The 72089-nt window shown below is 50.7% G+C and overlaps 1 long non-coding RNA gene across 1 annotated transcript; it reads left to right on the top strand.

The window, feature by feature from the left end:
• The first annotated feature begins 24305 nt into the window (after nt 1-24305).
• Nucleotides 24306-70427, top strand: LOC140391415 (uncharacterized). The gene is made up of 3 exons (XR_011935055.1): nt 24306-24658; nt 65431-65720; nt 70158-70427. It is a non-coding gene; the product is annotated as an uncharacterized lncRNA (long non-coding RNA).
• The last annotated feature ends 1662 nt before the right edge of the window (nt 70428-72089 follow it).

The raw sequence follows: 72089 nt of genomic DNA, 5'->3' as shown, positions 1-72089 counted from the left end.
TACTCCCTGTGCCACGTGCCAGTGAGGCTAGAAATAGGAAGATAGAGCAGATAAACACGTGGCTAAACAGCTGGTGGAGGAGGGAGGGTTTCCATTATCTGGACCACTGGGAGCTCTTCCGGGGCAGGTGTGACCTGTATAAGAAGGACGGGTTGCATCTAAACCGGAGAGGCATAAATATCCTGGCCGCGAGGTTTGCTAGTGTCACACGGGAGGGTTTAAACTAGTATGGCAGGGGGGTGGGCACGGGAGCAATAGGTCAGAAGGTGAGAGCATTGAGGGAGAACTAGGGAATAGGGACAGTGTGGCTCTGAGGCAGAGCAGATGGGGAGAAGTTGCTGAACACAGCGGGTCTGGTGGCCTGAAGTGCATATGTTTTAATGCAAGGAGCATTACGGGTAAGGCAGATGAACTTAGAGCTTGGATTACTACTTGGAACTATGATGTTGTTGCCATTACAGAGACCTGGTTGAGGGAAGGGCAGGATTGGCAGCTAAACGTTCCAGGATTTAGATGTTTCAGGCGGGATAGAGGGGGATGTAAAAGGGGAGGTGGAGTTGCGCTACTTGTTCGGGAGAATATCACAGCTATACTGCGAGAGGACACCTCAGAGGGCAGTGAGGCTATATGGGTAGAGATCAGGAATAAGAAGGGTGCAGTCACAATGTTGGGGGTATACTACAGGCCTCCCAACAGCCAGCGGGAGATAGAGGAGCAGATAGGTAGACAGATTTTGGAAAAGAGTAAAAACAACAGGGTTGTGGTGATGGGAGACTTCAACTTCCCCAATATTGACTGGGACTCACTTAGTGCCAGGGGCTTAGACGGGGCGGAGTTTGTAAGGAGCATCCAGGAGGGCTTCTTAAAACAATATGTAAACAGTCCAACTAGGGAAGGGGCGATACTGGACCTGGTATTGGGGAATGAGCCCGGCCAGGTGGTAGATGTTTCAGTAGGGGAGCATTTCGGTAACAGTGACCACAATTCAGTAAGTTTTAAAGTACTGGTGGACAAGGATAAGAGTGGTCCGAGGATGAATGTGCTAAATTGGGGGAAGGCTAATTATAACAATATTAGGCAGGAAATGAAGAACATAGATTGGGGGCGGATGTTTGAGGGCAAATCAACATCTGACATGTGGGAGACTTTCAAGTGTCAGTTGGAAGGAATACAGGACCGGCATGTTCCTGTGAGGAAGAAAGATAAATACGGCAATTTTCGGGAACCTTGGATGACGAGTGATATTGTAGGTCTCGTCAAAAAGAAAAAGGAGGCATTTGTCAGGGCTAAAAGGCTGGGAACAGACGAAGCCTGTGTAGCATATAAGGAAAGTAGGAAGGAACTTAAGCAAGGAGTCAGGAGGGCTAGAAGGGGTCACGAAAAGTCATTAGCAAATAGGGTTAAGGAAAATCCCAAGGCTTTTTACACGTACATAAAAAGCAAGAGGGTAGCCAGGGAAAGGGTTGGCCCACTGAAGGATAGGCAAGGGAATCTATGTGTGGAGCCAGAGGAAATGGGCGAGGTACTAAATGAATACTTTGCATCAGTATTCACCAAAGAGAAGGAATTGGTAGATGTTGAGTCTGGAGAAGGGGGTGTAGATAGCCTGGGTCACATTGTGATCCAAAAAGACGAGGTGTTGGGTGTCTTAAAAAATATTAAGGTAGATAAGTCCCCAGGGCCTGATGGGATCTACCCCAGAATACTGAAGGAGGCTGGAGAGGAAATTGCTGAGGCCTTGACAGAAATCTTTGGATCCTCGCTGTCTTCAGGGGATGTCCCGGAGGACTGGAGAATAGCCAATGTTGTTCCTCTGTTGAAGAAGGGTAGCAAGGATAATCCCGGGAACTACAGGCCGGTGAGCCTTACGTCAGTGGTAGGGAAATTACTGGAGAGAATTCTTCGAGACAGGATCTACTCCCATTTGGAAGCAAATGGACGTATTAGTGAGAGGCAGCACGGTTTTGTAAAGGGGAGGTCGTGTCTCACTAACTTGATAGAGTTTTTCGAGGAGGTCACTAGGATGATTGATGCAGGTAGAGCAGTAGATGTTGTCTATATGGACTTCAGTAAGGCCTTTGACAAGGTCCCTCATGGTAGACTAGTACAAAAGGTGAAGTCACACGGGATCAGGGGTGAATTGGCAAGGTGGATACAGAACTGGCTAGGCCATAGAAGGCAGAGGGTAGCAATGGAGGGATGCTTTTCTAATTGGAGGGCTGTGACCAGTGGTGTTCCACAGGGATCAGTGCTGGGACCTTTGCTCTTTGTAGTATATATAAATGATTTGGAGGAAAATGTAACTGGTCTGATTAGTAAGTTTGCAGACGACACAAAGGTTGGTGGAATTGCGGATAGCGATGAGGACTGTCTGAGGATACAGCAGGATTTAGATTGTCTGGAGACTTGGGCGGAGAGATGGCAGATGGAGTTTAATCCGGACAAATGTGAGGTAATGCATTTTGGAAGGTCTAATGCAGGTAGGGAATATACAGTGAATGGTAGAACCCTCAAGAGTATTGAAAGTCAAAGAGATCTAGGAGTACAGGTCCACAGGTCATTGAAAGGGGCAACACAGGTGGAGAAGGTAGTCAAGAAGGCATACGGCATGCTGGCCTTCATTGGCCGGGGCATTGAGTATAAGAATTGGCAAGTCATGTTGCAGCTGTATAGAACCTTAGTTAGGCCACACTTGGAGTATAGTGTTCAATTCTGGTCGCCACACTACCAGAAGGATGTGGAGGCTTTAGAAGAGATTTACCAGAATGTTGCCTGGTATGGAGGGCATAAGCTATGAGGAGCGGTTGAATAAACTCGGTTTGTTCTCACTGGAACGAAGGAGGTTGAGGGGCGACCTGATAGAGGTATACAAAATTATGAGGGGCATAGACAGAGTGGATAGTCAGAGGCTTTTCCCCAGGGTAGAGGGGTCAATTACTAGGGGGCATAGGTTTAAGGTGAGAGGGGCAAGGTTTAGAGTAGATGTACGAGGCAAGTTTTTTACGCAGAGGGTAGTGGGTACCTGGAACTCGCTACCGGAGGAGGTAGTGGAAGCAGGGACGATAGGGACATTTAAGGGGCATCTTGACAAATATATGAATAGGATGGGAATAGAAGGATACGGACCCAGGAAGTGTAGAAGTTTGTAGTTTAGTCGGGCAGTATGGTCGGCACGGGCTTGGAGGGCCGAAGGGCCTGTTCCTGTGCTGTACATTTCTTTGTTCTTTGTTCTTTGTTCTTTGTACTCTGGTTTCCTCCCATTGTCCAAAGATGTGCAAGTTACAGGGATAGGGTGGGGCTTGGGCCTAGGTAGGGTGCTCTTTCAGAGAGTCGGTGCATACTCGAATGGCTGACTGGCCTCCTTCTGCAACGTAGGGATTCAAAAAAAAAATGTATGGTCCAAGGAACTTTAGAGGGAGGGTCCAAAAAAAACTAGGGGCAGAGCACTGTAGGGGAAAGACAAAATAGAGAGACAAAGGCTTCAAAGCTGGATAGTGCATCCAAGGTATGCAACCAGAGGATGGAAATCATATACCCAATATTTCTGGACCCATGAACGATGGAAGGAAGATGGAGCAGAAGATGGATCCAGCTGAGAGAGGCTACATGATGGGGCAGCAAGAGCACCAAAAGAGGAGAGAGGCAGAAGATAGAACATCTCTCTTTCCAGAGTATTCAGAACTTGAACCAACTACTTGCAGTTATCTGAGCGGCATTGTGAAAGAAGATTGCTCTTCCCCAGACAACCAGTCACTGACCTGGTGGAGATGCTGGTGTGGTGATAATGTTACTGGACTAAGAACCTTGAGGTCCAGGTCAATGTTACTGGGGATATGGGTTGAAATCCAAACACGGCAACCCATAGCATACAAAGGTACAGAGCGAGTGCTGGAAAATAGATTAGAATAGATAGGTGCTTGATGGCTGGTGAAGAGATGATGGGGCAAAGGGTCTATTTCTGTGCTGTAATACTCTATGACTCTATGTTCTATAACTCCATGACCTATATAGGTATAGGTGCATCCAATGGGCTGGGTTGGCACCTGATGCCAGTGGCACTAAAGGTTACTGCTGTGTTAAATATTTGTCTCCAAATCTTTTAAAGAGTCTACTGAAAATATCTGCAGAGGTAACAGGCAGTCAATACATTAATGCATCAAGGAAATCACAAACATTTGTTTTAAATGAATGGGGAGTTTGTGTGTCTCTGAAATGATGCAGAAAGCCAGGTTGAGAGACATGTAGGCTTGAGGCCATTGCAGGCATTCCACCTATGCAAACAATCATAGATTACACATGGATGGTCATTAAAAGTTTGTCAGAGCAGTCTACAGCCTTCACCAACAGGAATGGGCTCTATTCAATAGCATGCAACCAGAGCGCATTCTCCAGGTATGTACCCATTCCATGGGGAGCACTCACGATTTATTTATCCTCTGACACTGACAAATGCCTCAGCTATTTGATCCTTGTGCACATCTCAGGCGGTGGATTCTCGACGGCAGGGATTAGCATCTCAAACCATTTTGTGTGATGCACAAGTCTACTCTCAACCTTCTCAGGACATTTTGTCAATGCGAGACAAAAGGCTGCAACCAGATAATGCTATTGCTCCAGAGGTCACTGCTCCTTGGGCATTCCCTTCTGTCTGATGCCTCCAACCTTTCATCCCCCCCTCACGTCTTGAATACATGGCCATCAAGTCCATCATCTGTTCAACCACATTCCTCACAGTCACATATCTCCTCTTAAAGGCTAGCCCCTGTCCCTGAATAGACAATCATGGAAATGAGGTGGAAAATTGAGGCAACATGACTTCCGCAGGATGAAGGCACCATGACCACTGCTTGGGAATCGAGCGCAAACCTGCAGGAATATTTTCCTATAGTCACACACCACCTGAATGTTGAAAGAACGGAAGATTTTCCAATATATCAACCTCTCAGGCCTGTCAATAGGAGCCCCGATGGCCACGTGTGTGCAATCAATTACCCCTTTAACCTGGGGGAAGTCAGTTATGGTGAAACTCATCGCCCTGTACATGTGGGAAAGATGATGAATTCCATGAACCGCATAAATAATGCATCCGTAACTGGCTATACAGCAATGAGTTGCTGCTTGTGAAATGATGCACAGGTTTGCATTAGAGCTCTGGGATGAGCCGAACCCCAAAACATTGAGGGCCACTGTAACCTCGACTATTACCAGCAGATCTGTTGGATGTTAGTTTGAGGCACCAGTTCTTCCCACATGATGGCACAGATGTCTGTGACCACCTGTCTGGGTATTCTCAGCTTTCTCCTACACTAGTACACTGACATGTTCAAATAGCTATGCTTAATGTGATACACCATATGCTCAGGGTAATTGTGTTTCGTCCTTCTTGTTTGCATCTCTTGAGTCCAGTAGACTCATGTTTTGCAGCAGGCACCTACTGCTGGCCTACCTCAATGGCCTGGATGTGTGAGAGATCTGCACCCATTTTATAATTGCAATCCTCCTTCAGAGTGATATCATTTCTGCAGTACTACCTGGTGCCAGGTATTGTTGCAACACCTGAGATGATGCAGCACTATTCCTTCCCCTTTTCTCCCATCCCAACTGTAAGGTGATTGTCATGATATTCAGGTAAACTTCATAGCACATACATACTGATGGACAGATCAACGGACCAATCAACACACACACAACACCACAGCCAATCACAGGCAAGAGCATACACAGTACAAAACAGGGAACACCACACTTTCCAGGCATTCCAGCAGGAGACAGCTCAGGGCACAGAGCTCATAGCAAGCCACTCAGACATCCACCATGTGCTGAGTGCCACTCCAAGATAGTGTTAGGAATAGGTCCACAGATTCTAGGGTTATGATCGAACCTCAGTAACCAGTTTACCACTGTAAATAAATGTTAGCAATAAAACTAAGTTGTACCATTCGCAACCGTGTTGGTTCGCCTGTGTAGCAGAGTACCAAACACATCATAGTACCAGGAGTAACTGTGGGACCTACCTACGGATCCTCCGGAATCTGCCATCCTGCGCCATGGACACTGTCAGCACACCGCAGACGCTACAAGTTGCTGGAAACCTCGGCGTTAATTGGAAGCTGTTCAAACAGCGCTTCCAGCTCTTCCTGGAAGCCAACGAAAAGGAAAGCGCTTCGGACACTAGAAAGATCGCCATCCTCCTCTCCACGGCAGGTCAACATGCCATCCATGTCTACAACGCCCTGGTGTTCGCGGAAGGTGAGGACAAGACCAAGTACAAGACGCTCCTTCTCAAACTCGACCAACACTTCAACGTCGAGGTCAACGAGAGTTTCGAGAGGTATCTCTTCCAGCAGCGCCTGCAGGGTAAGGATGAGCCCTTTCAATCCTTCCTTACGCATCTCCGTATCCTCGCGCAGTCCTGCGGTTACGACACCACCTCCGATTCCATGATTCGGGACCAGATTGTTTTGGGGTCACCTCGGGCACCCTACGCCAGCAGCTCTTAAAAATAAAATGCCTCACCCTAGCCTCCGCAATCGAAGCCTGTGTCCTGCATGAAAACGCGACTAGCCGCTACTCCCAATTTCAGGCGGCCGAATCGGCACGGCAGGGGTCCTACACGGCCGGATCGGCGAGGCAGGCGTCCTACGAGACCGAACGGGTCCAGGCGATCGAGTTCCTCCCGGCCCGCGGCCTGGACGAGGGCGGCCATTTCACGTGCTTTTCGAGGCCTCACACGTTTGTGCGTGCCAAAAATGAAGTTGACACAGAGGGACGTGATGCGCAGGCGCGCTCGACGCAAGACCGAACTGCGCATGTGCGGTGGCGCAACGAACGCCATGACGTCACGCATGCGACAAATGCGGAGCCACACCTTTAAAGCGGCAATGTCCCGCAAGAAACTGACAATGCCTCCGCTGTGGCAAGATGGGCCACTACGCTGCCTGCTGTCGAGCAGATCAACCTGCCAATGTTCCCCAATTCCGGTAACCTCGCAGGGACGTGCGGGCCATTCAGCCTCCTTACTACGAGTCGTGCCCAGATGATATCCAGACCAGTGATACAGACGACCGGGACGCCTTCCGTGTTGCGGTCATTGATGGGAACCGGATGTCTCCAGCCAGGACCCACCAGCCGTTGCAAGTGAACACTGTCAATCCGGGTGATGAATGGTGTGCCACCCTAACGGTCAACCGATCACCGATAACATTCCGCCTGGACACTGGCGCCTCCGCCAACCTCATAGCATGGTCAGCCTTCTACGCCATGAAGGTCAGACCACCAATTCGGCCATCCCGTTGCAAGATGGTCGACTACAATGGGAACGTTATCCCGGCTATGGGATCCTGCCAGCTCCAGGTGACACACAACACACACACGGCCACACTCTCATTCGAGATAGTCGGGTCATCAAAGGACTCCCTGCTAGGCGCACAGGCATGCAAGGTTCTCCACCTCGTGCAGCGGGTCCACGCTCTGTCTCCAGAAGGCACATCAGACTTCCCGGATGCAGAATTCAGGGCACAGCTCCAATCGCTCCTCGCCCACAACCAGGGGGCATTCGAGGGCATGGGAACACTGCCCTATACCTACAGAATTTGGCTCAAACCGGACGCCACCCCGGTCATTCACGCACCTCGCAGGGTCCCAGCGCCACTCAAAGACCGACTCAAGCAGCAGCTGCAAGATCTCCAGGACCAAGGGGTGCTATCCCGGGTCACGGAGCCCACGCCATGGGTCAGCTTTATGGTGTGTGTTAAGAAGCCCTCTGGCGAGCTCCGGATCTGCATTGATCCAAAAGACCTCAACAACATAATGAGGGAACACTACCCCATACCCAAACGGGAAGAGATCACGAGCGAAATGGCCCAGGCTAAAATCTTCACAAAACTGGATGCCTTGAAGGGTTTTTGGCAGATCCAACTGGATCAATCCAGCCGAAAGCTGTGCACCTTCAACACCCCTTTCGGCAGGTTCTGCTATAACAGAATGCCATTTGGCATCATCTTGGCATCCAAGGTCTTTCACAGGATCATGGAGCAGATGATGGAGGGCATCGAAGGGGTGCGCGTCTACGTGGACGACGTCATCATCTGGTCCACCATACCATAGGAGCACATCAATCGTCTCCAGCGCGTCTTTGCGCGCATAAGGGAAAACGGCCTGCGCCTCAACCGAGCCAAGTGTTCTTTCGGCCAAACCGAGCTGAAGTTCCTGGGGGACCACATTTCCCGGTCAGGGGTCTGTCCGGATGCAGACAAGGTGAGCGCCATTACAGCCATGCCGCAGCCGGCAGACAAGAAAGCAGTGCTACGCTTCCTTGGCATGGTCAACTTCCTGGGGAAGTTCATTCCCAACCTTGCCTCCCACACGACAGCTCTGCGCCACCTCGTCAAGAAGTCCACGGAGTTCCAATGGCTGCGCACACACCAGAAGGAATGGGAGGAGCTCAAAATTAAGCTCACCACAGCCCCGGTTTGGCTTTTTTCGACACATCTTGTGACACTAAAATTTGGACTGATGCCAGCCAGTCCGGCATTGGGGCGGTACTCCTACAGCGGGATGACACTGCGTCATGGGCCCCGGTCGCCTATGCCTCACGGGCCATGACCCCCACAGAACAGCGCTACGCGCAGATCAAAAAGGAGTGCCTGGGTTTGCTGACCGGAATAGACAAGTTCCATGACTACGTGTATGGTCTCCCCCAGTTTACCGTTGAGACTGACCATCGCCCCCTGGTCAGCATCATAAATAAGGACCTGAACGAGATGACCCCTCGCCTCCAGCGCATCCTACTTAAACTCAGGAGGTATGACTTCCAACTGGTCTACACCCCAGGGAAGGAAGGACCTTATCATTGCAGATGCCCTATCGAGAGCAGTGAGCACGCCGCCAGATGCGGAGGGGTTCATCTGTCAGGTCGAAGCGAGGTAGCCTTCACGTCGGCAAATCTGCCAGCTGACGACTCCAGCCTGGCCCGTATTCGCCGGGAAACTGCGGCTGACCCCCTTCTACAACGGGTGATGCGCCACATGATGGGTGGGTGGCTCAAAGGGCAGCGCCCGCAGTTCTACAATGTCCGAGACGACTTGGCCATCATTGGTGGTGTCCTCCTAAAGCTGGACCGGATTGTGATTCCGCACAGCATGCACAAGCTGGTCCTCGACCAACTACACAAAGACCATCTGGGGGTCGAGAAGTGCAGACGGAGGGCCCGAGAGGCGGTATACTGGCCGGGCATCAGTGATGACATTGCCAATATGGTGCTCAACTGCCCCACCTGCCAAAGGTTTCAACCGGCGCAGCCTCCTGAGACGCTTCTGCCCCATGAGCTGGTGACGTCCCCCTGGGCGAAGGTGCGTGTGGACCTTTTTCACGCGCTCGGCAGGGACTATGTAATCGCCATTGATTACTTTTCCAAATATCCAGAGGTCATATGCCTGCACGATTTGACATCGTCCGCTATCATAAGGGCCTGCAAAGACAGCTTCGCTCGCCACTGCATTCCGATTACTGTCATGTCGGACAATGGGCCCTGTTTTGCCAGCCAGGAATGGTCGTCCTTTGCTGCTTCGTATAGCTTCACACACGTGATGTCCAGCCCTCTGCATCCCCAGTCCAATGGAAAGGCGGAAAAGGGCGTTCACATCGTCAAGCGGCTCCTCTGCAAGGCTGCTGCTGCCGGATCGGATTTCTGCCTAGCCCTGCTGGCCTATCGCTCGGCCCCACTAGCCACTGGCCTCTCACCAGCCCAGCTGTTGATGGGTCGCGCCCTCAGGACCACTGTGCCATCCATTCTGGTCCCCACAACCAACCATGCTCCGGTACTACACAGAATGCAACAGCAGCGTGTTCGCCAGAAGATGGCATATGACACATGGGCAACTGATCTTCCCGCCCTGGCGCCTGGAGACGGCGTCCGCATCCACCTACCAAAAGGTGGCTGGTCAGCACCTGCCGAAGTTCTCCGACGTGTGGCTCCCCGCTGATTCCTGGTTCGCATGCCTGATGGCTCCATTCGTAGGCGCAATCGCCGGGCTCTTCGCCTACTTCCACACTCGCTACGGGAACTTACACCGACACCGTGCCCTCCTGTTGATCCTGATATTGACTTCATGGAGCTTCCTGCCACCATGCCCCTTCCGCCGTCGCCCGTGGCCAGGCCTATTCCTCAGCCGATGGATCCAGACCCACCCTTGAGGCGGTCAACCCGAATTCGTCGCCCACCTACTAGACTGGACTTATGAGCCTGTTTGTACATTGAACTCATAATACCCCTGTGTTAATATGTTTCTGTTCTTCCTTGTCGTTACAGGAGTTTGTTTTGTCGTTCTACATTTCCCCGTTATTTGTTTATGGTACAACCTCGTTGTTATGTCACACCCAACATCGCCCCTTGTATATAGTTTAGCCCCATGTACATGCTGTAGATATTGCACACTCACACATTTAGCTGCACTCAGTACACATCTCTATTTATAACCACATAGGCAGATGTTCTTGTACAAAAGGGGGATGCCATGATATTCAGGTAAACATCATAGCACATACATACTGATGGACAGATCAACGGACCAATCAACACACACACAACACCACAGCCAATCACAGGCAAGAGCATACACACTACAAAACAGGGAACACGACACTTCCTGAGCATTCCAGCAGGAGACAGCTCAGGGCACAGAGCTCATAGCAAGCCACTCAGACATCCACCATGTGCTGAGTGCCACTACAAGATAGTATTAGGAATAGGTCCACAGATTCTAGGGTTATGATCGAACCTCAGTAACCAGTTTACAACTGTAAATAAATGTTAGCAATAAAACTGAGTTGTACCATTCGCAACCATGTTGGTTCATCTGTGTCGCAGAATACCCAACACATCAGTGATGTCAAGAAACTATTAACAGTTTGAGATAGCCTTCAATCTTCACTCCAAGATTTCTTGCTAAGTACATGCTTCCAAAATCTTTCACTGCAGCGTTGGGAACAATGAAATGGGCTCTGAAACTTTTTAAAATACAAGTAATAGCTCCTCTAAATTGTCTCCAAAATTGTGGGAGAATCATCCCCCCTGCCCGCTCCTTTCCCCCGCCAATGAAAGTACGCAGAGCTGGAAATGGGGGTTGAATTTCAAATCTGGGTCCTGTCTGTCGTTTTTTTTAGGCCTCTATTCTGACACAAAGAGGCATGAAAGTCCTGGCTGAGGGATGAGAAATATAAATAGATGCTAATAAACCAATAGGGAATTCATGAGGAATGTCATTGTGCAGGGAGTGATTGGAATGTACAATGGATATGTAACTGTTTACTTAGAGTTCATTTACATGTCAGCTGTTGCATTGAGACTAACAATTGCAATTCAGGTGTCAGTCAGGCACAACAGTGTTTAAGTTGCTTGGCTCCTATCTGGATGTCACATTATCCCTTTTGAGAGAGAGAGATCTGCACATGCTTTGTTTACATTCATGGGAAAAACTATTGCCCATAATTAGGAATTTAAATATTTAGGGAACTGGGAGGAAAAATGTGGAGCCTGGTAAATTTAGAAAATATTCCAATGGATCACTCAGGATTTTGCAAACCACTGTTTAAAAGGTTACTGGATTTGTAACTTACACAGTGTACAAGTGACGTTTTGTGAGTTAATGCTCTGCAGTCCTGCCATATCCAGTCGTGACTGGTGGTGGAGAATTAAACAACTAACTGGAGGGTAGAGGCGAAGGGAGGCTCCATAAATATCTCCATCTTCAAGCACAGCTCGAGCTCAGCGCATCAGTGTAAAAAAACAGCCTGAAGCATTTGTAACCATCTTCAGCCAAAGGTGCTGATTGGATGATCCATCTCAACCTGCTCGGAGCTCACCAGCCTCACAGAGGCTGCCAATGCGATTCACTCCACATGATATCAAGAAATGGCCAAAGGCCAGTGATGTGTTAGGCAGGTAGGTTCGATGTGGACTGCACTCGATGCAGGGAAGCTAGAAACAGACGTCTAACACTGGAGAAAATCTAACACTGTTTTATTCAACGATAGAACTGATATACATATTCAACTGTGGGTCGACACTATACTGAACTGACTGGAGACCTTTTAGTAGCCTGACCAGACTTATTAGCTACCGCATGGTGTTTGCACTGTGCTAGCTCGTGGACTCTGACTGTCTCAGTGGCTGTATCCCGAGAGAGTGGGAAACCTAGTGCCCTCTGGCTTTATAGTGGTAGTGTCCTGTCTGGTGATTGGCTGTGCTGTGTTGTATGCTTACTGTTCATCCTATGTGTCAATCACTGCCTGTCTGCATCTCATTATATACATGAGTGGATATTATGACATCTCCCTCCTTTTTTTTTAGATAAATAAATACAAAGGTGTGCGTGTGTATATATATATATATATATATATATGCCTGACTATATACAAAATGAACGTATATACATAGGAAGGTGTCGATAGTGCAGATACATGGCAAACAAAACAATATTTACAGAGGTTAAATCGATGAAGTCACAAAATGTAAAAAAGTTCAGTCTACAGATTCAGTCTTTGTGGTGGGCGACAAATTCTTGTTGATCGCCGCAGAGGTGGATCAGGAGCCGCCTGCACGTGGATAGGCGGGATCGCTGCCATCGCGGTGGTCGCATGGGCCGGCAGGATTGCTGATAGATCGGTGGCCTCGTGGCAGGGCACGTCCGGAGGAAGCATCATAGGCGGCAGGGCACTTCGGTCAGGTAGTGGGCGTGGAACTCTTCGCAGTGCCCGTCTGTTGCGCCGTAGCAGGGAGCCATCAGCCATGTGGGCAAGGAACGATCTTGGGGCCACTTGTTTGATCACAATAGCTGTGGCTGACCAGCCGCCCTCAGGCAACTGGACACGAACATGATCAGTTGGGGCCAGCTCGGGTAGATCCGTGGCATGAGCATCGTATGTGGCCTTCTGTTGGGCCCGTGACTGCTGCATTTTCTGTAAGACCGTGAGGTGGTGAAGGTCTGGAACATGGTTGGCTGGAATTGTGGTCCACAGAGTGCGATTCATGAGCATCTGCGCTGGAGACAACCCAGTGGACAGTGGGGTTGCCCTGTATGCCAGCATCGCCAGGTTGAAGTTGGAGCCTGAGTCTGCAGCTTTGCACAGAAACAGCTTTACAATATGGACCCCTTTCTCGGCCTTCCCGTTTGACTGCGGGTAGTGGGGACTGGAGGTTACATGACGGAAGTTGTAGGACTGTGCAAAATTAGACCATTCCTGGTTGTAAAAGCAAGGACCGTTGTCGCTCATTACCGTGAGCGGAATCCCATGCCTGGCGAACATTTTTTTGCAGGCTTTGATTACCGCCTTCGACATGAGGTTGGACAGTTTCACCACTTCTGGGTAACTGGAGAAGTAGTCGACCAGGAGTACGTAGTCACGCCCATTGGCGTGGAAAGGGTCTACACCTACTTTGGACCACGAGGAGGTCACGATCTCGTGCTGTTGCAGCGTTTCCTTGGGTTGAGCTGGTTGAAACTTCTGACAGGTAGGGCAGTTCAGGACTGTGTCGGCAGTGGCCTGGCTGATGCCTGGCCAATAGGCCGCCTCCCGATCTCTGCGTCGGCATTTCTCGACCCCAAGGTGACCCTCATGGAGTTGGCCCAGCACCATAACCCGCATGCTCTGAGGAATTACGATCCTGTCGAGTTTCAGAAGCATTCCCTCCACCACCGTCAGGTCGTCTTTTACGTTATAGAACTGGGGACATTGTCCCTTCTGCCAGCCATTGGTAAGGTGCTGCATCACACGCTGCAGCAGAGGATCCGAGGCCGTCTCCTCATGAATTTGGACCACCCGTTCGTCAGAGGCCGGAAGGTTGGTTGCACACAACTGCACTTGCGCTTCTATGTGGCAGATGAAGTCACTTTGTTCACATGGTGTGGTAATGGACCTGGATAGGGCACCTGCAATGATCAGCTCTTTGCCTGGCGTGTAGACAATTTTGAGTCGTAGCGGTGTAGCTTAAGAAGAATTTGCTGTAACCGAGGTGTCATGTCATTTAAATCCTTCTGGATTATATGGACTAGAGGCCTGTGGTCCGTTTCTACAGTGAATTTTGGCAGGCCGTAAACTTAGTCGTGAAACTTGACTATCCCTGTCAGGATGCCCAGACACTCCTTCTCAATCTGAGCGTACCGTTGCTCAGTGGGCGTCATGGCCCTGGAGGCATACGCAACTGGAGCCCAGGACGAGGAGTCATCTCGTTGAAGGAGCACCGCCCCAATGCCGTCCTGGCTTGCATCAGTCGATATCTTGGTTTCCTTGGTTGGGTCGAAGAACGCTAGAACCGGGGCTGTGGTGAGCTTTGCTTTCAGCTCACGCTATTCCTCTTCATGCGTGGGCAGCCACTGGAATTCCGTCGACTTCTTGACGAGATGGCGGAGGACCGTGGTGTGGGATGCCATATTGGGAATGAATTTCCCGAGGAAGTTGACCATCCCGAGGAAGCGGAGGACCGCCTTCTTGTCCTCCGGGGTCTTCATAGAGTTGATCGGCGGGACCTTGTCAGCATCTGGCCGCACACCCTGCTGCAAGATGTGGTCAGGAACTTAATATCCGATTGACCAAATGAGCACTTGGCCCTGTTGAGCTGTAGACCATGTTCATGAATTCTCTGGAATACCTTCTTGAGGCGAGCGATGTGTTCCTGGGGCATTGTGGACCAGATAATTACGTCGTCAACGTATACTCGCACTCCCTCGATGCCCTCCATCATCTGCTCCATGATGCGGTGAAATACTTCGGAGGCAGATATGGTCCCAAAAGGCATCCGGTTGTAGCAGTAGCTACCGACCGGGGTGTTGCAAATACGCGTCCAGCTGTATTTGCCAAAAACCATTGGAGGCGTCCAGCTCAGTAAAGAATTTGGCATGAGCCATCTCACTGGTCAACTCTTCACGTTTTGGTATCGGGTAATGCTCCCGCATGATGTTGCGGTTTAGATCCTTCAGGTCAATGCAAATGCGAAGCTCCCCTGACGGCTTCTTTACGCAGAGCATGGAACTGACCCAGTCTGTTGGCTCTGTGACCCTCGATATGATGCCCTGGTCTTGGAGGTCCTATAATTGCTTCTTCAGACGATTCTTGAGGGGTGCTGGCCCCTGGTGTGGTGCATAAATTATAGGGGTGGAGTTCGGCTTGAGCAGGGTTTTATATTGGTATGGGAGCGTGCCCATTCCATCGAATATGCTGTGGTACTGCGTGATAATGTCATCTATGTCGGCTTGCAAGTTTCCATCAGGCAAGGCCGTCACCGGTGATGATGACATGGTGTGGACTCGCTGAACCAGGTTCAGGAGCTTGCAGGCTCGAGCACCGAGCAAGGACGCTCTGTCAGGCCCGACGATTTCATACCGCAATGTTGCCTTGATCGCCTTGTTGGATACCCCTAGTTGACAGGAGCCACTGGCAGCTATGGCATTGCCATTGTAGTCAAGGAGCTGGCAGGCCAGTGGAAGAATGCTTGGTTTGGCGCCGATGGTGTCGAGGTCGGATTTTGAGATGAGGCTCGCTGATGCGCATGTGCCCAGTTTAAATTGGATGAGAGCCTTGTTAACTGTGAGGACAGCACACCACTCGTTGTCGGGATCCACACTGAGGATCGAGAGGCATTTTGCCGTTGTGGTGGAAGGCAGCGCATGCGTAGTTATGATGCCCACCTGGTATGGGGACTTGAGGCACTCAGCATCAGGTCTGTTGGACTGTCGGGATCGGAATCTGGCATGCCTTGTTTTATTGAGCGGACACTTCTGCACCGCAGCTGGGATCGCTGGCTGCTGAACGGTGGAGCAGATCTGCAAAGGGCTGCGTAGTGGCCAAGCTTACCACACCATAGACACCGGCGTCCTTTTGCCGGACATTGGCGCTTTAAATGGGCGGAGCCACAATTCGGACACGTCATGAAGCCGATGTCTGCGCGTTCCTTGTGCCATCGCGCATGCGCAGTGTGGTCGGTCGACGTACGCACCTGCGCAGTTGGGTTGTCGGGCTCGTCGTCCACTCGGTCGTGGCGCGCATGCGCAGGGACCCGGGAAAAGCGCGCGAAACGGCCACTCTCCTCGATGCTCAGGCCCTGCATTTGTGCAATGGCCTGCACCCGTTCCACCTCGAGGGAGGCCAGCTTTGCAGTTTCTGCCGCCCTGATGTGGGAGTAACGATTCTTAGCATGCTCATGGACAACGCACGTCTTGATAGCGACAGAGAGGGTCAACTGTTTGACTTTCAGGAGCTGCTGCCGAAGGGAGTCAGGGTGGACCCCAAAAACGATCTGATCCCGGATCATGGACTCAGCCGTCGAGTCATAGTTACTGTGGTGTTGGGCGTTCTGACACACAGATGAGCCAACACGGTTGTATATGGTACAACGCTATTTTATTTAAACTTTCTATGTACAGTTTTGTCTTGATACTCTGCACGTGGGGATTCCCTGTTTGTGATCTTGTAACAGGTCTTGTCCGTGTCTTTGTCCCCAGACCTACTGTCCACTAGGTGTCGTGCTCGTGCTTTTATGTGGTTGGTGTCCTTGTGTGTGATTGGTTGTGGTGTTGTGTGCTCTGATTTGTCTGTTGGTGTGTCCATCATGATGTGTGTGTTTGAATATCATGACATCCCCCCTTTTTACAAAGATATGTGCCTACGTGGTAATAAATATGATCGCGTTGTGAGTGCATCTAAGAGTGTGTGTGTGTTGTGTACAGCATGTGCATATGACGTAACTATTTACATGGGGCGATGTCGGGTGCGTCACATGAACAAGGTTGTACCATAACAGAACATGAATGTGAACGAGAAAAAAACTTGAACAGTTGTCCAGTCAGACGATATCTGGAACGATAAACAACAACAGGTTATCATATAAAATTATGTAACTTGTTAGACATATGAACGGTGTTATAAGTCCAGTCTAATGGGTGTGCGACGAATTCGGGTTGACCGCCTCAAGGGTGGGTCAAGAACCACCGGCTGATGTGCAAGCATGGCCATGGGTGGCGATGGAGAGGGCGTGATCTGCGGCAGCTCCACAAAGTCATCCTCGGAAGCCTGTTGAGGATCTGGCGTGTGCGTACTGTGTGGCTGCGAGCGTGGAAGTCGGCGAAGGGCGCGCCGATTGCGGCGACGCCCTGAACCATCCGGCATGCGAACCAGGAACGAGCGGGGAGCCACATGTCGGAGGACTTCGGCCGGTGCTGACCAGCCACCATATGGTTGATGGACGCGTACTTTGTCCCCGGAGGACAGGGGGGGGGCAGGTCCGTCGCTCGTGTGTCGTACTGACTTTTCTGGCGATCACGCTGCATTTGCATGTTCCGAAGAACCGTCTCATGGTCTGTTGTTGGTGCCAGGATGGACGGTACCGTCGTCCTGAGGGAGCGACCCATTAATAGCTGCGGTGGTGAGAGACCCGTGGATAGCGGGGCCGATCGATAGGCCAGCAAGGCGAGGTTAAAGTCCGATCCGGCAGCAGCCGCCTTGCACAGGAGCCGCTTGGCAATGTGGACGCCCTTTTCAGCCTTCCCGTTCGACTGTGGATGTAGAGGGCTGGATGTCACATGAGTGAAACCATATGCTGCGGCAAAGGACGACCATTCACGGCTGGCGAAGCAGGGTCCATTGTCTGACATGACAGTCCTTGGAATGCCATGGCGAGCAAATGTTTCCTTGCAGGCCCCAATGACTGCGGACGATGTCACATCATGGAGAGGCATGACTTCCGGGTAGTTTGAGAAGTAGTCTATAATAACGATGTGATCTCTGCCGAGCGCGTGAAATAGGTCAACACCCACCTTCGCCCAGGGGAATGTCACCAACTCGTGTGGTAAAAGCGTCTCCGGAGGTTGCGCCGGCTGAAACCTCTGACAGGTTGTGCAATTGAGCACCATGTTGGCTATATCTTCATTAATACCCGGCCAATATACCGCCTCTCGGGCCCTTCGTCTGCATTTTGCGACGCCCAAGTGGCCTTCGTGTAGTTGATTAAGAATCATCTGGCGCATGCTGTGCGGAATAACGATCCTGTCTAATTTCATAAGGACCCCGTCTATGTTGGTAAGGTCATCTCGCACATTATAAAACTAGGGGCACTGCCCTTTGAGCCACCCTTCCGTCATGTGGCGCATCACTCGCTGCAGAAGGGGGTCAGTCGCCGTCTCTGCGCGTATGTAGGCCAGACTTGGATCATCAGCTGGCAGATTTGCTGCTGTCAGAGTCACGTGTGCCTCAATTTGACGCACGAACCCCTCCGCATCTGGTGGTGTGCTCACTGCTCGGGAGAGCGTGTCCGCCATGATGAGATCCTTCCCCGGAGTGTAGATCAGTTCGAAATCATACCTCCTGAGTTTAAGTAAGATGCGCTGAAGGCGAGGGGTCATGTCGTTCAGGTCTTTGTTAATGATGTTGACCAGGGGGCGGTGGTCCGTTTCAACCGTAAATGGTGGCAGGCCATACACATAGTCGTGGAACTTGTCCAGTCCAGTTAACAAGCCCAGGCATTCTTTTTCTATTTGCGCGTAGCGCTGTTCGGTAGGGGTCATGGCTCGTGAGGCATATGCAACCGGGGCCCATGACGACGTGCTGTCTTTTTGCAGGAGTACCGCTCCAATACCAGATTGGCTGGCGTCTGTTGAGATCTTTGTAGGGCGAGTCATGTCAAAGAACGCCAGCACTGGTGCCGTGACCAGTTTGTGCTTGAGCTCCTCCCATTCCAGCTGATGCGATTGCTGCCAGTGGAATTCTGTTGATTTTTTTACGAGATGGCGCATATTCGTTGTATGAGAAGCCAGGTTGGGAATGAACTTCCCAAGGAAGTTGACCATGCCCAGGAATCTTAGGACAGCCTTCTTGTCAGCCGGCCGTGGCATGGCTGTGATGGCGCTAACTTTGTCTGCATCGGGACGGACCCCAGATCGTGAGATGTGGTCCCCGAGGAATTTCAGCTCCATCTGGCCGAAGGCACACTTGGCGCGGTTGAGACGCAGGCCATTTTGTCGTATGCGGGTGAAGACACGTCGTAGACGATGCATGTGTTCCTGCGGAGTGGTGGACCAAATGATGATATCGTCCACATATACACGTACCCCTTCGATGCCTTCCATCATCTGCTCCATAATGCGGTGGAAAACTTCAGATGCTGAAATGATGCCGAATGGCATCCGGTTGTAGCAGAATCTGCCAAAAGGGGTGTTGAACGTGCATAGCCTTCGGCTGGCCGGGTCCAATTGGATCTGCCAAAATCCTTTGGACGCATCCAATTTGGTAAATATTTTGGCTTGCGCCATCTCGCTGGTGAGGTCCTCTCGTTTCGGGATGGGATAGTGTTCCCGCATGATGTTGTTATTCAGATCTTTAGGATCTATACATATGCGGAGCTCGCCAGAGGGCTTCTTTACACAGACCATGGAGCTGACCCATGGCGTGGGCTCCGTGACCCTGGATAGGACCCCTTGGTCCTGAAGATCCTGCAGCTGCAACTTGAGGCGGTCTTTGAGTGGCGCAGGAACCCTGCGAGGTGCGTGAACGACAGGGATGGCGTCCGGTTTGAGTCGAATCTTGTACGTGTATGGCAATGTCCCATGCCTTCAAAAACCTCCTGGTTGTGAGCAAGGAGGGAATGGAGATTTGCGTGGAACTCAGCATCCGGGAAGTCGGATATCTCATCTGGAGAGAGAGACATAATGCGCTGTACCAGGTGAAGGACCTTACACGCCTGTGCGCCCAGTAACGAGTCTTTTGATGAGCCGACAACTTCGAAGGGGAGTGTAGCCGTGTGCATCTTGTGAGTTATCTGTAGCTGGCAAGATCCTATGGACGGGGTGACGTTCCCGTTATAATCAACCATCTTGAGCCGGGATGGCGTGATGGGTGGTTTGACCTTCATGGCCTGGAATGCAGAATATGCAATCAGGTTGGCGGATGCGCCGGTGTCCAGACGGAAGGTGACGCGCGATCGGTTGACCGTCAGGGTGGCACACCACTCATCGGCTGGATTGATGGCATTGACCTTGTTGACATCGATGACGGAGACGCGGAAGGCATCCTGGTCATCTGCATCACTTAACTGGAAGTCTTGATGCGTGGGCTGGACGGTCCTGACTTGTCTGCGAGATTGTCGGGGATGTGCAGGATCCATGGGTTGAGCCGAACGACAGTGGGCAGCATAGTGGCCCACCTTGCCACATCTGAGGCACTGTCGGTTTTTAGCAGGACATTACCCTTTTAAGTGTACAGCTCCACAATTGCCGCACGTCATGACGTCACAGCGTTCGTTGCGCCACTGCGCATGCGCAGTGCGATCTTGCGGTGGGCGCGCCTGCGCAGTGCGTTCCTCGATGTGGCCGTTATTTTTGGCGCGCACCAGCGCGGGAGACCGCGAAAAGCGCGGGAAGCGGCCGCTGTCGTCCGGGCCGTGGGTCGGGAAGTAATCGACGGCCTGGATGCGTTCGGCGTCGTGGGCGGCCTGGCTTGCCGATTCGACGGCTGGGGACCCCCTCCGTGCCAACTCGGACGCCTGAAATCGGGCAAAACGGCTGATTGCATTCTCGTGGAGGACACAGGCTTCCACAGCAGACGCTAAGGTGAGGCTTTTTATTTTAAGAAGCTGCTGGCGTAGGCCACTGGAGGCAACGCCAAAAACAATCTGGTCCCTGATCATGGACTCTGTGGTGCTGCCGTAACCGCAGGACTGCGCTAGAATTCGGAGGTGCGTCAAAAAGGGTTGAAAAAGCTCCTCCTTACCTTGCAGGCGTTGCTGAAAGAGGTATCTTTCAAAACTTTCATTCACTTCAACCTTAAAGTGCTGGTCCAGTTTGAGGATGACCGTGTCATATTTGGATTGGTTTTCGCCTTCTTCGAACACCAGTGAGTTGAAGACGTCGAGGGCGTGCTGACCTGCGTAGAAGAAGAGCATTGCAATCTTCGTTTCATCCGAGGCACTCTGTTTTTCGTTGGCTCGGATGTACAGGTCAAATCGCTGCCTGAAGAGCTTCCAATTAGTACCTAGGTTCCCCGCGACTTGCAACGGCTGCGGTTTGTCGGTGCGGTCCATGTCCAGAATGGCAGGTTAGTTGGCAGGTATCGATCCACTCCTGTACCATGTGGTGTTGGGCGTTCTGACACACAGATGAGCCAACACGGTTGTATATGGTACAACGCTATTTTATTTAAACTTTCTATGTACAGTTTTGTCTTGATACTCTGCACGTGGGGATTCCCTGTTTGTGATCTTGTAACAGGTCTTGTCCGTGTCTTTGTCCCCAGTCCTACTGTCCACTAGGTGTTGTGCTCGTGCTTTTATGTGGTTGGTGTCCTTGTGTGTGATTGGTTGTGGTGTTGTGTGCTCTGATTTGTCTGTTGGTGTGTCCATCATGATGTGTGTGTTTGAATATCATGTCAGTTACATGTCTGCGCTCGGATGTGGAGATGGGTGACGAAGGACTGAAAAGGTTCCTCCTTATCCTGAAGCCTCTGCTGGAAAAAGTACCGTTCAAAACTCTCATTCACATCAATGCCTCAGTGGCTGTCAAACTTCAGCAGGACTGTTTTGAATTTTGTTTTGTCTTTGCCGTCAGCGAACGTAAGGGAGTTGTAGATGTGGATAGCGTGGTTCCCCGCAGTGGAGAGAAATAGCGCGATCTTCCTGGCATCCGATGCTGCTTCGAGGTCGGGGGCCTCGATGTACAAGAGGAACTTTTGCTTGAAGATTTTCCAATTGGCGCCGAGGTTGCCGGAGATGTGGAGCTGCGGAGGAGGCTGGATGTTTTCCATTTCACCAGATGGCTGCTTGCTGGTCAATGCATATTAACTCGAGGTAGGTCCGTCAAGATCAGTATCACTCTGGTACCATGATGTGTCAGGCAGGTAGGTTCGATGTGGACTGCAATCGATGCAGGGAAGCTAGAAACAGACGTCTAACACTGGAGAAAATCCAACACTGTTTTATTCAACGATAGAACTGATATACATATTCAGCTGTGGGTCGACACTATACTGAACTGACTGGAGACCTTGTAGTAGTCTGACCAGACTTACTAGCTACCGCATGGTGTTTCCACTTGCTAGCTCGTGGACTCTGACTGTCTCAGTGGCTGGGTCCTGAGAGAGCGGGAAACCTAGCGCCCTCTGGCTTTATAGTGGTAGTGTCCTGTCTGGTGATTGGCTGCACTGTGTTGTGTGCTTACTGGTCATCCTGTGTGTCAATCACTGCCTGTCTGCATCTCATTATATATATGAGTGGATATTATGACTGCCAGAGGACACCGCAAAGGCTATGGGCCCTGACAACATTTCGGGACTAGCCAGAGCCCTAACCAACTTGTTCCAGTACATCTACAACACAGGCATCTACTTGACAATGTGGAAATTGACCAGGATGTCCTGTCCACAAAACGCAGGACACATCCAATGGTTGATCACCACCCTATCAGTCTACGCTTGATCATCAGCAAAATAGTGGGAGGGAGTATCAACAGTGTTATTAAGCAACACATACTCAGCAGTAGCCTGCTGAATGATGCTCAGTTTGAGGTCCACCTGGACCACTCAGCTCCTGACCTCATTACAGACTTGGTCCGTGTATGGGCTAAAAAGCAGAGGCAAGGTGTAAGTGACTGCCCTTGACATCAAAGCAGCATTTTATTGAGTGTGGGTACCAAATATCCCCAGCAAAACTGGAGTCAGTGGGAATCACGGAAAATATCCACCTGCTGAGTCCAAAGGAAAATGGTTGTGGTTGTTGGAAGTCAATCGTCTCAGTCACAGGCCTTCATTGTATGAATTCCTCAGTGGCATAGGCCCAATCATCTATAGCTGCTTCATTAATTACCTTATCTGCATCAATATCTAATCTTTGGCTGATTAGTAGCAAGTCAACTTTGCACCACACAAGTGCCAGGCAATGGCCATCTCCAACAAGAGTGAATCCCATTGACACTCAATGGAATTACTATCGCTGAATCTCCCATTTTCGACATCCTAGGAGTTAAAATTGACCAGAAACTGAACTGGACTAGCCATATAAACACTGTGGCTACAAGAGCTGGTCAGAGGCTAGGAATACTGTGGTAATTAACTCACTTCCTGACTCCCCAAAGCCTGTCCACCAACTACAAGGCGTTAGATGGAATGCTCTCCACTTGCCCAGATGAATGCAGCTCCAACAACACTCGAGAAGCTCGACACCATCCAGGACAAAGCAGACTGCTTGATTAGCATCTGATATACTGCCTTAAATATTCACTCCCCCACAACTGACACAGACTGGCAGTCGTGCAAATCGTCCACAGGTTGCACTGCAGGAACTACCAAGACTTCTTTAACAGCACCTTCCTAACCCATGACATCTACCATCTTAATGGATAAAGGGAGAAGGTGCATTAGAACTCAAGCACCTGCAAGTTTCCTCCAAACCGTATCCCATCCTGACCTTGTGTAAAGAAAACAAAGGTAGTTTTAAGGGATTTATATTTGTATTGGTAAATATTAGAAATAAGGGGCATGATCTAACGGCCGTGCTATGCCCGGTGCGAATCCAAGCGAGCCGGTCAGATCACGGGAGAGTCCGAAATTGGGAAGCGTGTCAGGCGGCGAAAGGTTTTCGATCTAACCAGCCCGCTCTCGTTGGTGAGCTCAGGACCCTGCTGCAGCGTGGTGAAAAACCAATAATTACCAATTAAGGCCAATCTCCACCCCATTAACGGGAAGGGCCTCCTAATTAGCAGCCTTCCGTGATTTAACCACCTCCCCAGCAAGCGGTCACGGGGGCATTGTTTAGCACACCTATTTAAAAACGTGAAGCTAGCAAAATGGCTACTGTGGGGATCGGAGGAGGTGAGTAGCCATCTTAGAAAATGCGCTTTCAGCATAGGGGCACTGGAGCTGTTGGGGTGGGGGAGGGGGGTGGAGAGGGGTGGAGACCCTGGTAGGGGTTGGGCCCAGTCAGGGGTGTCGGCTGCCACCAGTGCGGGGTTGCCCCTGGGCTGAGGGGAGAGTGGGGGGCGGGGGGGGCAGGGACTTCTTCAGGGCTATGCCTGTGGCTGGATTTTAAAACTGCCTGACTCCCTGCCTGCTTGCTTGGAGGACTACTGTTGCTGCCATTGGATGCTGTGAGTCTGCTTGCTGCTACCTCTTTACTTCTGTTGCCTGAAGTAAGGAAGGAAGGGGGAAGGGTGGTGGCAGTATCACCTGAGTGACTTGCTGAAGGTATTCGATCTGCTTTACAGTTTGCTGGCGCTTTTATCTGTACTGCTGCCTATTCAATGTTTCATGTCTGGAAGCCGTGCGCTGCTATTATTGCCTCTTTCTCTGTGGCCTGGGGCAAGGAAAGGGAGGAAGTCAGGTGCCCGCTGCCAGTGCTTTGAAAGGAAGGTGGCGGCCCAAATCAACTGTGCAACTTGCTGGAGGTTTGAAGGACTGCTTTGTCATTTGGCGGTGCTTTGAACTGCTGGCTGTTTAATGTTTTATGTCTTGAAGCTGTGCATTGTACCTGCCTCTTTTGTTTCTGCGGCCTGGATCAATGGCTGGGTGGAGCATGTGACCAGATGCTGGGACTGCAGGAGGAGGAGAGTGGTGGCTCACTTCAACTGGACACCTTGGAGGTCGCGAAGATGCGTCTTTGAAGGATGTGAATGACTTTCGTGTGATGGTGACTGCTTTTTGCTTCAAGTTTGGAGGCCGTGTAAATTGCTGGTGCCTTTGTACTATTGCACGTTGTTTAATGTTCGGAAGTCGTATGCTTGCTACTGTATTCTTGCTGTTTCTTGTTTAATGCCTCGGGCTTTTTTGTTGAAGCCCCTTTTTGCTTCTGAGGCCTGGAGCAAGGAAAGGGAGGGGATCAGATGTCCTTCTGCCAGCGCTTGGGAGGGGGTCCTCTCACTCTTTCGCCCCGCTCTCTGACTGTGGGGGAATGGGGTGGGAGGGGTTTTGTATTGTTGGTTGATGTCTGTGTGGTAATACCAGGTATTGCGGTACCAGAGAGAGGAATAACCATTGGCTAGACCGTGGGGTCTACCATTGGGCAATGTACATAGCCCCGCCCTGAGAGGCGGGGTATAAGAACCAATGCCATCCCAGCAGCCTTCACTTCAGTAACTTCGCTGCTGGGTACAGTTCTATCTGATTAAAGCTGAATCGATATGACTCCACGTGGACTCAAGCGTATTGATTGCTCTTCAATTTAATCAGATAAGTACTTCTGAAGGATGGATCTCCGTATCAAGCCGACGTGCCTTCACCTCAGCCCGCACGCAGAAAATTCTACCGAGATTTTTAAGCATTGGCTAGCGTGCTTCCAGAGCTACCTTGAGACGGCTGCCGACACTCCCACGGAAAGGCAGAAAATGCACCTCCTACGCTCGCGGGTCAGCCCGGCGATCTACCCCCTGATCGAAGGGGCGGCGAACTATGATAAAGCCATGGAACTGCTGGAAGGACACTACATTCGTCCACTTAATCAGGTCTACGCCCGTCACCTGCTGGCAACGAGACGGCAGAGCCCAGATGAGATGCAAGAAGATTTCTACAGGGCACTGATCGTGCTGGGCCAAAACTGCGGCTGCCCAGCGGTGACGGCGAACGAGCACTCCGAACTTTTAATTTGAGACGCTTTTGTGGCAGGTATGATCTCCCCCGACATTCGCCGAAGGCTGCTCGAAATGGAGACGCTGGGCCTCAACGAGGCCCGGGCCCTGGCAGGGTCCATGGACGTGGTGTACAAAAATGCCCTTGTGTACACCCCCGCGCGCACCGCGCCCCCCTGGGCTGTGTGGCACCCCGCCGCGGCAGCCCCCCAGACTTACCCGCCTAACCCCCAGACTTACCTGCTAACTCCACAGGCCTGCGCGGCAAGGCACCCCGCTACCGCCGCCAGCCAACGCTGCTTCTTCTGCGGCCAGGCGAATCACCCGTGCGCGCGCTGCCCGACCCGCACCGTCACCTGCAAGAAAGGCCACTATGCCACGGTCTGCCTCACCCGCGCGGTGAACGCGGTATCCGATGACTACCCTCAGCCATTCCTCCAGCCGCCCGCTGCGCAACCACAGCCGTTCTTCCACATCCCGACCGTCCCAGGCCCACTGCCGCACTCCCTTTTCCCAGCCCCGCCGGCCCAACGCGCACCGCAGCCTTTGCCCCGCCAGGCAGCGTCGCAGCCGCAGCCATTCTTTCCCCCTCTGGCAACCATGCTGGAGGAGTACGCACAGCCATTCTGTCCCTCGCCGGTCCAATCGTCGGGGTCTCCATCCCCGAACTCCATGGGCGATCCCTGGCCGGCGCCAACTTGGATGGGGCCTCAAGCCCCCAGCGTGGCTGGCGACGCACCGCCCGACCAAAACCCTTTGTTGCAGCTGGCCTCCGCCACGCTGGAGCACCGCGCGCCGCCAGCTTGCTCCTCACCGCCGCCATCGTCCGAGTCCCCGGATTCCACTTGCGATCCATGGCCGGCGCCATCTTGGATGGGGCCCCAAGCCCCCAGCGCGGCTGGCTACCCGCCGCCTGACCAAAACCCTTTGTTGCAGCTGGCCTCCGCCACGCTGGAGCAGAGTCGGCCCCGAACGCTAGCAAAGGCCACCACGACGATCGGCATCAACGGCCACGTGACGTGATGCCTCATTGACTCCGGGAGCACGTAGCGTTTTGTCCACCACGACACGGTAAGGTGCTGTTCTCTGGTCACCTACCCCACCCAACAAAGGATCTCCCTGGCCTCCGGGTCACACGCGGTGCAGATAGAAGAGTTCTGCCTCGCGAACCTCACCGTCCAAGGCAGGGAATTCCGCAATTTCCGCCTATACGTGCTGCCGCACCTCTGCGCAGCCACCCTTCTGGGACGGGATTTCCAGTGCCACCTACAAAGCCTTACTTTTAAATTTGGCGGCCCTATATCCCCCCTTACGGTTTGCGGCCTCGCGACCCTTAAGCTCGACCCGCCTTCCCTGTTTGCGAACCTCACCCCGGATTGCAAACCCATCGCCACCAGGAGCAGACGGTACAGTGCCCAGGACCGGACCTTCATCAGGTCCGAGGTCCAGAGGCTGCTGAAGGAAGGGGTCATCGAAGCGAGCAACAGCCCCTGGAGGGCTCAAGTAGTGGTGGGTAAGACCGGGGAGAAGCATAGGATGGTCATCGACTATAACCAGACCATCAACCGGTTTACGCAGCTGGACACGTACCCCCTCCCCCGTATTGCCGACCTGGTAAACAGGATCGTGCAATACAAGGTCTTCTCCACGGTGGATCTCAAATCTGCCTACCACCAGCTACCCCTCCGTAATAGCAACCGCCAGTACACTGCCTTCGAAGCAGAGGGGCGGCTCTACCACTTTTTAAGGGTTCCCTTCGGTGTCACAAACGGGGTCTTGGTCTTCCAGCGTGAGATGGACGGAATGGTTGACCGGTACGGCTTACACGCAACGTTCCCGTATCTTGACAACGTCACCATCTGCGGCCATGACCAGCAGGACCACGACACCAACCTCCGTAAATTTCTCCAGACTGCGCACCTCCTGAATCTGACCTACAATAAGGAGAACTGCGTGTTTAGCACCGACCGTCATCCTAGGCTACTGTGGTAGTATGTATTAGGGGTCATGTGGGACTGGAAGCCCTAATGTCATTGGTTGACAGATCCCGGGTCCTGGTTGGCCGTTGACCTCTAGCTCCGGCCTGAAGGCGGAGTATAAGAAGCCGGAGTCCTCCCCCGCAGGCCATTCTACCATCGAGCTGCGGGGGAACAGACACGCTTAATAAAGCCTCATCGACTTCACTCTATTCGTCTCACGGAATCTTTGTGCGCTACAGCTACATAGTGCGAAATGGAGTCATAGGCCCCGACCCCGAACTCCTTCTGGAGTTCCCCCTCCCTCACTGCCCCAAGGCCCTAAAGCGCTGCATCGGCTTCTTTAGGTACTATGCACAATGGGTCCCTAATTACGCCGACAAGGCTCGACCCCTAATCCAATCCACGACCTTCCCCCTGTCGACGGAGGCCCGCCATGCCTTCTGCCGCATCAAAGCGGACATCGCAAAAGCCACGATGCGCGCCATCGACGAGTCCCTCCCCTTTCAGGTCGAGAGCGACGCGTCTGACGTAGCTCTGGCCGCCACCCTCAACCAAGCAGGCAGGCCCATGGCTTTCTTCTCCCGCACTCTCCATGCCTCCAAAATTCGCCACTCCTCGGTCGAAAAGGAGGCCCAGGCCATAGTGGAAGCTGTGCGGCACTGGAGGCATTACCTGGCCGGCAGGAGATTCACTCTCCTCATGGACCAACGGTCGGTGGCCTTCATGTTCGATAATGGACAGCGGGGCAAGATTAAGAACGACAAGATCTTGCGGTGGAGGATCGAACTCTCCACCTTCAATTACGAGATCTTGTATCGTCCCGGGAAGCTGAACGAGCCTCCTGATGCCCTATCCCGCGGCACTTGTGCCACCGCACAAGTAGACCGCCTCCGAGCCCTCCACGAGGACCTCTGCCACCCGGGAGTTACCCGGTTCTTCCATTTTGTTAAGTCCCGGAACCTGCCTTACTCCATCAAGGAGGTCAGGACTGTCACCAGGGACTGCCAAATCTGCGCGGAGTGCAAACCGCACTTCTACCGACCAGAGAGGGCGCACCTGATAAAGGCTTCCCTTTGAACGCCTCAGCATGGACTTCAAAGGCCCCCTCCCCTCCACCGACCGCAACACGTATTTCCTGAATGTGATTGATGAGCACTCCCGGTTCCCATTCGACATCCCCTGCCCAGACATGACCACAACCACCGTCATCAAGGCACTCCAAATTATTTTTACACTGTTCGGTTTCCCCACATACATCCACAGTGATAGGGGGTCCTCCTTTATGAGTGACGAGCTGCGCCAGTTCCTGCTCAGCAAAGGCATCGCCTCGAGCAGGACGACCAGCTACAACCCCCGGGGAAACGGGCAGGTAGAAAGGGAGAACGGAACGGTCTGGAAGACCGTCCTGCTGGCCCTTCGGTCCAGGAATCTCCCAGTCTCCCGCTGGCAAGAAGTCCTCCCAGTGGCCCTGCACTCCATTCGGTCACTGCTATGTACTACCATGAACCAGACACCTCATGAACGTCTCCTTGTTTTCCCTAGGAAGTCCTCCTCTGGGACCTCGCTCCCAACCTGGCTAGCAACACCCGGACCCGTCCTGCTGCGGAAACATGCGAGGGCGCACAAGTCGGACCCGCTGGTCGAAAGGGTCCACCTGCTGCATGCCAACCCCCAGTACGCCTACGTAGCGTTCCCCGACGGTCGCCAAGATATGGTCTCCCTCCGGGACCTGGTGCCCGCCGGAGCACCACGCACGCCCGAGCCACTGCCACCAGCCCCCCACCCCTCCGTACCTGACCGGAGGGTCAGTACTGCCGCCAGAACCCCGACCCAGAGCCCAGCAGGCACTGACGCCCCCTACAGGCACCCCTTCCTTCTGCCCATCTTTCAACCTTACAGCACCGCCTAGGGGTGACGAAACTGCCTGGGAGGAAGACACCACGTTCCCGGAGTCACTACCGCCGGGGCTCTCACCAGGATCGCCGCCGACACTTAGACGCTCCAGTAGGACGACCAGGCCGCCCGATCGTCTGATTGCAGCACCATGAGGAAAATTAACAACGCAAGAACTTTCTCTGTAACCCTCGAGAGCATGGTACCTGCAATATCTGGTCCTACCATGAAAAGGCGACAGTAATACTGGCCATCACCCCGCCGATTCTTTTTTTAACAGGGGGTGAATGTGGTAATACCAGGTATTGTGGTACCAGAGAGAGGAATAACCATTGGCTAGACCGCGGGGTCTACCATTGGGCAATGTACATAGCCCCGCCCTGAGAGACGGGGTATAAGAACCAATGCCGTCCCAGCAGCCTTCACTTCTGTAACTTCGCTGCTGGGTACAGTTCTATCTGATTAAAGCTGAATCGACATGACTCCACGTGGACAAAAGCGTATTGATTGCATATCAGTCTGGTGGACGTGTGTCTCTTAACCGCAGCCCCTTTTGTCGTCGGTCTTCAATCCAGAAAGATTCATTCACTTGCTGTTCCGTCAAGCCTTACAGCTGGGAGCTGTGGGAAGGGGAGAGAGGGTGAATTGGTTTGGATGGTGGTAGCTTTGTTATACTATTGATGGTTTATTGTTTAATGTCTGGAGGCCGTGTGTTTGTTAGCTGTAGCCCCTTTTGCCTGAGGCAGGAGTCCGGAAAGTGGTGTTCACTCACTCTTCCGCCATGTCCTGCGGCTGGGAGCTGCAGGTAGGGGAGAGAGCGCGAGTTGAATCAGATGCTGGTAACCTCACTATGCTCTTGCCTGTTTCCTGTTTGGAGGCTGTATGTTTGTCAACCACAGCCCCTTTGTCAGTGGCGGGAGTCCAGAATGAGCTGCTTGATTTGATTTGATTTATTGTCACATGTACCGAAGTGAAAATTATTTTTCTGCGGCCAAGGGAGTGTACACAGTACGTACATAGTGGAGAAAAAAGAATAATCGACAGAGTGCATTGACAAATGGTACATCAACAAACAGTGATTGGTTACAGTACGGAAAAAGGGGCCAAACAAAGCAAATACATGAGCAAGAGCAGCATAGGGCGACGTGAACAGTCTTCTTACAGGGAACAGATCAGTCCGTGGGAGAGTCGTTGAGGAGTCTAGTAGCTGTGGGGAAGAAGCTGTTCCTATGTCTGGATGTGCGGGTCTTCAGACCTTCTACCTGATGGAAGGGTCTGGAAGAAGGCAATGCCTGGGTGGGAGGGGTCTCTGATAATGCTGTCTGCCTTCTTGAGGCAGCAGGAGGTGTGTACAGAATCAATGGAAGGATGGCAAGCTTGTGTGATGCGTTGGGCTGAGTTCACCACACTCTGCAGTTTCTTGCGATCTTAGGCCGAGCAGTTGCCATACCAAGCTGTGATGCAGCCGGATAGGCTGCTCTCTATGGCACATGTGTAGACGTTTGTGAGAGTCGCTGCAGATATGCCAAATTTCTTTCGCTTCCGTAGGAAGTAGAGACGTTGTTGGGCTTTCTTGACTGTTGCATCAACGTGAGTGGACCAGGACAGACTGTTGATGATGGTGACCCCCAGGATCTTAAAGCTATCGACCATCTCCACTTCGGAGCCATTGATGCAGACTGGGGCGGGGGGTATCATGCTATGCTTCCTGAAGTGAGCTGGTGACTGCCGTCATCTCCCCAAAGGATGGCTCTGGGTCGTCCTCCAGTGCTCCCTCCTCCTGGTCAGTGCCCTTGGCTAGAGGGACAACCAAATTGAGCTGCAGAGGCCCCTGCATCACCTGGCTCTGTCAGCCGTGGCGGCTCCCCATTGTCTGCACCATGATGTCATTGCCCTCAGCGATGCCCCTCTGTGACAGGGCCACACTCTGCAGTGCCTCACCAATGTCTTCCTGCACCTGGGGCATGCCCCACAGCGCCCCGGCAATGCACACCTGAGATTGGGACATGTTCCGAAACACCCTGGCAATATCCACGTGTGACTGAGACATGGCCTCCCCCCCAGTGACTGGGAAATGCTCCAACGCGCCTCAGCAACGTCCCCCTGCATCAGGGGCATGCCCCAGTGGGTGAGACATGCAGTCGAGGCCCTCAGCCATGGCCACCACTGACTGATCAATGCCTTGGACACCACCACTCATGGTGCTGACATTGTGCTCCAATGTACTGTAAACTGTACATTAGGGGTTTGCTCTGCAGGATTGGTTTAAGATCTGCTCCCGCTCATTAGCAGGGAGCTGCTGAATACGGCCCAGGCAAATCAGCTGGTGGGACAGTCTTTTCCGGCTTGACGCCCATGGGGTATCATTAAGTGCCCTAATTAACATTAGATACAGGTGACAGCCTCGCTGGGTTGGCCATCAGGAAACACCCGCTGTTCCCGCTCGCTACCTCACTTGGAAACCTTTCCGTTAGATCGGGCTCTAGGTATAGTTTAAGTGGGTTTAATTTAATGTTTCTGTGTAAAGCTGGGTAAAACCTATAGTTAGATTCATACTGGATAACGGTGTTTGTATGTGTGGAGGCTGGTTCAGTTCAAACTGTCCTTCTATTGTGCTTAGAGAGGGTTTTTTTTCCAATTAAGCGGCAATTTAGCATAGCCAATCCACCTACCCTGCATATCTTTGAGTTGTGGGGTGAGACCCACGCAGACACGGAGAGAATGTGTCAACTCCACACGGGGCCGGGATCAAATCCCGGGGTCCTCGGCGCCGTGAGGCAGCAGTGCTAACTACTGCTTAGAGAGGGTTATGGCATGAAGAGTAAATAGAGATTGGCAGAATAGCAGTTGTTGCTTAGCAACTGGATATCTTGTGAGGTAGGAAGGCTTTTGTGTTTTAGTTTTTAGCTGAATTTGTTTACAGTTGAAGATAGCACACCAGGGAGTGAACATCTGTCATTTCTACCAGGAGAATGAAGACTGGGAAGGACAAAGGCTACAAAGAGGCAAACTTCCCAAAGAACCAGATGCAGTCCAGGTAACCAGGGAATTGGGACGGAAAGAATGTCTGAAGAAGACTGAAGTTAATAGAACAGTGACCAAGGTATTACTCTGGAGTATTCAAGGGAGAAGCAGAAGCAGACAAAGTGTTGAGAGAGAAAAAGACACCTGCAGTAACTAGAGCTAAAGTGGGAAAGCAGACTTCAGAGGTAATTCAAAAGTTTGATACCATCTCCATAGAGTCTGGGAATCGATAGTTAAAGCAATTGTGAACAGTTTGTTCAACTGTCCAGACAAAGAAATCCTGAAGCAGGAAATTACAATCCTGGATAATGGATTGATTGTTAAAAATGGAGCAGCAGCTGGATTTAAAAGAGTCATTCGGAAAACCTGGACCGGTGGGCGTCATTCTCCGAACCCCCGCCGGGTCGGAGAATCGCCGGGGGCTGCCGTGAATCCCGCCCCCGCCAGTTGCCGAAGTCTCCGGGAATCGCGTCGCGCCGGTTAGCGGGCCCCCCCGCTCGATTCTCCGGCCCGGATGGGCCGAAGTCCCGCCGATAAATTGCCTGTCCCGCCGGCGTAAATTAAAGCACCTATTTACCGGCGGGACAAGGCGGCGTGGGCGGGCTCCGGGGTCCTGGGGGGGGGGGCGCGGGGCGATCTGACCCTAGGGGGTGCCCCCACGGTGGCCTGGCCCGCGATCGGGGCCCACCGATCCGCGGGCGGGCCTGTGCCGTGGGGGCACTCTTTCCCTTCCGCCTCTGCCACAGTCTCCACCATGGCGGAGGCGGAAGAGACTCCCTCCACTGCGCATGCGCGGGAAACTGTCAGCGGCCACTGACGCTCCCGCGCATGTGCCGCCCCGACATGTCATTTCTGCGCCAGCTGGCGGGGCAACAAAGGCCGTGGAGTTTGGAATCTTTCATGTGACAATTATCTGGAGGGGATTATGAAGAGAAATCCACAGTCAATCACTTGGGTTTAGAGTGGAGTGTGTGGTTTTATCACAGCCACTTTGTGAGTTTAAGGGAACTGTGTTCCTGAGACAATTGTAGTTTAAGATACACTTTGTGATCCATGCTAATCTTAGCAAATGTGAGTATTTGCTAAGATAATGGGGGATTAAAGGGGCATAGTATCATCATCCAATTTTTCTTGTCTAATAAATGTTGTATTTCGTGTTGTTAAACTAATTTGTGATCCTGTTACTGTTACTCCACAGTTTTTTAAAAAAGTAAAAGTTTTTTGGGGTTTTTTGAGTCAGGGCTCCATTCTGGTATCTTCCCATCTAGTTATAACACCAACTGGGATTGTAACACTTGGAACTATTTTGTTTTATCCCTGTCACAGGGTCAAAATCCTGGAATTTCCTTCTGAACAGCACTTGGGTATCTGTTCACCACACGCACTGCAGCAGTTCAAGAAAGCAGCTTGCAACCATTGTTTAGTTCCAGGATGTTCCTTCTATCTTGGACTCTAGATATGGTACTTAGTTCGTCCATAGACTGCAGGCATACTCCAGTGTCTGCTTAACACTTGTTTATTAGTATTACATCGACAGCTCACAGAATAGACATGTTACTCTTGGTCATGGTGTTCCAACCTATCTCTCTCTCTCTCCCTCTCAAGTCTAACACATGACTGATGTTTATCAGTGGCACATCATAATCTATTTCATACATGAGCATATTCCTCTGTTATCCAGTTATCTGTTAACCCTTTATGCTACCTTTCCCTCCAACTATACTATTCCATCTACGATAACAAATGAAACTATGCCTTCAAATATTTACTTTCATAGAATGTACAGTGCAGAAGGAGGCCACTCGGCCCATCGAGTCTGCACCGGCTCTTGGAAAGAGCACCCTACCCAAGGTCAACACCTCCACCCTATCCCCATAACCCAGTAACCCCACCCAACACTAAGGGCAATTTTAGACACTAAAGGCAATTTATCATGGCCAATCCACCTAACGTGCACATCTTTGGACTGTGGGAGGAAACCGGAGCACCCGGAGGAAACCCATGCACACACGGGGAGAATGTGCAGACTCCGCACAGACAGTGACCCAAGCCGGGAATCGAACCTGGGACCCTGGAGCTTTGCATTCCTGTAACTCCCTTTTTAGAACTTCAGATTCTACCGAACTCCAACTTCTACTCATCCCCTCTCCAAGTCACAGATCTGAGAGATTCAATCTCGTGGCCCTTACCGAAGATGGCTTGGAGTCATTGGGGCCGGGATTCTCTGAAATCCCGGCCAAGTGTTGACGCCGGCGTCAAAACCGGCGTGAGCGACGGCGGCGTCAACGGGCCTCCAGGACCAGTCAACCTCCCCAATCTCGGGGGGTTGAATAGGGCCGGAGCACTGTGCGCTGCTCTGGCGCCGAAAGCCGGCCTGCCACGGCCGGCATGGGTCTGCGCATGCCCATGGGCAACATGGCGGAGCCCTACAGGGGCCCGGCGTGGAGGAACATAGGTCCCACCCGGAATTACCGGGCCTGCCGATTGGCTGCCCCCGATGGTGGGCCTGGCCACCATGGAGGCCCCCCCCCAGAGTCGGCTCCCCCCGTCCCCCCACCAGGACGGCCCCTGCAGCCAGAACGGCGAGGTCCCGCCGGGTAGGACCATAAGCAAACGACGCCGGTGGCACTCGGCGGGCACTTGGCCCGTCGAGCGCGCAGAATCGCCGCGCGGGCCGCTTTCAACGGTCCCCGACCAGCGCCACGGCGACCACGCCGGCGCGATTGGTGCCGATTCTCCGGCAACCGGAGAATCGACGGCCCAGAGTTGGAGCGGCGCGGGCTCGGAGAATCCCGGCATTGGGGTTTCTTCCTTGTCTTGGAGGAGATTAACATAAGGACAGCAATTTAGCAGCATTGCTGATGCGCAGAATGTAGGTCACAGGGTGACTTAACTCCAAGGACAACAAAGACATTTCAACATTTCAGGAAAGAAAAACTTGGAAAGACTGATCTGAGAAAGAAGACTGAAAAGAATCAAACTTTTAGCCCTCTAGGGATAGGAGATAGGAGAGAAGAAATCAGACTCCCTGAGGAACTTGTTACTCCCTTGATGCGCACAGGGAAAGAGTTTCAGAAGAAGAACAATCTTCAACTCGCGAACGACTGTCACAGTCACATAATTCACTGCTGCAGTGACGACTGAAAAGGCACTGAAAATCCAAGATTTCAATTAACTTCATAGATTCATAGAATTTACAGTGCAGAAGGAGGCCATTCGGCCTATCGAGTCTGCACCAGCCCTTGGAAAGAGCACCCTACTTAAGCCCATATCTCCTCCCTATCCCCGTAACCCCACCAAATCTTTTTGGACACTAAGGGCAATTTAACATGGCCAATCCACCTAACCTGCACGTCTTTTGGACTGCAGGAGGAAACCGGAGCACCCGGAGGAAACCCACAGACATGGGGAGAACGTACAGACTCCACACAGACAGTGACCCGATCCAGGAATCGAACTTGGGACCCTGGTGCTGTGAAGCAACAATGCTAGACACTGTGCTAGCGAGGCGCCCTGATGAAGGAAAATCCAACAAAAGAAGAAATTATTTTCTAATGGTGTTTCAGGAGGCCCGTCTAATCTCTGTAGGCGGTGGTAAAAGAGCCACACTTTCCTCTGCGTGAGATACTCCATTTCCAGGCAAAAATAAAAATTGTTTAGGATATGGAGACAAGACAGCCTTATCTTTTTTAATGAGATGAATTTCCTGTTGATGATTAACCCTGAGATAAGATTGCTGCGCAAGATTGTGCTACTGCAAAGGTTCTGAAGAATTTGCCTCAACTGATATACAGTTCCAGAGTGTAGAATGCTCCCAGCTGGAAATGAAGAATGGATGTCCATCGACTTTCACCATTGGAAAGTGTCAGCTCTGGTGCCAGAATGGTCCTTTGACATGGACTCAGGCAATTAATTCTCTCTGGAAGATTCTTCATGGATCACAGGAAATAAACTAGGCAATACATTGCTATCTTCTTCTTCGGTGATTACTCACTAACGAGTCTTATTGTCCACCAAAAAAACTCTATGTTACTGGTCATGGGTTCTGTGGGCACTTGCATGGTTGATGAGCCCGATCCTAGCGTCACATCTTCGACCGCACACCTGGCAGGTATTTCAAGAGGTGGGATTGGCCCTTGGACTCTAGATTGCCGGTATTACTTTCTTAGACTCCTTTTCCAAGCCTTCTCTTGCTGTCAGGTGTCCTCAAAGAATATTGTCCCTTCAATCAGGAGGTTTCTCCAGGTAGGTGTCTTCTGATCAAGGGACTCTCAGGTGTTGTCTTCTATGTTGCATTTCTTGAGCTAAGCCTTCAGGGTGTCATTGAAACATTTCCTTTGTCCTCCTCTTGTTTGGGGAAGCCTTCCTTGAGCTGGTTGAAGAAGGTTTGCTTTGGCAGTCAGAACTCTCACATCCTAAACACATTGCTGGCCCAGCAGAGTTGATTTCGGATGATCATGGCCTCTATGCTGGTGCCCGTGGCACCTTCAAGCACACTGCTGTTAATACGCGTGTCCTCCCAGCTGATGCACAGAATCCTTCTCAGACAGTGTTTGATGGTACCTCTCCAGGGCCTTGAGGTGGCGTCTGTACATAGTCCGAGTTTCTGAGTCGTATAGAAGAGTTGGGAGGACAACCGCCATGTACATGAGGAACTTGTCAAAAACTCTTATCCTTAGGTGTCCAAAGGAGGCACTCGCGGGTTGTACACGATCTTGGATCTCTGCATCGATGATCAGCCTTAGAGGACAGGTGGCTCTCCAGGTACGGGAAATGTTCCGCGTTTGATTTGGTTTCTCCATTGTTTTTGATGGGGGAGAGAGTGGATCTTGCCCTGGTGCGAGTTCAGTGGAACAAAGATCTGAATGCTGTTTAGCCATGGAAACATAGCTGATTTCTCTAAAAAGACAAAGGAGTCTTCATTTGGTGCATCAATCAACTGAAAGGACAAATCATCGTCTGGGACCTCTATCTCCAACAGATCATTCAGTGGTGCAAGGGTTTCCTCCTCATTATTTCCTTCTAGGAAGAGACAATTCAGGTCTAGCAGATCTGCTGCAGTGCTTTCTGTATCTCTCACCTCTTGCCTTACATCATGAGGAACTGAGAGATTCATAACTTCAATCTCTAACCTGGGTCTAGTGGATAATGTCTCAGGGAAATATGCTATTGACTGTATAACCTTCCTCAGTAGTTGAAGGTTGAAGTTCCATTGGGTTGAAGATTGTTGCATGAAAGACAGTAAGTCATTCAAATGGTGGGCATCATCTGTTTTTTCCTGGATTCCTAAAAGCTTGCCAACATTGCCACTCAATGATGTTATACATTGATTGTGGATAATATAGAGAGAATCAATGATCTGGTGCCCTTATTAGTGAAGGGAAGCAATATTCTTGCCATTAATTGGAAGGTCTATGCTGCCTGCAGCTTGTATTTTAATGTCTGATGGATGAAGGGTAATTGGCAGAAGCCATTCGAGATCATCAGCTAATATGTTAATAGCAGTTCCAGTATCAATTTCAAAGGTGTATTGAAACCTTGAACTTGCACTGTAACTGGCCAATAATCTGGACTGACTTTAAACCTCCCCTAGGAACTGTAAATGTGCCTTTATCTTGATTTTCTATTTCTTGAATGGAGTGTGTTTAATAAATACCTTCTTGCCTTCTACTCCAATTAAAATTTTGGATTTTTAGAAATGCTGGAAATATCCCATTTTGCCACACTAGAAACATCCCACCCCCATGCTGGGCAGTTCTGGCATTCATGTTGGTTTTTCTTTCATGTTCTTTTTTGCCAATTCAGTTGGCTTTCATGTGGGTGAGGCCTCTGCCCGTTTTGTGGGCTTTCTCGGAGTTGTGGCCACCAACGTGGGCCCACCCAGTCAACACTGCCATGTGAAGCCTTGGAGTTGTTTTGGATTCGAACCTGATTCGGTGCTTTAAGTTCTGCCTGCATTGCTTAGTGAACCACTTGGTCGATAACAGTGTTCTGCGGTGTGCTAAAATAAATGTCCAAAGCTTTGAGTATGGTCTCAAAGTCCGCAGTGGAGTCCTCCACCCCTTGTTTTGCGAGAACGTTATCTGCTACTGGATCGACCGCATAGAGAAAGGAACTACCTGGATGTATAGGATGTATAATCATCTGGAAAGGAATAATTTGATTAGAGATAGTCAACACGGTTTTGTGAAGGGTAGGTCGTGCCTCACAAACCTTATTGAGTTCTTTGAGAAGGTGACCAAACAGGTGGATGAGGGTAAAGCAGTTGATGTGGTGTATATGGATTTCAGTAAAGCGTTTGATAAGGTTCCCCACGGTAGACTACTGCAGAAAATACGGAGGCATGGGATTCAGGGTGATTTAGCAGTTTGGATCAGAAATTGGCTAGCTGGAAGAAGACAAAGGGTGGTGATTGATGGGAAATGTTCAGACTGGAGTCCAGTTACTAGTGGTGTACCACAAGGATCTGTTTTGGGGCCACTGCTGTTTGTCATTTTTATAAATGACCTGGAGGAGGGCGTAGAAGGATGGGTGAGTAAATTTGCAGATGACACTAAAGTCGGTGGAGTTGTGGACAGTGCGGAAGGATGTTACAAGTTACAGAGGGAGATAGATAAGCTTCTGCACTGGGCTGAGAGGTGGCAAATGGAGTTTAATGCAGAAACGTGTGAGGTGTACTGGGCTAATGGTAAGATTCTTGGCAGTGTGGATGAGCAGAAAGATCTCGGTGTCCATGTACATAGATCCCTGAAAGTTGCCACCCAGGTTGAGAGGGTTGTTAAGAAGGCGTACGGTGTGTTAGCTTTTATTGGTAGAGGGATTGAGTTTAGGAGCCATGAGGTCATGTTGCAGCTATACAAAACTCAGGTGCGGCCGCATTTGGAGTATTGCGTGCAATTCTGGTTGCCGCATTATAGGAAGGATGTGGAAGCATTGGAAAGGGTGCAGAGGAGATTTACCAGAATGTTGCCTGATATGGAGGGAAGATCTTATGAGGAAAGGCTGAGGGACTTGTTTTTGTTAGAGAGAAGAAGGTTAAGAGGTGACTTAATTGAGGCATACAAGATGATCAGAGGATTGGATAGGGTAGACTGTGAGAGCCTTTTTCCTCGGATGGTGATGTCTACCACGAGGGGCATACATTTAAATTGAGGGGAGATAGATATAAGACAGATGTCAGAGGTAGGTTCTTTACTCAGAGAGTAGTAAGGGCGTGGAATGCCCTGCCTGCAAAAGTAGTGGACTCGCCAACACTAAGGACATTCAAATGGTCATTGGATAGACATATGGACAATAAGGGAATAGTGTAAATGGGCTTTAGAGTGGTTTCACAGGTCGGCGCAACATTGAGGGCTGAAGGGCCTGTACTGCACTGTAAGTTCTATGTTCTATGTTTCTGCTCTTTAAAGTGAAGACCTGACACGGTGCAATATCGGAGAAAATTGCATTTCCATAATTACAACTGCTGGCCTCTCTCCAAGCTCTTTGGGCAGTCAAACAGGTGGAGTAGGGACAGAGACTGCTCACTGTCATGATATTCAGGTGAACATCACAGCACATACATACACACATAATGATGGACAGATCAACGGACCAATCAACACACACAACACAACAGCCAATCACGGAAAAGAGCATACACAGTCCAAAGCAGGGAACACAACACTTCCTGAGCACTGGAGCAGGAGAGAGCTCAGGGTACAGACCTCATTGCCAGCCACTCAGAGGTTCACCATGTGCTGAATACCAGAGTTTACTATGTTTATAGTTCAATGAAATAAAACTGCGTTGTACCATACGCAACCGTGTTGGTTCGTCTGTGTGTCAGAGTACCCAACACTTCACTCACCAGATACACTCATTGTTACCTCTCTCTAGTGTGTACTCCTCCTTCTGTCGGTTTATCATAAGCTACTATTGAGGTTTTCTTCACTTTGTGGTTCCTTTGATAACATCAATATCAAAGTCTCCATATCTGCCTCCCTGTTCTGAAATGGTCCTCTTTTTTAGCCTCTTGACATGTCACTTCAACAGTAGATAGACTGTAGATGTACTGTGTTATGTGCTTACCATTTGTTTGTTCGTACTTCATATAAACAGGTTACAGAGTAGGCATGTTGCTCCTGAGCATGGCATTCCAACCTCTTTCTCTCGAAAGTGTAACACAGATGACTGATGTCAGTAGTACATTCCCATCTATGTCATGCATTAGTATATCTCATTTGCTAACCCTTATGCTACATTTTTCCAGGGCAATTAGGATGGGCAATAAATGCTGGCCCAGCCGGTGACACCAGTGAAAGAATGAAAGAATAGTTCCTGCTTGGGGCCGGCACATTGGCACAGTGGTTAGCTCTGCTGCCTCACAGCGTCAGGGACCCGGGTTCAATTCCGACCTTGGGTGATTGTCTGTGTGGAGGTTGCACTTTCTCTGCGTGGGTTTCCTCCGGGTGCTCCAAAGATGTGGAGGTTAGATGGATTGACCCTTAGTGTCTAAAAAGGATAGGTGGGGCAATGGGGATAGGGCGTATGCCTGGGCAGAGTGCTCTTTCGGATGGTCGGTGCAGACTTGATGGACCAAATGGCCTCCTTCTGCACTGTAGGAATTCTATGATTCTAATTCTATGATTCTTCTATGATGAAAACCTCAGGTTAATTCATTTCAGAGTCACATTGGGTTCTGACAGTCTACGTTTTTGAATTAATTCGGTTATAGAGTGGAAATTATTCACACTAACTCTAAACTGTCAACGTAGACGGACCTTATGCCACAGCTTGCTGAAAAGTTACATACGCCTAATTGTAATCAGCATATTCTCTACAAAACATTATTTGTAGTTATTTTGCTACTCTGAATGCAAATGCCCAATTACAATGATACAGTGTTTGCATCAATGTTATTGCCAATGAATTGCCAATGTAGCTTTAATACATAGTCAGTAACATAAATAGATACCAGAACGGGCTTCAGTGGATGCCAAGAGATTACTGCTTCATAACTGGAAAATATAACTGCGGCAATTCATTTAGCGCAGCTGAGGTTCTGTCAGTATTGAATTAAAAATCTTCAAAAGCTCACTGTAAACTCCAGGTTCCAAACTGAAAACTGTCTTCTGCTGTGCCTGTAACAATGCCGTTCACTGTGCACTAATGACAAACCCAGTCAAACGGTCGTTACCGTTATTATCCGTGGTTATATATTAAATTGGGGCTCAGCAGTATTGTTTCAATAAAGCCTCTAATGCAGGCAGCCAGAGGCTGCTCCCTGCTCGCTGCCTGCCAATTTGGACCTGCTGTGCCACTGGAACCCATCTGCTGGTGGATTCTGGGAAAGGGCAAAGGTGGGAGGGTGGTTGCCAATTGTAATAAAATGTATTCTTGGACGATTCACCACATGACTTGGAACCCCACTCTCCAATCATTTGCGCCAGCCAAACTGTTTTTTCAAGGGAAAAGCTCAAAAACTTAGAAAATCAAAAATCTATTTTAATATCCTGATAGTTTTTTCTTCAGAATTGTACAAAGCAGTGTCCTGGAGTTAGAGTTTCAATTTCCGGAGAGTCCAGGCCAATCCTGGGGTGGGGGTGGGGTTGGGGGGGGCGGGGGGGGGGGGGGGGGGGAGGGGGGGGGCGGTGGTGGAGGTGGTAGGCAACCCTAGGTGGGAGGGCAGGTATGTTGATGAATGTGGGCCAGCACCCACTCTCGGGAGCATCTTGGGGGCAGGAGGGGCACTCCTGTTCCCTTTTACTTCACAAAAGGTTAGATAAATAAGGGCAGGCATTCTCTAACCATTGCAATTCAATCCTGGGCTGGGGACCGGCGAATCCATCCAAAGAAGTAAGTTACTTTTCTTGCTGTTTCCCTGCAGTAATCCCTTGAAAGACTGTTGGCGAGGTCACCACAATGCAAAGAAAAGCTGAAAGTAGCATGCCCCTAATGCACTATCAATTACGATGAGACGAGAGTAGAGAGTAATCGAGGCTTTATTATACAGAGATGTGTCACCTCCTACAGCTGCTGCCGAAATGGCTGCAGTTCAGAGAGCACACATATTTATACTCCGCCCACAGGGCGGAGCCAGCAGGCAGGGATCTTGCCCCGTACCTGTAGTACAGGGGCCATACCATATGCAGTGCAGTATATACAATATAATACAAAAGTGGCGACGACCGCATTCACCCACTGTTACAACATACAGGTTGTCATTAAAATTTCAGAGAAGGTTACAAGTTTAGATGGTCGGGCCCCTTGAACCGTCGTTGAGAGCGCCGAGGTGCTAGTGGCGAGTCAGGCGTCGGCTCGGTCGTCGGTGACTCCGGGAGCGTGTCGACATCCTCTTAATCCCTGGATGGGACCAAGGAGAGGACGGATTGCCCTGGAGTGGGGGCTGTGGTGGGGTACACTGGGGAAGGGAGTGTGGCGCCGGGGCAGAATGGGGGGTGGGAACCCAGCTGGTGCCAGGTCCCTGAGGGAGACTGTGTCTTGGGGGCCATCGGGGTACACTGTGTAGGCGTACTGCGGGTTTGCGTGGAGTAGCTATACCCTCTCAACCAACGGGTCCACCTTATGGAGCCGCACGTTGAGGAGAACAGTTCCTCGCGCTGCCAGCCACGTTGGGAGCGAAACCCCGGAGGTGAGCTTCCTGGAGAAGGCCAAGAGACGTTCATGGGGGGTTTCGTTAGTCGCCGTGCACAGGAGCGACTGAATGGAGTGAAGTGCGTCGGGGAGGACTTCCTGCCAGCGGGAGGCCGGGCGATTTCTGGACCGTAGGGCCAGCTGGACAGCCTTCCAGACCATCCCATTCTCCTCCTCCACCTGTCCGTTTCCGAGGGGGTCGTAGCTGGTCGTCTTGCTCGAGGCAATGCCCCTGTTGAGCAGATACTGCCGCAGCTCATCGCTCATAAATGAGGATCCCCGGTCGCTGTGGATGTAGGCGGGGAAACCGAACAGCGCAAAGATGGTGTTGAGGGCTTTGATGACAGTGGCAAACGTCATATCGGGGCATGGGATGGCGAAGGGGAATCTGGAATATTCGTCAACCACATTGAGAAAATACGTGTTGCGGTCAGTGGGGGGGGGGGGGGGGGGGGGGGGGGGCAAAGGGGCTGGAGGCCTACACCAGGCACGCACGGTCTGGCCGGTAGAAGTGTGGTTTACACTCCGCACAGACCTGGCAGTCTCTGGTGATAGCCCTGACTTCCTCGATGGAGGAGGGCAGATTGTGGGCCTTAATGAAGTGATAAAAGTCAGTGACCCCTGGGTGACAGAGATCGTCGTGCAGGGTCCGGAGCCGGTCCACTTGTGCGCTGGCACATGTACCTCGGGACAGGGCATCGGGGGCTCGTTGAGCTTACCGGGACGATACAAAATCTCGTAATTAAAGGTGGAGAGCTCCACCCTCCACCACAAGATTTTATCATTTTTGATCTTACCCCGCTGTGTGTTGTTAAACATGAAGGCAACCGACCGATGGTCTGTGAGGAGAGTGAATCTCCTGCCGGCCAAGTAATGCCTCCAGTGCCGCACAGCTTCAATGATAGCTTGGGCCTCCTTTTCGACGGAGGAGTGCCAAATTTCGGAGGCATGGAGGGTGCCAGGGAAAAGAATGCCAGGGGCCTGTCTGCCTGGTTGAGGATGGCGGCCAGAGCGACATCTGATGCATCACTCTCGACTTGGAAGGGTAACGTCTCGTCGACCGCGTGCATCACGGCCTTGGCAATGTCGGCCTTGATACGGTTGAAGGCCTGGTGAGCCTCGGCCGTCAGTGGGAAACCGGTGGAGTGGATCAGTGGGCGGGCCTTGTCCGCATAGTTAGGGACCCACTGGGCGTAGTCCGAAAAGAACCCCAGGCATTGTTTGAGGGCCTTAGGGCATTGGGGAAGGGGGAGATCCATGAGGGGACACATGCGATCGGGGTTGAGCCCCAGAACTCCGTTCTGAACCACATAGCCAAAGATGGCCAATTGGTTCGTGCTGAACACACACTTCTCCTTGTTGTAGGTTAGGTTGAGAAGTTTGGCGATGTGGAGAAATTTGGAAAGGTTAGCGTCGTGGTCCTGCTGATCATGGCCGCAGATGGTGACGTTATCCAGGTACGGGAAAGTGGCCGTTGTCCTTACCGGTTAACCATTCTGTCCATCTCCCGTTGGAAGACCGAGACCCCGTTAGTGATGCAGAAGGGAACCCTAAGGAAATGGTAAAAGCGGCCGTCCGCGGTGTATGGGCCGTCCGCCTTGCGAATGGGGAGCTGGTGGTAGGCAGATTTCAGGTTCACTGTCAAGAATACCCGATACTGTGCAATCTGATTGACCATATCAGATATGCGTGAGAGGGGATACGCATCGAGCTGTGTGTACCGATTGATGGTCTGACTGTAGTCAACGACCATCCTGTGTTTCTCCCCCATTTTCACCACGACCACTTGGGTCCTCCAGGGGCTGTTACTGGCCTCGATGATACCTTCCTGCAGCAGCCGCTGGACCTCAGACCTGATGAAGGTCCTGTCCTGGGTGCTGAACCGTCTGCTCCTGGTGGCGACGGGTTTGCAATCCGGGGTGAGGTTTGCAAAAAGAGAAGGCGGGTTGACCTTAAGGGTCGTGAGGCTGCATACTGTATGGGGTGGTAGGGACCCACCAAATTTCAGGGTTAGGCTCTGGAGGTTGCACTGGAAGTACAGGCCGAGTAGCAAGGCAGCGTAGAGGTTGGGGAGGACATAGAGCCGGAAGCCCCTGAACTCTACACCCTGGATGGTGAGGGTGGCGATGCAGTGCCCCCGGATCACCACGGGGTGGGATCTGGAGGCCAGGGAGATTCTTTGGTGTACCAAAGAGGGAGCAGCGCCTTACCGTACCGGGGTGGATGAAGCTCTCAGTACTCCCGGAGTCCAGAAGGCAGGATATCTCATGCCCGTTGACCTTCACCTTTGTCGACGCGGTCGCGAGGTTGTGCGGTCGGGACTGGTTGATCGTGACGGAGGCGAGACGCAGCTAGTCGTCGGCGGTTGCAGGCGATGAGCGGCCCGATGAGGTGCCCGATGGGCAGGGGTCCTGAGGCGGGTAAGATGGCGGTGCCCTCGGGCCCCACGTGTCCTGAGGCAGGCAGGATGGTGGTGCCCACGTGCCCCACGTGTCCGGAGGCAGGCAAGATGGCTCCGCCCATTGGTTGTGAGGCAAGCAAGATGACGGCACCCACAAGCCGCACGTGGTCTGAGGCCAGGAAGATGGCGGCGCCCACTGGCTGCTCGCGGGGGGTGCAGGGACAATAGCGGCGATTGAGCGGGCCTGGCACACTGCAGCAAAATGTCCTTTCTTGCCGCAGGTCTTGCAGAGCACGCTCCACGCCGGGCAGTGTGCCGGGGGTGTTTTGTCTATCCGCAGAAGTAGCACTTGGGTCCCCCGGGGTTGGTTGGCTGCCGCGCGGTGCAGGCATGAGGTTGGCTGGGGCGGTCGCTGATGGGGTCCACGATGCCCAGGAGGGGTGAGCCGTGCGGTCGGGGGCATATGCCTGCATGTTGCGTGAGGCGACTGTGAGCGAGAGCGCTAGTTTCTTGGTCGCGTGAGATCAAGCGTAGCCCCTTCTGGGAGGCGCTGCCGGATGTAGGCCGACCCTATCCAATAACAAACGCGTATCTCATTAACAGGTTAGAATGTTCAGCGGCAGAAACGCCCGGCAATCAGTCTCTCACCAGGGGTCCTGAGGCGGGTAAGATGGCGGCGCCCACAGGCCGCACGTGTCCTAAGGCAGGCAAGATGGCGGCGCCCTCGGGCCCCACATGTCCGGAGGCAGGCCAGATGGCTCCGCCCATTTGTTGTGAGGCAAGCAAGATGATGGCACCCACGGGCCGCACCTGGAGCTTCTGTGTTTCTGGGATTGGGTCTGTCGCAGATCCGATGTATGCTTCAAAGCAAGCTAGCCAATGTGCAAAGTCCTTTTTGGCGTTGTCTGCTTGAGGATGCAGCTGTAGGAGGCCACACATCTCTGCGTAATAAATTGATGCACTATCAATTACGACGAGATGAGAGTAGAGAGTAATTGAGGCTTTATTACACAGAGATGTGTGGCCTCCTACAGCTGCTGCTGAAATGGCTGCAGGTTGGAGAGCACACATATTTATACTCCGCCTACTGGGCGGAGCCAGCAGGCAGGGATCTACCCCCGTGCCTGTAGTCCAGGGGCCTTACCGTAATACCCTCGTATGCAGTGCAGTATATATAATATAATACAACAATGGTGACTACCACAGCCCCACTCAGAGCTGACCAATTATAGAAAGAGATGCTTAAAGATTCATTCACATTTTTAAAATAACACCCGTTTTAGGCAGCTGACAGTGATGTCTGAATGTTGACTTTGCCAAAATGTTGTCAAACTTATTTTAGTTGCCATTGAGCACCCTCTGTTAAAATTGGACATTTTTGTGCTGATTTTGCACTTGAACATCAGGCATAACCAAAGCCTAATTTTTCCCCAACCTGACTAGGTGTAGGTTTCTACTCCACAGTGTTGCTGCACAACAGGCGACGCATAAACACTCTTGAAAATATATTACATCCGCAATGGGAACGCTTACTTTCCATGCAGTGGTATACATTGCACTTCTATGCAGAAGAACATTAATTGAAACCTATTTATTTTTGAACTGAATATTTTGATTGTAATATCTTGACAGATGGGCGACCATTGGATAGATTAATGAATGAATGGTTTGTTAAAAAAGAAACTATGTACAGAGAGCGAGACAATATCTACCGTATTCTGAGGTTTCAAACTCCTAATTAACTGAGAAACATAACCTCTGCATCCAGGGTTTGTGTGCTCCGGCCAATTGGGCAATCAGATCACATGACCATTCGGGAATGCGCCCCCTTAAAGGGGCACGCTACAACATCCCTCCCCCTTTAATTAGGGGGGATGCTATTAAGATGGCTAGGGATAGGTTCAGGTATTAGGGGTTCAGGTAGCTAGAGAATATACAATGCTCCACAAATGGAACTTAACAAAGCTGGTGGAGAGACCAGGGGGGGACCTTAATAAGAGGTGGGATACATTGCAATTGACTTTAGCGGGGAGGGTCCAAGTGGTAAAGATGAATATTCTGCCGAGGTTCCTGTTTACTTTTCAGGCTCTCCTAGTCTTTATACCAAATGCCTTTTTTTGGAAGCTGGGCACAATTATTTCGGACTTTGTATGGGCGGGGAAGGTGGCAAGCGCTAGGAGGACCTTACTACAGAGGCAGCAAGGGAGGTTGGCATTGCCGAACCTGTTTCATTATTATCGGGTGGCAAATATGGAAAAGGTGCGGCAATGGTGGGAAGGAGAGGGGGTAGAATAGGTTAGGATGAAGGAAGAATCTTGCAAGGGGTCCTGTTTAAGTGCTATGGTGATGGCAGTGTTGCCAATGACGCAGAGTAGGTATTCAGGGAGCCTGGTGGTACAGTCCATGGTGAAGATTTGGGACCAGTTGAGGAGGCATTTTAGGATGGAGGGGATGTTAGTGTTAATGTCATTGTGTGAGAATAATGGGTTTGAGCCGGGGGATGGATGGCATGTATAGGAGGTGGAGGGAAGTGGAGCTGGTCAAGGGGAGGGATTTGTATTTGGAGGAAGGGTTTGACAGTCTGGAGGAGCTGAGGATGAGGGTAGAGCTCCTGAGAGGGAGTGAGTTCAGGTACCTGCAGGTAAGGGACCTTTGGCGAAAGGTCTGGAAGGAGTTCCCTAGATTGTGGAGATACAGTCTGCTGGAGCGATTGCTGCTTCTGGATGTGGAAGAGTAGAATTGGAGATATGTACAGGTGGCTGGGAGAGCAGGGAGGTCAGCGGGTGATGAAAATGAAGGAATAATGGGAAAGGGAGTTGGGAGGGGAGATCAATTGGGGAGTATGGAATGAGGCATTGCGTAGGGTAAATGCGACCACCTCATGCGCAAGAATGGGCCTGATACAATTTAAAGTTCTACACAAGGTACATATGACTCAGGTAAGAAGAATAATAAATCTTATAATAATCTTTATTGTCACAAGTCCGCTTACATTAACACTGCAATGAAGTTACTGTGAAAAGCCCCGAGATGCCTCATTCCGGCGCCTGTTCGGGTACACAGAGGGAGAATTCAGAATGTCCAAATTACCTAATAGCATGTCTCTCGGGACTTGTGGGAGGAAACCGGAGCACCTGGAGGAAGCCCACGCAGACACAGGGAGAACGGGAATCGAACCTGGAACCCTTGCGCTGTGAAGCAACAGTGATAACCACTGTGCTACTGTACCATCCTACACGAGGTGGTGGCAGATAAGTATGAGAGGTGTGTGTGGGGGCCAGCGAATCAAGTGCACATGTTTTGGAGTTGTGAAAAAATTGGAGACATTATGTGTAGGAGTGTCGCGGTCCTAGCAAGGATAGTGGGGGAGGAGGTGGACCCGGATCCTTTGGTGGCGATATTTGGGGTTTCGGTAAAGCCGGGGCTCCTGGAGAGGAGGAAGGCCGATGTTGTGGCCTTCGCCTCTCTGAATGCCCGGCAACGAATCTTACTGGAGTGGCGGTCAGCAGCGCCATCAGGCGGTGACCTGAATGACTTCCTGTGTCTGGAAAAGATAAAGTATGGGCCAAGGGGCTCAGCAGAGGGGTTTGAGACAAGGTGGGGACGTTTGTGGAGATGTTCGTCATGTGGGAGGAGGGGTGAAAAAGGGGTAAAAGTTGTACAAACTGTATAGTTGATTGTTGGGAAGCGTGGTTCCAGGGGTGTTTATGTGCTGTAACTTTTTAAACACATGTTTGTAATAAAATACATTTTTTTTAAAAAATGCCTCCCCCTTTAAGTTCAGGATTAATATTTTTAAATAACAAAGGAACTATTTACAAAAATACACAACAAATGCTCTCAAAACAGTCTCTTATAAGGTAAGTGACTGAGGGGACTTCTTAATCATTTGAGAGCAATGCAGTTCACTAATGGGTGCTTCAGGAATAGAGGTAACCTTGGTTTGAACCTCAACAAATTGACTCTTGCTTTTCGAAGTTGCACAAATGCAGGTAGTTTCCTCAGTTTCCCCTGGAACATTACTGGATTTGTCCTCAAGGTAGTTTGCGGTGGAATTACTTTCATTCATAGCTTGTCAACCCAACCAGACAACTCTACCTGACCCATGGTGTCCCACGAGTTCTGAGTGTGGTTCTCTTCCCCTCAAATGGTCCAAGTGTTGTTTTAACCTTCTCCCTTGAATAACTATCTCATATAACACTGGTGGACCTGATTTGGCCACGACCATTCCCCGGATCCAATTTGGACCAGCAGCAAAATTCTTCACATAATCCAAATTGTCTACCTCAAACATTCTTTCAGCTTTCTTTGATACTTGGTGGGCAGGATTCTCTCAGCCCTGGGCCGGGCAGGAGAATCCCCGCAACCGGGCCACGCTGCCCCGATGCCGGCACGCAATTCTCCGCAGAGTGGAGGATTGACGCCATTGACGCCGGTGTAGTTGGCACAGCGCCAGTCTCGGGCCGCTCTAAGCGGCCGGCCAGCTGATTCACGGGCCGGGATGGGTCGAGCGGCTGCCGTGGAAACGCTGAGTCCCACCGGCGCCGTGCACACTTGCTCTCAGCGGGAACTCAGCGTGGAAGGGTCGGGTGGCGGCCTGTGGCGGGGGGGGGGGGGTGCTGGGGGGGAGGGGGGCTCCGACCCCAGGGGGGGGGCCTCCGATGCGGCCTGGCCCGCGATCGGTGCCCACTGCTCAGCGGGCCGGCCTCTCCAGGAGCAGAAGCAGTCGGACTTGCAAGGGACAGCCTTCTCGAGACTCAGGAACTGTTCAGGCAGTGCGCTGATTTAGAGAAAAAAAGCAGCAGTGACATCTCAGTGACGGTAAACTGATTGGTTGGTGAGTAACTGATAAGAGTGACTGTTTCTAAATAGCTGAAACTAAAATAACTGAAAAAGATAATAGTTAGGGAATGAAGCATGGTGGATAAAGGAGAAGTGAATCTGAAAGCAGAACCAGCAAATCAAAAGAGCTGATTGGGTGAGTACACTTATGTATTCTATAATAACAAGGCGCACAGAAGAAGGACACTAATTAATACTTTTAATACTAGTTAATATTATTTTATATTAAAAGGATAAATTTTATTTTAAGAGTAAGATATGTCAGCCGAGCTCCAAGCGTGGCCTGCTCTTCTTGCTCCATGTGGGAGACCAGGAGCGTTTCCAGTCCCGAGGACTAACATGTGTGCAGGAAGTGTCTCCAGCTGCAGCTCCTGGAAGCCCGGGTTTCAGAGCCTGAGTAGTGGCTTTATTCCCTAAATATTGTCTTTTTCAGTTATTTGAATGGAACATCCACGAGGCAAAGAGTGTTGTGGATAGCACATATAGAATGGTGCTCATACCGCAGGCTCAGATTCCAGCAGGAAGGGAATGGGTGACCACCAGGCAGAGCAAGAAAACTAGGCAGGCAGTGCAGGAATCTCCCGTGGCTTGCAAAACAGGTATACCACTTGGGATACTTTTGAGGAGAATGACCTCTGAGGGGAAAGCAGCAACAGCCAATTTCATTACACCACGATTGGTTCTGCTGCAGAGGGGAGGAGTAAAAAGTGTGGGAATGCAATAGTTATAGGGGATTCAACAAGATAGGCGTTTATATGACCGCAAACAAAATTCCATGGTGGTATGTTGCTTCCCTGGCACTAGGGTCAAGGATGTCTCGGAGTGGTTGCAGGACATTCTGGAGGGGGAGAGTGAAGAGCCAGTGGTCGTGGTACAAACAATATAGGTAAGAAAAGGGATGAGGTCCTAAAAGTTGAAGAAGTTCGACTTCAAAGGTAGTGATCTCAGGATCAGTACCAGTCCCACGTGCTAGTCAGAGTAGAAATAGCAGGCTATATTGGATGAATATGTGCCAGAAGAGATGGTGTGAGGGGGAGGGTTTCAGATTCCTAGGGCATTGGGGCCATTTCTGGGGGAGGTGGGACCTGTACAAACTGGAAGGGTTAAACCTGGGGAGAGCTGGGACTGATGTCTTTGGGGAGGTATTTTCTAGAGCGGTTGGGGAGGGTTTAAACTAAAATGGCAGGGGGTTGAGAACCTATGTAAGGGATTCAGAGAAGGGCGAATCAAGAACTATAGAAAAACACTGCAAGCAGAATAAGAAAAGTAATAGGCAGAGAAAGCAAGGTCCAGTAGCAAATAATGACACTGTAAAAAATAGTAGGGACCAGTCAAAGAATGTTAAAAGGACTGGCCTTAATGTTTTGTACCTGAATGTTCGGAACATTCGAAGTAAAATGGATGAATTAGTTGCGCAGGTAGATGTAAAGGAGTATGATATAAATGAAATTATGAAGACGTGGCTTCAAGGTGACCAAGGATGGGAACTAAACATTGAGGGCTATTCAGTTTTTAGGAAGGACAGACAGGAAAGGAAAAAATGGTGGAATTGTATTGTTGATTAAAGAAGATATTGATACAATAGTGAGGAATGATATTAGCACAGACGATGTGGAATCTGTATGTGTCGAGTTAAGAAACACCAATGGGCAAAAAACATTCGTAGGGGTGGTAGATAGACCATCAAAATGTAGTAGTAATGTTGGGAACAGCATTAGACAGGAAATCTTAAGTGCATGTGATAAAATAACATCTGTGATTATGGGTGACTTTAATTTGTATATAGATTTGGTGAGTCAAATCAGTCACACTACAATAGAGGAGGAATTTCTGGAGTGTATACAAGATGGTTTTCTGAAGCAATACGTTGATGAACGAACAACGGGAGAGGCCATCTTGGACTGGGTGCTGTACAATGAGAAAGGATCAGTTGAAAATCTAGTTGTGAGAGAATCCTTGGGGATGAGTGACATAATATGGTAGAATTCTTTATCAAGGTGAATCGTGGGGGAGTTGATTCAGAGACCAGGATCCTGAACCTCCAATAAAGATAACTATGATAGTATGAGGCATGAGCTGGCTATGACGGACTGGGAAACATTACTGGAAGGAAGGACAGTGGACAATGAATGGCAGACATTCAAGGAACGAATAGGTGAACTCAAAAGTTGTTTATTCAAGGGGTATTCTACCCACTGAGTTACTAATGGGCAGACACATTAGAAGACAGTTGGATGTTATATTTCCAAATCTGGCAGGATGGGTGGAGTTGTGAATTCCTATCGAGCGCAACAGCAGAAAGTGAACTGTGGCCAAATGATGGTGCACATGGAAATTAGAGATAGTATTAGATTCAAAGAATAGTCATACAAATTAATAAGAAAAAGCAATAAACTTGGGAATTCGGGACAATTTTAAGTTTAGTAAAGGTGAACCAAGGGATTGATAAAGGAGAGGAAAATACAATATGAAAGTAAGCCAGCGGGTAACATAAAAACTGACTGTAAAAGTTTCTATAGGTATGTAAAGGGAAAAAGATTGATAAAAAATTAATGTAGGCCCCTTACAGTCAGAAACAGGGGAATTCATAACGGAGAGCAAAGAAATGGCTGAGGAACTAAATTCATACTTTGCTTCAATCTTCACAAAGGAAGACATGAAAATAAGCACTTAGGTACAGCACGCACTAAAGATAGAAAATGGTATGATGGCCTTCATGGCGAGAAGATTTGAGTACAGGAATAAGAATGTTTTACTGCAATTGTATAGGGCATTGGTGAGGCCACTATATTGTGTGCAGTTCTGGTGTCCTTATCTGAGGAAGGATGTTCTTGGTATGGAGGGATTGCAGCGAAGGTTTACAGACTGATTCCTGGGATGACGGACTGTCATATGAGAAGAGGTTAAGTTGGTTAGGATTATATTAATTGAAGTTTAGAAGAGTGAGAGGGGATCTTATAGAAAATTATAAAATTTTAACAGGATTAGGCAGGGTAGATTCAGAAAGGATGTAGGGGGGGGGGGGAGTCCAGAACTAATAATAATAATAATAATAGCTTATTGTCACAAGTAGGCTTCAATGAAGTTACTGTGAAAAGCCCCTAGTCGCCACATTCCAGAGCTTGTTTGGGGAGGCCGGTACGGGAATTGAACCTGCGCTGCTGCCTTGTTCTGCTTTACATGTACTAAATCAGCCCCTAAACCAGAACTAAGCATTATAGTTTGAGGATAAGGGGAAGGCTGGATCAGGGTACTGAACTCAATGATCAGCCTTGATCATAATGAATGGCAGAGCAAGCTCAAAGGGCTGAATGGCCTCCTCCTGCTTCTATTTTCTATGTATGTTTCAATGAGAAGACGAGTGAGACAGGAGACTGCCTTGAGTACCCCAGGCATGCGAGGTAAGTGAGATTGTGAGAATGGGAGAGTGTGAAGGATGAGGGGAGACTATGAGGGGATGAGGATGGGAAAGAGTGTGAGAGTGTGGGTGAGGAGAGTGCGAGGGAGTTAGCCACAGAGTTGCAGGGAGGGAGAGTGTGTGAGGGCCAAGTTGCACTTTGAAGGGAGGGAGCGTTTGTGATGGGGTTGGGGGTCCACAGGGAGGATGAATTTGTGAGTTTGTGAGGGGGGAATGGGCAGCATAAGAATAGAGTGAGTGTGTTGTTTGTAATCCAGGATCACAGCTTCATAGTTAAAAGATGAATCCAATTTTTTGCAGAGCTTGGATTGTCGCTGACAAAAACGTAGGATTGACTGTGCAAATGCTTGCTTTTTCAGACACTTCTTTAAAATCAAGATCAGGGGCAAAATTCTCCGATATCGGCGCGATGTCCGCCGACCGGCGCCAAAAAAGGCGCAAATCAGTCCGGCATCGCGCTGCCCCAAAGATGTGGAATCCTCCGCCCCTTGACCGGCCGAGTCCTAACCTTGAGGGGCTAGGCCCGCGCCGGACTGATTTCCGCCCTGCCAGCTGGCAGAAGTGCCCCGCCAGCTGGTGGAAGTGCCCCGCCAGCTGGCGCAGAAATGACATTGCCGGGCGGCGCAAGCGTGGGAGCGTTAGCGGCCGCTCACGGCAACCCCGCGCATGCGCAGTGGGGAGAGTCTCTTCCGCCTCCGCCATGGTGGAGACCGTGTTGAAGGTGGAAGGAAAAGAGTGCTCCCACGGCACAGGCCCACCCGCGGATCGGTGGGCCCCGATCGCGGGCCAGGCCACCGTGGGGGCACCCCCTGGGGCCAGACCGCCGGGCGCCCCCCCCCCCCAGGACCCCGGAGCCCGCCCGCGCCGCCTTGTCCTGCCGGTAAGAGAGGTGGTTTAATCCACGCCGGCGGGACAGGCATTCTAGCAGCGGGACTTTGGCCCATCCAGGCCTGAGAACCGCGGGGGGGGGCCCGCCAACCGGCGCGGCGCGATTCCCGCCCCCGCCGAATCTCCGGTGCCAGAGAATTTGGCAACTGGCGGGGCAGGATTCACGCCAGCCCCCACCGATTCTCTGACCCGGCGGGGGGTCAGAGAATCTCGCCGCAGTTTCTTTTGCAATATGAAATGACACTATAAATCTGGCAGGTAAAAACAGATAAAATTGAAGGCGAGGCAAGGGGACGAAGCTCAGCAAAAAGATAATTTGTCATTTTACTTTAAAAGATCCAAAGTATTGAACAGTTCACAAACTGCACATTCACTCTCATCCAAAAGTATGGGTGAATTATGTGATGACGAAGTCTTGCCGATTTGAGTTCTGTGGAGTGAGGGTTTGGTGGGGTCAGGAGGGGTTTTAGCAGGAGGGAACAGAAAGGAAGGTGCGCGCCGGGACTCACAAACTATAACTCTTCCTCTGGGTGAAATCCTCTGCAATATTTACATCTTGTACTTAGTCCTTGATCTTCCTGCTGGCCCTTCTGTAAAAGGTTCTTCCTATTCTCCATTGTCTTGTGATTGAAAGACCTGAACTGCCTCTTAGCCAAGCGCAAAGCCTCATCAGGTCTCTCATTAATACACTTCAGTGGATGATTAATCAACTCAGAGTTTCTGCACGTCAATAGCTTTCTTGAGAGTAAGTTTCTCATCTCTGCAGATGTGCTCTCATGGAAAGATCTCTTGCTAAGATAATCCTATCTCTGATCAAATTCCATTCTTCAAATGCACAAGATTCAGCTTGACGCCTAAGTGCAGTCACATGCTGATCAATATTTTCCCCTTCTTCCTGAGCTCTGGTGTTGAATACATAGGCCGTAATTCTCTGGCCATTCGCTGGTGGTGTGATTATATGGTCCCGCTGGCAGCACACTCCAGCCCATGGATTTTTCAGGCAGCGTAGGGTGGCTTCAATGGGAAATCCCATTGGCAGTGGTGGGAATAAAGAATCCCATCACCAGCAAATGGTGTGTTGCCTCCCACCTCCGAGAAACACATGGGGCGAAATTCTCCTACCCGCCCCGCCACATTTCTGCGCCGACCGGCCAGCGGGAGTCTCCGTAACACCGGCCGGTCAATGGGGTTTCCCATTGTGGGGCAGCCCCACGCCGTCGGGAAACCCCCGGGCGCTGGCAGAACGGAGACTCCCGCCGGCGGAGAATGACGCCCATGGCTGAGGAGCTGGAGAATCCCACCCATAGTGTTCATGAATAACATTAGTAGAGGGTTCAAAGTGGATCTTCAAGGTTCCAAAATTGCAGAAGACTGGCTTTTATGCTCTTCAATGAGGTCTATGATGCAATACAACTTGTAGCTCTCTATCCCCAGCATGGGTAACATAGTTGCTATTCTTATTTGTTCCGGTTTCTATTTTAACTCTGATAATTTCATAGTTCTGCCACTGGAAGAATTTCCAATTCATTCTCAAATCTCCCAACATCTCCATATTCCTGGTACTGGGATATTGAAACCATATGGACTCAGCCAGCAGTCAATACCTATACAAAGTTGCAGACTGAAGTTTTAATTATTATCTGCTGTTTCTTCCAGCAGCTGGATCTCTGACAACTATCAAAATCTACATCAAATTAAATTCCACACTCCTGACACCATGTTCCATGTGGTGAATTAAATGGCTTCTGCATGAAGACTTTGTTTCACCCAGGATGACCTTAAACGTTACATGACAAGGGCAAGCTGCAGGACACAATAAGCAGCACTTTCAGGCATTTCTCTGAATACTGTGATTGATAGAGACTGTTGGTAGGTAAGTGGCCGGGGCAGGTGGAGGTGCACTGAGCAATGTGCGAGGCTTGTGGTTTAGTTGTCACAATATGGCTTTTGATGATGTATTTATTGACTTTTACCACTTGTGAGGTAATTGAACTGATTTCTGTACTGCCTCTAGGTTCTCAGGTCAATGCCTCTACTGCTGGCATTGACTACAACAAATATACCCACAAACATATGAATTAGGACCTAGAGTAGGTCATTGAGCCTGCTCTGCCATTCACTAAGATCAGGGCTGATCTAATTTTAACACCAACCTCATATCCCTACCTACCTCCAATAACCTTTCACCCCTTTGTTATCAAGTATCTATTTAACTCTGCCTTAAAAATATTCAAAGATTTTGCTTCCACTGTCTTTTGAGGGAGACAATTCCAGAGACTCACGACCCTCTGAGAGAGAAAAATTCTCCTCATCTCTTAAATGAACGACCCGTTATGTTTTAAACAGTGACCCATAATTCTAGATTCTCCCACAAAAGGAAACATCTGCTCCACATCTACCCTGTGTATACCCTTCAGGATGTTAAAGATTTTGATCAAGTCACCTCTTGCTCTTCTAAACTCTAGTGCATACAAACCTAACCTGTCCAACCTTTCATCATAACAAAACCGATCCATTCCTTTTATTAGTCTAGTAGACCTTCTCTGAATTGTTTCCAACGCATTTACATCTTTCCTTCAATAAGGTCAGTACTGTATACAATACTCGAGATGTGGTCACACCAATATCCTGTACAACTGAAGCATAACCTCCTGACTTACTTTTCTTTTCACTTCCCCTCACAACAAATGATAACATTTTATTAGCTTCCCTAATTACTTGCTGTGCTTCATGTACTAGGACACCCAGATGCCTCTGCACTTCAGAGCTCTGCAATCTCTCACCATTTAGATAATGCGTTTCTTTTTTGTTCTTCCTGCCAAAGTGGACAATTTCACATTTTCACACGTGATTACATTTGACAGATCTTTGCCAACTCACTTAACCTATTTATATCTTTTCGTGGTCTCCACTTCACAACTTGCTTTCCTACCAATCTTTATGTCATAAGCAAACTTAACAACCCTACCTCCAATCCCTTCAAGCAAGTCATTTGCATAAATTGTAAAAGGTTTAAGTCCCAGTGCTGAGCCCTGTGGCACACCAGTTGTCACATCCTGCCAACCAAAAAACCCCATTTATGCCAACTCGCTGTTTCCTATTAGCTTGCCAATTTTCAATCCATGCCAATATGTCAGCCCCTACACCTTGAGCTTTTATTTTCTGCAATAACGATTGTTGTGGAAACTTATCAAATGCCTTTTGGAAATCTAAATCCAGTACACCCACTGACTCCCCTGTATCCACAACACATGTGGCTTCTTCAAAGAACTCCAATAAATTGGTTCATCATGATTTCTCTTTCACAAAACCATGTTGTCTCTGCATGATTGCCTTGAATTTTAATAATCTTTCTTATTGTCACAAGTAGGCTTACATTAACACCGCAATGAAGTTACTGTGAAAATCCCCCAGTCGCCACATTCCGGCGCCTGTTCAGGCACACAGACGGAGAATTCAGAATGTCCAATTCACCTAACAGCACATCTTTCGGGACTTGTGGGAAGAAACCGGAGCACCGGAGGAAACCCACACAGTCACATATAAAAGCCGATATAATCTTCCTCTAAGAGACACATCTGAGGGAGAAGGACTGACTGTGGGTAAGAAAGAGCTGGGTGAGACAGATGTACCATTCTTGCTATGGGACGAGAGCTGGAGGGGCAGCCATACTGGCCAGTAAGAGGATGGTGTTTACGGTGACAAGGACATCTATGGACCCAGGGGGACGTTGCATCATGGTCAGCGGTGTCCTGGAAGGGCACCAGTGGTCTTTCCCAACTGGGACGACACAGAGTTTATAAAGAAGACCATGGCAGAAGTCCCTGACATAGATGCGCATCCAACTCATCATGGTGGTGAGGGGGGGGGGGATTGACTTCTTCGTAGTGCAGAAAGCGATGCTTCCAGGGAAAGTAAGAGCAGAATACTCTGCGATCGCAATGTCCAACCACACCCCATACTAAATAGACCAAAGGTTGGAGACGGGCCATGCCCAACGCCCCCCATGGAGGTTGGACATGGCCCTCCTTGCCGACAAGGCTTTCTGTGAGAAAATATTGCAGGTCATAGATGGGTCCATTACCAACAACCAAAATGGTGAGGTCTCATCCGCCACATTCTAGGAGGTGCTGAAGGCTGTGGTCAGGGATGAGATTATTGCCTATAAAGCACGTAGAAATAAGGAAGAGAGGATGGCTCGGCAACAGCTGGTCGACTCCATACTGGAGACAGATTGAATATACTCTGTGGCCCTGACCGTAGAGCTGGGGAGAGGAAAAAGCTACAAGTGGACTTTGACTTGCTCTCCATGAGGAAAGCAGTGCACCAACTCCACCAGGCACGGGGGACCTTTTATGAACACGGAGACAAAGTCAGCTGTCTGCTGGCTCACCAGCTAGAAAGCAAGCAGCCAATAGGGACATAGCTCAGATTAGGGACAACAAAGGCAGACTAGTAGCAGAGCCGGAAAAGATCAACAGCGTGTTCAAAGCCTTCTACTGGGGGCTATACATCTCTGAGCCCCTGAGAGGGACTTGAGGATGAAGCAGTTCTTTGATGGACTGGACATGCCAGTCTGTGGGAGGATAGGATGTGGGGGCTGGAAGCACCATTAGAATTGGGAGAAGTCATGGAGAACATTAACTCCATGCAGGCGGGGAAGGCGCCAGGACCAGATGGATTCCCAGTGGACTTCTACAAAAACCTCATGACAGCACTGCGGGAGATGTTCACAGACTCACTAGCAAGGAGCACCCTGCTGCCTATGTTAGCTCAATCTTCAATCTTGCAAAGAACTAGAAGCATGGGGTCCTGGCCCTCCCAAACCTGCAAACCATTGTCAACTGCCCAACAGCCTCAGAAACACCCATACCTACTGTCACAGCTTCCTAAGTCAGATCAACCTTCTTGAAAGTGAACCCTCGGAAAGTGACGAGTCCTGACGGAGTCCCTGGTCATGTACCTAGATCCTGTGCGGACCAGCTGGTAGATGTGTTCACGGACATCTTCAATCTCTCCCTACTCTGTTCCGAGGTCCCCATCTGCTTCAAGAAGACCACCATCGTACCGGTGTCAAAGAAGTGTGGTAGTTACCACCAGCAGTATTATATGTATTATGGTAAGACACATATACTAGAGGCACATGGGTAAATCCCTGCCTGCTGGCTCCGCCCAGTAGGCGGCATATAAATGTGTGTGCTCGTCGGTGCTATAGCCATTCTGGGAGCAGCTACAGGAGCACAACATCTTCGCTCAATAAAGCCTCGATTATTCCGATACTCTCGTCTTTGTGGTAATTGATAGTGCATCAATTTATTGAGCAAAGATTTTTAAAACGATGGATCTTCACATCAAGCCTGATCACCTGAAGCTGAGCCCTCAAGCAGCCAACGCTACATCCACTTTTGACGACTGGCTAGCCTGCTTCGAAAGCTACCTCTGAACATCTGCTGAGGAACCCTCGGACGCACAGAAGCTCCAGGTCCTTTATTCACGGGTGAGTCCTGACATTTTCCTCTCATCCGGGATGCACCCACTTACTCCAAAGCAATGGAGCTCCTGAACGGACATTATATTCGGCCAGTCAATCAACTATACGCCAAGCACCTCCTGCCCACGAGACAGCAACTCCCCGGTGAGTCCCTGGACGATTCCTGGCGTGCCCTCCACATCCTGGGGAGGAACTGTGACTGCCAGGCAGTTTCGGCAGTCCAGCACACAGAACTTTTAATCCGAGACACCTTCGTTACGGGCATGAGGTCTGCGTATGTCCGCCAGCGCCTATTGGAAGGGGGTACGCTTGATCTTGCAGGAACTAGGCAACTCGCGAGTTCGTTAACAGTGGCCTCCCGTAACGTCCAGCCGTACGCCCCCGACCGCGCGGCACCCTCATGGGCCCCACCAGCTGCCGACTCCAGCTCCCCGCAAGTCTGCGCCGTACGGCAGCCAGCCAACCCTGGGGGACGCAAATGCTATTTTTGCAGGCAGAACAAATACCCCAGGCAGCACTGCCGGCGCGGAGTGTGACCTGCAACAGATGTGGAAAGAAGGGACACTTTGTTTCTGTTTGCCAGGTCTGGTCAGTCACTGCTGTTTCTAGGCCCAGCTTCCCTGCACCCCCCACGTGCGACCCAAGGGCGCCGCCATTTTCCTCCTCGCAAACCATGTGCGGCCCGTGGGCTCCACCATCTTTGATGCCGCAAGCCACGTGCGGGCCCGTGGGCGCCGCCATCTTTGATGCCGCAAGCCACGTGCGGGCCCGTGGGCGCCACCATCTTTGATGCTGTGGTGTTGGGTGCTCTGGTGCACAGATGAGCCAACACAGTTGTATGTGGTACAACTCTATTTTATTTTAACTCTTATAATACAGTTCGTTCTGGATACTCTGCACGTGCTGTCTCCCTGAGTGTTTCGTGTAGCAGGTCTGTCCTGGTCCTCCTCTCCAGCTAATACTGACCACCGGGTGTCGTGTCTGTGCTTTTATATCTTTCTGTCATTGGTTGTGGTGTTGTGTGTTCTGATTTGTCTGTTGGTGTGTCTATCATGATGTGTGTGTTTGAATATCATGACATCCCCCCTTTTTACAAAGATATGTGCCTACGTGGTTATAAATATAATCGTGTCGTGAGTGCATCTAAGAGTGTGTGTTGTGTACAGCGTGTGTATATGACGTAACTATTTACATGGGGCGATGTCGGGTGCGTCACACTAACAAGGTTGTACCATAACAAAACATGGATGCGAGAAAAAAAAAAACTTGAACAATGGTCCGGTCAGACGATATCTGGAACAATAAACAACAACAGGTTATAATACAGAAGTGTTTGACTTTTTGAACGTATGAACAGCGTTATAAGTCCAGTCTAATGGGTGACCGCCTCAAGAATGGGCTGGCCCTCAAGCCGGTTCAGCTGTGGAGATTTGGGGTCACACTGGTTCACCTTGAACTGTTGGAGGTGATGCTGTTGCCGAAGTCTCTACTTTTCCATTTGTTGTACTTCGTGCAGTGCTTGGTTTTTCATTCGTGCAAATATAACATTCAACATCTTTGTTAGTGTTGCCTTGGCTGTGGTTTGGTTCTGGTGGCGATGGAAGGGGCATGATCCGTGGCATCTCCACGAAGTCATCCTTGGGAACCAGTGGAGGATCCGGCGTGTGCGTACGGTTCAGTTGCGAGCGTGGAAGGCGGCGCAAAGCTCGCTGATTGCGCCTACGCACCAATCCATCCGCCCTGCATGCCAGGAACAAGGTGGAGTCTTTTTTCTTTTTATGTTTGTGGTGGACGGCATCTTGTAGCCGATGGGTCGTTGCCATCGAAGTAGCACCATCACTAATATCATGCAAGGCGATGACTGTGCCAGATGTGGAAGTTGGCCGAGACCGTGCACGCTGGTTCCGGCCACCTGCTGTGCCGGAAGGGCGACTCCGCAGAGAAACGTCGAAGCATGTCGCCTTGGAGAGAGAATTGTTGCTCGCATCAACGTCTGGCGATGGCGCGAATTGGTGTGTCCATCTTGGACCGCTGGTGCTGGTTGCCACTGCCGACCCAGTGGGACTGCCACGCGATCCATTCCCTGTCGCCGTGGCATCCGCCGTCACCCTGAGCGTGCCATCACCGAGGCCGCGACACCGCCAGAGCAAGGTCTGGCGTGCGCGAATCAGAGTCGGCGCTTGGCTGCTCCCCATCTGGAGTCCGGTCTGCCTTCCGTCGATGCCCCCCGTCCGGAGTCCCAACAGGTTCACTGGAGGCAGCCGAGATTCCCTGAAGCTGCACTTCTGGAGTCGGAACATGCAGGAATGCACCAACCAGTGGAGAGGCTCGAGCCATCGAGGGTGGAAGCGGTGCGCCGCCACCGCAGTCGTCAGTGGTCCCACCGTGATCGTCGAGTGCCTCGGTACGCACTAGGCGAGGTCTGTCACCTTGCACCTTTTGCATGGGAAGTGGGATGCTGTCGTCACTCGTCTCACATCCCGTGGATAGATCCTCATTAGCAGCTTGCTGTTCACTAGGGTTGGGTAAATTGTCAGAGTTTTCATCTGGTGGTGCACACCATGTCGGTGGACTGTCATTGTCTTGCCGTTGTCCTTCATTTGGGCTTTTCTTCTTTGGAATTTTAAATCTTCCCCCAGACATTGCAGAACCTTGTTTATTACCCCCAAATTCTCCCATATGTATGGTCTCGAATATAGGATCCAATGTTTCTATCGACATTGTACTATTTTCCAAAGAACATTCCGTTTCACTTTTCTTCTCAGGTACCTCATATGTATCTTTATCTAATGTACATGCCTTCATGGTCTCTGGGTCTGATTTTGCTGGGACTGGCATGGTCACAGTCTCTCTTTTACTGTTCTCAATTGCCCACATTATACTCCCCATACATAACTGCTTAATCACTGGGGTTAGTGTGGTACAATGGATAATCGGGTCGACCTTATCTGCATCTTCACCATTAGTGGAAAGCACACTTGGTTCACTTGAAACTGCTGTGGGTTTTAAATTTGTTATCTGGCTACTCGATGTCGGTGTCCTCAGGATTCTTGCTCCAATGTTCTGCTCATTTATCAGTAGAGTGTGTATAGGTTCAATGCAATTAATGTTCCCCTCAAGGTTTGAAGAGTCATTACTGACTAACTGCTGGTCTCCGAAGTTGGGACTTTGCGGCGTTGTGTTGAAGGGAGACATTTGTCCCTGCTGTAGATATGATTCAGGTTGTGTTATTTCCATTACCTGAGGATCAATGTCTTGTCCATTTTTTCGATCCGTACTAAAACACTGGCAATTCTCAGTCTGCTCCTTGCAAGTTAAACATTCAATTAATTTCTTTAGCAAATCCTCAGCATCCTTCTGTGGCCGTGCAGCATTATTAATCTCTGTTCGGCTATAATGATCCTGAAGGTCAGCGCATAAACCTTTTTTCTTCGGGCTTGGACGAGGCGATTCCTTTGGCTTGTCTTCAGTTGGGCTTGAACAGTCTTCAGCGCTGTGCCCTTCATTGTAGCATGAGAGACCGTCATGGTCATGCTGCTGTGTAGTGGAGCATGGTAGGCTGTTATAGCCTTCTTGCTGTTCACGTGAGCATGGCAGACTTGCATCGTCTGCCGCTGGTTGGTCAGGAGAGGTTGCTAGACCCTCATGGTCTTGTTCCTGCAAGGACCGCACATTGGAGTCTTGCGTTGCTTCTATCGTGGAGGCTGTCCACGAGCTCTCTGTGGAGGCTTGTGACACTGGAGTCACTTCTTGTTCATGCAAGGACTGCGCTCTGGAGTCTTGCATGTCTTCTTTCATAGAGTCGGGAACGTTGAGCGGGACGTGGACCACGCTCTGTGTGGCAGCAGGGCGCTCTCCGTGTGCTTGCACCGCTCCCTGTCTGTTAATGTCAGGCTGCAGCATCATCCGGTACTGATAAGTTGGGACGTCATATCTGCTGGATTGAAGATCCTCAAATCCGAAAAATGAATCCGCATCTGCGTCGGATTCAATGTGGGGACCGCCAATGTGCAACACGAAAGGTTCGTCCGAGTCATAGTCGTATAGGACCACGGAGCTATCATTGGGCTCGCGAGGTCCGGAAACACTGTAAAGATCGTCATCGAAGTATTCGAGGTCGGAATCATCGGCTTGTGCGTAGGTAACTGCTTGTCGGAGGGTTCTTCGGAGGTCAAATTCAGCTCCTGGGTCAATTTGCGGCAATGTGCTGTCATTCCAGGTGAGGGAAGGTTGTTTTACAGCTTTAACAGATTTTTGTTTTTTTTATTTGGGACGTTTCCCTTTTAAATTGGATTTGGGACGTTTCCCCTTTAAATTGGTGCAGTCTGGGGCCTCTGACATCCTGACGCTCGGTATGTAGCACGTAGGAAGCGGCTGCGCATGCTCAGATCGCTGTTCCTTTACCGATGGCCGTTTTCTTGACTGCGCATGCGCAGCATCTCGCGCATGCGCAAACGAAACTTCCGGTTCTGCGCACTGCTCGCGCAACTGTGCTAGCGTGATACCTTTAGCAAGATGGCCGCCGACCTCGACCCAGCCCTCTCTGAGGCCCGGGATTTCGGCCTCTGGGAATTCGGGCTCCGGGATCCCAGCCACGAGGTGAGTACTGCAGCTTTTCTTACCTTTACTTGCCGATTGGATTGCGTTTTCTTCACAGTACTTGGAGAATTTGTCCAGGACTGCCTGGTAATCGTACCTTTGCTGCCTCCTGAAGAACCTGAACCTTGTGAATATTTCTCTTGCCCTTGCACCGGCGATGGTGAGGAGAAATTCAATTTTTTCGCTGTCATCCAGGTCTTGGAGTTCAGCTGCCACCAGGAACAATTCGAACACTTGCCGGAATCGCTGCCAGTTTTCGCGGAGATCGCCGTAGCACTGGAGCGGCTGCGGAACCGGGAGCTCTATCATTTTGCCTGGGCACTGCTGGTTGTCTGTGTACACTGAGGTATGCCGGCAGGTATCGATCCACTCCTGTACCATGTGGTGTTGGGTGCTCTGGTGCACAGATGAGCCAACACAGTTGTATGTGGTACAACTCTATTTTATTTTAACTCTTATAATACAGTTCGTTCTGGATACTCTGCACATGCTGTCTCCCTGAGTGTTTCGTGTAGCAGGTCTGTCCTGGTCCTCCTCTCCAGCTAATACTGACCACCGGGTGTCGTGTCTGTGCTTTTATATCTTTCTGTCATTGGTTGTGGTGTTGTGTATTCGGATTTGTCTGTTGGTGTGTCTATCATGATGTGTGTGTTTGAATATCATGACAGATGCCACCTACCATGTGCGCCCTCGTCGCCATCTTCGGCACCATTTTGTATGGCGCCTCAGGACCCCTGATCGCCTAGAAGCTCGTCTGGCTGTTCATTGCCTGCCGCTACCTCCACCACCGCTGACCAGCCCGGGGCCTCCCAGCATCTGCCGCAGCTCGCCTCGATCACGCTGGACCGGTCCCGGCCCCGCAACCTCGCGACCGCAACGACAACGGTGAAAATCGATGGGCACGAGACGTCCTGCCTTTTTGACTCCGGGAGCAGAGAGCTTCATCCACCCAACGATGGTAAGGCACTGCTCCCTCACGGTACACCCCGTCACACAGAAGATCTTCCTGGCCTCCGGATCCCATTCTGTGGAACTCCGGGGGTACTGCATCGCGACCCTCACCGTCCAAGGTGTAGAGCTAAGCAACTTCTGGCTCTACATCCTCCCCCACCTCTGCGCTGCCCTGTTACTCAGCCTGGACTTTCAGTGCCACCTCCAAAGCTCAACCTTAAAATTCGGAGGACCCCTGCCCCCCCTCACCGTATGTGGCCTCACGACCCTTAAGGTCGATCCAGCTTCCTTGTTTGCGAACCTCACCCGGGATTGCAAACCCGTTGCCACCAGGAGCAGACGGTACAGTGCCCAGGACAGGACCTTCATCAGGTCGGAGGTCCAACGGCTTCTGCGGGAAGGGGTCATTGAGGCCAGCAACAGCCCCTGGAGAGCCCAAGTGGTAGTAGTAAAGACTGGGGAGAAGCACAGGATGGTCATTGACTACAGTCAGACCATCAATCGGTACATGCAGCTCGACATTTAACCCTCCCACGCATATCTGACATGGTCAATCAGATTGCGCAGTATCGGGTCTTTTCCACAGTGGACCTGAAGTCCGCCTACTACCAGCTCCCCATCCGCCCGGAGGACTGCTCATACACTGCGTTCGAAGCAGATGGCCGCCTCTATCACTTCCTTTGGGTTCCCTTCGGCGTTACTAATGGGGTCTCGGTCTTCCAACGTGAGATGGATCAAATGGTTGACCGGTACGGACTGCGGGCCACCTTCCCGTATCGAGACAACATCACCATCTGCGGCCACGATCAGCAGGACCACGACGCTAACCTGCTAAAATTCCTCCAGACCGCCAAACTCCTTAACCTTACGTAGAATAAGGAGAAATGCATGTTCCGCACCAACTGCTTAGCCATCCTTGGCTATGTCGTGGAAAATAGAGTTCTAGGGCCCGACCCTGACCGCATGCGCCCCCTCATGGAAGTCCCCCTCCCCCACTGCCCCAAGGCCCTGAAACAATGCCTGGGATTTTTCTCCTACTATGCCCAGTGGATCCCTAACTATGTGGACAAGGCCCGCCCACTCATTCAGTCCAGTTTTTCCCCTGATGGCTGAGGCCCACCAGGCCTTCAACCGCATCAAGGCAGACATCGCCAAGGCCATCATACACGTGGTCGACGGGTCTATCCCCTTCCAGGTCGAGGGCGATGCATCGGACGTAGCTCTGGCCGCCACCCTCAACCAGGCGGGCAGGCCCGTGGCCTTCTTTTCCCACACCCTCCATGCCTCCGAAATTTGGCACTCCTCTGTCGAAAAGGAGGCCCAAGCCATTGTGGAAGCTGTGCAGATTTGGAGGCATTACCTGGCCGGCAGGAGATTCACTCTTCTCACTGACTAACGGTCGGTTGCCTTCATGTTCAATAATACACAGCGGAGCAAGATCAAAAACGATCTTGAGGTGGAAGATCGAACTCTCCGCCTATAATTAGGAGATTTTGTATCGCCCTGGGAAGCTGAACGAGCCCCCTGACGCCCTCTCCGTACATGTGCCAGCGCACAAGTGGACCGACTCCGGGCTCTCCACTATGACCTCTGCCACCTGGGGGTCACCCGGTTCTTCCATTTCATCAAGGCCCGAAACCTGCCCTACTCCATTGAGGAGGTCAGGAGTGTCACCAGAGACTGCCAGGTCTGCGCGGAGTGCAAGCCGCACTTTTACCGGCCAGATCGAGCGCACCTGGTGAAGGCCTCCCGCCCCTTCGAGCGCCTCAGCATGGACTTCAAAGGGCCCCTCCCCTCCACCGACCGCAACACGTACTTTCTGAATGTGGTCGATGAGTACCCCCGGTTGCCTTTCGCCATCCCACACCCCGATATGACTTCTGCCACGGTCGTTAAAGCCCTCCACAGCATCTTCACACTGTTCAGTTTCCCCACCTACGTCCACAGCGATCGGGGATCGTCCTTTATGAGTGATGAGCTGCGTCAGTTCCTGCTCAGCAAGGGCATTGCCTCGAGCAGGACGACCAGCTACAACCCCCGGGGAAACGGACAGGTGGAGAGGGAGAATGGGACAGTCTGGAAGGCCGTCCCGCTGGCCCTGCGGTCTAAAAATCTCCCGGTCTCCCGCTGGCAGGAGGTCCACCCCGACGTGCTCCACTCCATCCGATCGCTCCTCTGCACCGCGACTAACGAAACCCCCCATGAACGGCTCTTTGCCTTCCCCAGGAAGTCCACCGCTGGGGTCTCGTTCCCAACATGGCCGACAGTTCCTGGACCCGTCCTCCTTCGCAAGCATGTGGGGACGCATAAGTCGGACCCATTGGTCGAAAGCTTCCACCTCCAACATGCAAACCCGCAGTACGCCTTCCCACCCCCGGTTGCCTCAGTCTCCCCTGCGCCACTCCCCCTCCCCCCAGTGAACCTCACCGCAGACCCCACCCCAGGAGGATCCATCCTCCCACTGGTTCCATTCAGGGGTGACAAAGACGAGGACAACATGCTCCCGGAGGCACAGGTGACTAAGTCAGCGCCCACATCACCACCTGGACTGAGGCGATCGCAGAGGAGGGTCAAGGCCCCCGACAGACTGAACTTGTAATTATTTTCCACCACCCCCGCCGGACTCTTTTTTAACAGAGGGTGAATGTGGTAGTCACCACTAGCAGTATTATATGTATTACGGTAAGACACATATACTAGAGGTACATGGGTAAATCCCTGCCTGCTGACTCCACGTATAAATGTGTGTGCTCGCCAGTGCTGCAGCCATTCTGGTAGCAGCTACTGGAGGCACAACACCTTTGCTCAATAAAGCCTTGATTATTCCACTACTCTCATCTTTGTGGTAATTGATAGTGCATCAAGAAGAACCAGGCAATGTGCCTCAACGACTATCGTCCGGGTGGCCTTGACATTATGAAGTGCTTTGAGAGGTTGGTCATGAGACACATCAACTCCATACTCCCAGAATGCCTAGATCCACTGCAATTTGCATACCGCCACAACCGGTCCACAGCTCACGCCATCTCCCTGGCCCTACATTCATCACTAGAGCACCTCGACACCAAGGACTCCTACGTCAGACTCCGATTCATTGACTACAGCTCCACCTTCAACACCATAATCCCAGCCAAGCTCATATCAAAGCACCAAAACCTAGGATTTGGCTCCTCTGGCAACTGGATCCTCAATTTTCTGACCCATAGACCATAATCAGTAAGAATAAACAACATAATCACCTCTATGATAGTCCTCAATACCGGGGCCTCGCAAAGCTGCTGACTTAGCCTTCTATTATACTCCTTGTCATGATATCCACATTAACATATCATGGTGCAATCACACACACACACTGATGGACAGGCAGTTGGACCAACCAACACACACACAACATTGCAGCCAATCACCAGTGAGAGCACACGCACTATAGGGAACAACACAGTTCCCGCTCATTCTACCAGGAGATAGCTCAGAGCACAGAGCTCACAGTGTGCCACTCAAACATACACCATGTGCTGAGTGCCTCACTAAGATAGTGCTAGGGCTGGGTCCACAGGTTAGCTGGTGAAGTACGAACCACAGCCAGAAGTTATTAGTTATTATTGTACAGAATAATAAAACGGAGTTGTACCACCTACAACCGTATTGGTTCGTTTGTGTATTGGAACACCCAACACGACACTCCTTATAAAAACATGACTGTGTATTTGGCTCAAACTCCATCTACAAATTTCCTGCTGACATGACCATAAGGGGTTCGATCTCGAACAACGATGGGTCAGAATACAGGAGGGTTATGGTGTACCTAGTGGACTGGTGTAACGACAACAATCTCTCCCTCAATGTCAGCAAAATTGAAGAGCTAGCCATTGACTTTAGGAAGCAAAGTTTCGTACACACCCCTGTCTGAGTCAATGGTGCCGAGCTGGAGATGGTTAACAGTTTCAATCTGTCCTGGTCCGCCTACGTCGACGCCATGACCAAGAAAGCACAACAGCACCTATACTTCCTCAGGTAACTAAGGAAATTTGGCATGTCCACTGTGGCCATCTAAAATGGACGTCCGCAAAGGATAATGGGAATTGTAGTCAGGTTGGGACACAGACGATACACAGCCCCTGTGTATTGTGCAGAGGAAACCAGATACTTGCACCTGCTAAAGGTCAATCACCGATCTCCTCAGGACAATGGGACTCAGCTTGAAACATAGCAGCAGTAACAAACTCGGGGGGGCCTATTTACCTTATTTTGGAGTGCATGCGTGCCTTGGACAATAATAACTAGGACCCGCCCAGCTATCAAGGTACCCGCCCCTAATTGGTCTGAATCGATAGGGTGATCGAAATCCTATCGATCTCTTGGATCCCGAGTTGGGACCGCCCAAAAGAGCGCAAAAGATCGGAGGATAAAAGATACTGCGCGACCAACATTCTGTCTCTTTTAGGACCGGCCTCTGCCCCACCAACTGCAGCACATCGACCAGCCAAGTTCAAGGACCCGTGATCGCTACCTGAAGGACGAGCCGCAGCCTAGACGTACCTGACAATTTCCAGCCGCCATACGTGGGGAATCAGATAAAGGTCTTACCTAACCTGCACAGAGCCGGTCACTTGAATGTTAAGTAAAGGTCATTTAAGCTGTTAGGTACAGTTTAATGTGTAGCCGAGTGTGGATTTTTATGCATAGAACCAAGCTTATGTTTAATAACAAACAATAATTGAACTAATATACTGGTTGTGTGGTCATTTGTCCAATACACGGAACATACTCGCATCTTGTGGTTATTATTAATAAAGATAAAGAGCAAGAGGACATTGTCTCTTACCAACGTTTACAGATGCACCATAGAAAGCATCCTATCTGGCTGCATCACAGCTTGAACACAGTCCAGTCCCTCACGTGAACCTGCCTCCCATGACTCTGTCTACACCTCCCACTGCCTTGGGAAAGTGGGCAGCATAATCGAAAACTCCTCCCACCCGGCTTATACACTCTTTCAACTTCTTCCATTGGGCAGGAGATACAAAAGTCTGAGAACACGCACTAACAGATTCAAAAACAGCTTCTTCCCCACTGTTACCAGACTCCTGAATGACCCTCTTATGGACTGATTTGATTGTACGCAGAACAATACTTTTCACTGTACCTCGGTACATGTGACACGAAACAAATCCAATCCAATCCAATCCAATATTACCACTGCGCAGCCACAGTGGGAAGAGTGAGGACCCAAAGAGAAAATGCTGGAAAATCTCAGCAGGTCTGGCAGCATCTGTAGGGAGAGAAAAGAGCTAAAGTTTCGAGTCCAGATGATCCTTTGTCAAAGCTTATTTATTGGGAAGAGTGAGGAGATGGGTAAAGGAACCAGAAGCTGAATGGATAAAAATTAAGGAGATCTCCTGCACAGTGACGTCCCTCTGGGCCCTAGTCACAGCAGCGCTCCCATCCCCATCGGCCACGCACTCCACAAGCCCAGTAGTAGTAGCCACAATGCGGACGTGACACCAACTAAGATAACTCTTTGGTCTGACCGAAATGTCAACTATGGCCCCCATCTGCAACAATCACGGGTTCGCATCAGGCATAATGGATGCCATCTTCAAAAGGTGGAGACAGGCCGGGAGGACACTGACTGTTAGTGACTGCTACACGGCCAACAGACTGACAACACTCAAAGAACTGACGGAGAGACACTAACTGGCCAGGGGGGACAAGTTACAACACATGCAAGTCAAAAACCTTCTCTGCAGGGAAACAAAGACATACATACCCATGGATGCCGGGACATTCACTATTAGAACTGTTAGACGCAGACAACTTAGCGGGGGGGCGGGGGGGGGGGGGGGGGGGGGGATCTGCGGCTATTTGTATGGGCAACTGTTGGGAAAAGCACGCTTCCCACTGGATGAGACAAGAGAAAAATGGGAGAAAGAGCTAGGGATTGAACTAGGGTGGGGACTCTGGAGCGAAGCACTGAACAGGGTCAACTCCACCTCCACAAGCACAAGTCTAATGCGGCTGAAAGTGGTATACCGAGCACACTTAACCAGAACCCGAATGAGAAGACTCTCCCCAGAAGTGGAGGACAAATATGGATGGTATCAGGGAGGTCTGGCCAACCATACCAACATGTTCTAGGCATGCCCCAGATTTGTCGGGTTCTGGACAGCTTTCCTCGAGGCAATGTCCAAGGATGCGGGGGTGAGGTTGGAGCCGTGTCAAAAAGTGGCAGTCTTCAGGATAACAGACCAGCCTTTATGGGAAAGGGTCTAACGCCCAGCTGTTGCCTCCCTAGTCGCCGTCGGAGAATCCTGCTTAGCTAACGTGCAGCACCCACAGCTGCAGACTGGCTGGCCGACCTTTCGGAATTTCCCCA

The sequence above is a fragment of the Scyliorhinus torazame genome, chromosome 15 (assembly GCF_047496885.1).
Source record: "Scyliorhinus torazame isolate Kashiwa2021f chromosome 15, sScyTor2.1, whole genome shotgun sequence".
NCBI classification, from domain to species: Eukaryota; Metazoa; Chordata; class Chondrichthyes; order Carcharhiniformes; family Scyliorhinidae; genus Scyliorhinus; species Scyliorhinus torazame.
This window is presented reverse-complemented; position numbering and strand designations above follow the sequence as displayed.